We start from the raw sequence: 72,089 nt of genomic DNA on the forward strand, positions 1-72,089 counted from the left end.
CCTGAACATACCTGAGGATGCGTTTAAGAGCAGCCATGTGTGTAGTTTTTGGGTTGTGCATGAACAAGCATATCTGTTGAACTGCGTATGAAATATCAGGTCGGGTAAGAGTGAGATATTGAAGAGCACCAGCCAATCTTCTGTATTCGGTGGGGTCATGGTAAGCAGAACCAGAAGAGATACTGAGCTTTTGTTTGGTGTCAACAGGAGTGGTGGCCGGATTGCACGAGCTGAGTCCGGCCTTTGCAATTATTTCAGAAGCATATTTCCGCTGAGATAGGAAGAGAGAGCCAGGAGAGTGAGTCACTGATATGCCCAAAAAATAGTTCAGAGGGCCCAAATCTTTCATTGCAAATTCGGAGTTCAATTTTAGCATTACTGAAGCCTGAAGTGTGTCAGAAGAGGTGATTAGCACTATATCGTCGACATACAGAAGGATATATGCCGTGTCAGAGCCTTGTTTGTAGATAAATAATGAGTTGTTAGAGATGCTATTGGAGAAACCGATTTGAATGACAAAATTAGCAAACTGCTGATACCAGGCCTGAGGTGCCTGCTTGAGACCGTATAATGATTTCTGTAGCAGACATACATGATCAGGATACCTGGAATCTCGGAACCCCAGTGGCTGATGCATGTAGACGGTTTCAGTAAGATCACCATGCAGGAAAGCATTTTTGACGTCTAATTGCCGAATTTTCCAATGTTTACACAGTGCTATGCTGAGGACAGCACGAATAGTGGCTGGTTTAACCACAGGGCTAAACGTTTCACCACAATCAACTCCTGCCAACTGTCCGAAACCATTCCCAACCAGTCTTGCTTTATATCGCTCAAATGAGCCATCTGACTCTGTTTTGTGCCTGAAAATCCACCAACTACGAATAATATTAGCACATTTTGAACGGGATACAAGTACCCATGTCTTATTTGCAATAAGAGCCTCAAATTCACTAGTCATGGCTTCTATCCAGTTTGGATCACTTAATGCATGAGAAGGTGTTTTTAAAAGCGGTGATATGGTAGGTTTTGTTAAGGCAGATAGATTTAGCATTCGACGCGGTTTATGGATGCCATGCTGAGCTCTCGTGGCCATTTTGTGAGTGCTAATAACTTGTAATTGAGTGGAAGATATAGAAGTATCAGAAGAAGTTTGTGAAGTATTAGAGGAGGAGATCGAAGACGAGACAAGAGACGAATCGGACTGCGTTTGCGCTGTGCGCGCAGACGAGGAGGCGGACGGACTGTTATTTGAGGACGAGACGGGAGACGAATCGGACGACCTGTCTGGATTTGACGGGACAGCAGATGATACGGACGAGCGGACATAACTGGATTGGATGTGAGACGACGTGGACGACTCGATTGGGCTGGACGGAGTGACGGGTGATGCGGACTGCGATACAGACGTAACAGAAATGGGGGACGCGACAGACTCGGGATGGACAGAATTGAAACTGGGAGTATGAGTTCGAAATTGGACAGCATGTCGGAAGGTATTGTCTGACTCGGCAGAAGTTTGTGAGGGAGACGCACAATTAGGAGGCGCGGTTGAAAACCGAAGAGTTGATTCGTCAAAAATGACATGACGGGATATGATTATCTTATTTTTAGACATGTCCAGACACTTATATCCTCTATGATTAGAAGGATACCCTAAGAAAACACATGGAGAAGAGCGAGATTCAAGCTTATTTCGTGTTTGGGATGGAATTAGAGGGAAGCGAAGGCATCCGAAGACACGTAAGTGGGAATAGGTGGGTTCCTATTTATACAGAATTTTGGTGGGTGATTCGTATCCTAGAACTTTGTGAGGATATATATTTAGGAGATATGTTGCTAATTCGAGAGCATGTTGCCAGAATTTAAGAGGGATAGAGGCATGATGCATTACTGTTCTAATCAGATTATTAATGGTGCGAATGGTGCGTTCCTGTTGGTGTGCCCTAGTTAATAGGCATTGGTTCTTATAAAATGTATTTGTGTCACATTAATAAAGGCATTAATCTAGTTCATTTATATCTTGTGCTATAATATGAATAGAGAATCCATTGATTGATAATCGTAAAACCATATCCCAAGTCTATTCTATCATGGGAATGATCAGGACCACAGACTTGTATATTCGACGACTGTATGGTAGTAATTGATACTACCCATAACACTTGATAAGTCAGTTGTGAATATGGGTACATGTTGTATACATGTGACTGGATCGATCCGCCCGAGAAAACTACATGGTGGTTGTGTCATTAGTTTACTTAAGTAGGTTTCTAACTGTCTTCAGACCAGATTTCATTATAATATCAATGTGGGATCTGGTTCACTTTGACATACGCCTAACAGGTCTGTAATAGGATGCCAAATACGGGTATGATTGGGTGAACAGGTGAACACATTGGCATTGATAGTGAAGTGATGGAATTACCGCTCACATAATAGTGAGATGATATCACAGGCCACTTGATAAGTGAGATTGATAAGCGTGTGGCCACACCCTGATAAGTAGTTTACTTATCGGATTCATTAATCTACTTAAGATCAAGAAATAGCATAAACAACAGAGAGGATGACAGCCGCCATGCCTCTAGTTTATAATATCGATATCAAATGGTAAAAGAAGTTAAAAGATAACTACAGGGTCTCTGCATCTTTAGACTGCTGAAACTCTGTCTTGGTTAGGGGCAGTAATGGTTTGCTAGAACCCACTTACTGTCTGTGGGCCGTGAGCCCACTGCTAGCTAAGGACAGTCCCATAGGATCGTGCACATTGAACATCTGAGTTAGAACTTTTAGAATGGTACACTGGAGGGATATTAATTAATTGGTTGATAGTAAAATGTCAATGTAATTAATTGGTGGTTAATTAATTGATTAATTGATACTTTGTATCAATGTAATTGATCAATAAATTTAGGTGTTGAGTATTTAATTGGTTAATTAGTTTACGGGGTGTAATTAATTAATTTGTAAATTAATGAAATCGCATTCGTGAATAATTAATCAAACTAATACGTCAATTTATTAATTAGTGTTGTTTATTTAATTGGGGTAATTAAATTTAATCTAATTATAACTAATTGCATAGAATAAATACTATTGGTATTTATTTAAGTGATTATGTTAGGATTAGATTAGTTTTGTAATTAACCAATTAACCCTAAACCAATTAGGTTTAGGAATAACTACACTATATATAATAAAAGCCTAAAAACCTAAAACAAAATCTAATTGACCACTATTCATATTCGGCGGCATAGAAGAAAATCAATTATTGATTTTCGACATAACTACAATTTGAAGATAGTGGAATAGTTGGCAAATTTCATTATCTCTCCAGTTCTTCATTCGTTCTTCGGCTAGCACCGGTTCTAGCTCGATAGCTGTTCGTGCACCTGACTACGGAGATCTTACTACTTTGTGGATTCTTCAGCCGTCTCTAGAAGAGACAATCCGGGTAAGTTTTTACCCTTAAACGGATCCAAAAGGTTTTATTAAATCAATGGTTAATGGACAAAGATCTAGCTATAAGAGATTAGAAATAAATTTTAAACCGCAATTCCGCTGCGCTACAGTTGATTAACTGGCTATAATCCCTAACAGTGGTATCAGAGCCATGGTTTAGTCCGTTTTGATTGATTGAAAATTAATAAGATTTGGTTTTTATTATTTTTCCAAATCAAGTTTTGAAATTTCCTATTAATTCCTCGTATAGAATTGTTCTAGGAAGTTTTTTAATTTTATTTCTGTCTGTATTTTTTTTGTTTCGTTATGAGATTATTATTTTTAAAATAATAAATTAAATAAAATACATCAGCCATTTTTTTTAAAAACAGAAAAAAAATAGTCCGGGTTCGCGGAACGGTAATCGCAGGACTGCTGTCCGCGGACAGCAGCCCCGCGGCTGCTGTCTGGCAGACAGCGGCACTGCTGCTGTCCACGGACAGCAGCCACAACTGCCGTCCCTGAACGCGAAATCACCGAATTTAGTTTTAAATTTGGTGTTTGGGACAGATTTAATCTTTTAAATTTTTCTCGGGTAATTTTAATTAAATCTGGGTCCTAATACCGTTTAATTTATTAAACGTGTTTTGAATAAAAATTAATTGGTATTAAAATGTTTTTGATTGGCATGCATATTTAATTTTAATCGAATTGATAATTTGTATAAAATTGAATATGGTTAATTTGTGAAATTGGCCCAATAGACCGTGACACCGGTTTAAATTGGGAGGGCTAAATTTTAGATATGTGACGACCCTAAAAATTTAGTGGGAGCGAAATTGTAATTTTACATACAAATGGATGTTAACCGTTTGGGCCTTTATGGGCCTTAGTCACATATGGTAAAATTGGCGATTTCACCATAAGTAACTCGGTTTAACTTTATTAGATGATTTTGGAATGCCATTATCATGCATTATATTTATATGTCTTACCGTGCAGCAATGTGTTATAGAGTTCTATGGGGCCTAAATTAAAGTCGGTTTGTAATTTAATTTTTTTGGGAAATATGGGCTGCGTGCCATTCTTTCATTAATGTAATTTTTAGAATAGGTTCTATTCATAAAAAAAATTGTAATTGGTCGTGAAGAAGCCCAGATGGTCCAAGCCCATGGTGGGAGCCCAAGGAGACTTGAAGCAAGCCCGTGAAGATTAGATAGTTTATCTAGTTTCACCAGGATGTATTATAAGGCCTATAGAGTCTCTATGTTTATTTTAATTATACAATTGCTTAGTATAACATGAAATATAAGTAGCAAAGATCACCAGATCATCACCCGCGATAATTATATGTTAAAGACGTATCACTTAATTAATCCGGATAATGAATTATTGAGTCGCTTAAAAGTGCTTTCTAGATTCACACCTCTTCCTCCCAGGTAGTGCTACAGTGTATGACGTGCCCTAGCAGGTATGCTATAGTAATTAATGGGCCGTCGAGGGTTAGGATACTTCGGTGGTGGTTGGACTCAACGTGGGTAGCATTAGCTCAGAGCGGGCCCTAAGCACAGATGGGCTAAGTGTCACAAAGCCCATCAAACCAAGAGTCCTTGTGGAGGATTGGATAGTTTATCCTACCAAATCGTCAATGGTCGATGGCGGAGCCCTAGCTCGGTCAATTGTTGATGGATTGTGGATCTTAGTCAAGACAGCCAAATAAATATCACCAATAACGAATTAAAATGGATTATTAATTTGATCTTTGGCTTAAGCCCTTTATTCTAACTCTAATGTAATTTTTCCACGTAGATTAAACTCCACATCAGAATTACACAAAAAGAAAAATTAAATGGCTGCAACAAGCAACAACTCACTCAGACCACTCCTGGAAAAGGAAAAGCTTTCAGGGACTAATTTCCTTGACTGGTCCAGGAACTTGAAAATAGTTTTTAGACACGAGTCGAAGGAATATGTGCTGACTGCTGCCTTACCAGCAGCTCGTCCTACAAGTCGGGGCGTAACCGCTGATCAAATGGCGGAGTACGACCGACATGTTAAGGATGACAAAGATGTGTCATGCATTATGCTGGGTACCATGGTTCCTGATCTTCAAAAACAGTTCATGGAGCAGCACGCCTTTGAGATCATGGATCAACTCAAAAGGATGTTCCAAGATCAAGCTCGTCAGGAAATATACCTGACAACAAAGGCGCTATGCCGCACTACGATGCAAGTTGGGCCTTCTGTTAGCACACACGTGCTAAAGTTGAAGGGTTTTATTGACACATTGTCAAGGCTTGGCTCACCAGTGCCTGCACAACTAGTAGTCAACATCATTCTTGGATCACTTCCGGCATCTTACAATCAGTTTATCATGCACTACCATATGCAGGGCATTGATAAGTCTGTAGTAGAATTGCATGGCATGTTGAAACTTGCTAAGCAATCCTGCAAGAGGACTCCAGAAGTGTTGCTGGTTAACAAAGGGAACGTACCTAAGGGAAAGGCCAAGTCCAAGTCCAAAGCGAAGGCCCAAAAGGCCAAGCCCAAGGCTAGGAAGGCGGCAGCTTCTAAAGGTAGGTTGGCCTCAGCAGATGATATCTGCCATGAGTGTAATAAGAAGGGACACTGGAAAAATTCGTGTCCAAAGCTAAGGGAGAAACAGAAGGACGAAGCTTCTGGTTCAGGTATTTATATTGTTGAATTTAATCTGGCTATTTCTACATCTTGGGTTGTAAACACTAGATGTGGTACTCACATTTGTTCAAATGTGCAGGGATAAAGAAATAGGAGATTGACGGGATCTGGTGAAGTGGATCTTCGAGTCGAAAATGGCGCTCATGTAGAGGCCTTAAAGATCGAAGATTATTCTTAAAGATACCTAGTGGATTAGTTTTAGAAATTAGAAATTTCTATCTTGTACCTGCAATGCGCAGGAATATTATTTTAGTTTCTATGTTGGATATTTATGGTTTTAATTTTTAATATTGGAGGTGGTATGATTTCTATACATCGTGGCAATATTGTTTATGGAACCGCATTTCTAGAAAATGGTTTGTATATCCTTGATCTAAAACGTAGTGAATCAATCTATAACATAAAATCTAAAAGGATTAAGACTAATGAACTGAATCCTACATATATCTGGCACTGTCGTCTTAGCCACATAAATGAGAAACGCATAACTAGGCTTCACTCTAGTGGAGCGCTAGGGTCATTTGACATGTAGTCTTATGACACGTGTGAATCTTGTTTAAGGGGGAAGATGACAAAGGCGCCTTTCACCAAAACTGGTGTAAGGGCCACAGAGCTGTTGGAGCACCAGTGCTAGATCTGGTTTTCTGTACTTTGTTACCTTCACAGATGACTATAGCCGGTATGGGTATGTGTATCTGATGAAACATAAATCTGAAACTCTTCTGAGATTCAAAGATTTCAAAAATGAAGTAGAAAATCAACTTGGCAAGAAAGTAAAAGCGCTCCGGTCTGATAGAGGGGGCGAATACTTGAGCAAAGAGTTTGTCTCATTCTTGAGAGAGTGTGGGATCGTTTCCCAACTCACTCCTCCTGGTACACCCCAATGGAATGGAGTGTCAAAAGGAGGAACAGGACCTTGCTCGACATGGTCCGCTCAATGATGAGTCAAGCTTCTCTCCCTATCTCCTTTTGGGGATTTGCTTTGGAAACTGCTACTCATATAATTAACAATACACTGAGCAAGGTAGTTGAAGGAACACCATATGAATTATGGACGGGCCGAAAGCCCAACGTTTCCTTCATGAAGATTTGGGGCTTTGATGCACATGTCAAGAAATTGATAAGTGGCAAACTAGAGTCCAGATCTATTAAATGCCAGTTCGTGGGTTACCCTAAGGAAACTAAGGGTTATTACTTCTACAACCCAGCTAAGAATAAAACATTCGTGGCTAGGTTTGCAATCTTTTTGGAAAAGGAATTCATTTCCAAAGTAGACAGTGGGAGTGATATTGATCTCGTTGAGATTCAAGACTCACAAACTCCTGCAGCTTATGCTGAGGATGCTTTGGGAACCGATATAGATCCTCAAAACATTGAGGAGGCTAAACCGGTTATACATGTGGTGTTTCAGGTAGATTCGCACAGAATTCTGATGAACCCTGTGTGTATATGAAATTCAGTGGGAGCATATCCACTTTCCTAATATTGTATGTCGGTGACATACTACTCATTAGAGGCAATATATTAACACTGCAAGATCAAACAGTGGTTGAGTAAATACTTCACAATGAAAGACTTAGGAGAAGCCGATCAAGATCTACAAGGTTAGATCGAATCGACTTATAGGCTTGAGTCAGGCATCGTACATAGACAAGAATCCATCATGTACTCTATGTTATGTACAAGGCCATATGTTGCGTGTTGCACCAAACATGACTTGTCGGTGCCAGTTAGATCCCGATAAGGAACACTGGAAGACAGTCAAGGCAATCCTAAAGTACCTTAACCGTACCAAGGATGTTTTTCTTAGTATTTGATGGGTAGAAGGAATGGAAATATCATGTTACACTGATCGAGACTTTGAGGATGATAACCAGTCACATACTGGTTATGGATTTCTCCTGAATGGCGATGCCATTAGTTGGAGATCCTTAAAGTAGCCAACCATTGCCGATTTTATGACGGAAGCTAAGTACATCGTTGCATGCGATGATGCAGAGGAAGTAGTTTGGATTAAAAAGTTCATAACTGATTTAGGAGTAGGTCAAACTCTCTTAAGATCAATTGATGTTTTCTATGACAATACTGGGGTCATAGCACAAGCTCTAGATCCCATGTCACACAAGAGATCCAAATGCATGCTTAGATAGTAACACCTTACCCGGTGACATTACATTGTAGAGGGTTGACACTGAGAACAATGTTGCTGGTTAGTTTACCAAGGCAATTGGTAGTACTAGATCTATAGTGTTTAGGGCAATACCCGCTTGGAACTAGTTCAAGTGGGAGACTGTTGGTGTGCCCTAGTTAATAGGCATTGGTTCTTATAAAATGTATTTGTGTCACATTAATAAAGGCATTAATCTAGTTCATTTATATCTTGTGCTATAATATGAATAGAGAATCCATTGATTGATAATCGTAAAACCATATCCCAAGTCTATTCTATCATGGGAATGATTAGGACCACAGACTTGTATATTCGACAACTGTATGGTAGTAATTGATACTAGCCATAACACTTGATAAGTCAGTTGTGAATATGGGTATATGTTGTATACATGTGACTGGATCGATCCGCCCGAGAAAACTACATGGTGGTTGTGTCATTAGTTTTCTTAAGTAGGTCTCTAACTGTCTTCAGACCAGATTTCATTATAATATCAATGTGGGATCCGGTTCACTTTGACATACGCCTAACAGGTCTGTAATAGGATGCCAAATACGGGTATGATTGGGTGAACATGTGAACACATTGGCATTGATAGTGAAGTGATGGAATTACCGCTCACATAATAGTGAGATGATATCACAGGCCACTTGATAAGTGAGATTGATAAGCGTGTGGCCACACCCTGATAAGTAGTTTACTTATCGGATTCATTAATCTACTTAAGATCAAGAAATATCATAAACAACAGAGAAGATGACAGCCGCCATGCCTCTAGTTTATAATATCGATATCAAATGGTAAAAGAAGTTAAAAGATAACTACAGGGTCTCTGCATCTTTAGACTGCTGAAACTTTGTCTTGGTTAGGGGCAGTAATGGTTTGCTAGAACCCACTTACTGTCTGTGGGTCGTGAGCCCACTGCTAGCTAAGGACAGTCCCATAGGATCGTGCACATTGAACATCTGAGTTAGAACTTTTAGAATGGTACACTGGAGGGATCAGATTAATTAATTGGTTGATAGTAAAATGTCAAGGTAATTAATTGGTGGTTAATTAATTGATTAATTGATACTTTGTATCAATGTAATTGATTAATAAATTTAGGTGTTGAGTATTTAATTGGTTAATTAGTTTACGGGATGTAATTAATTAATTTGTAAATTAATGAAATCGCATTCGTGAATAATTAATCAAACTACGTCAATTTATTAATTAGTATTGTTTATTTAATTGGGGTAGTTAAATTTAATCTAATTATAACTAATTGCATAGAATAAATACTATTGGTATTTATTTAAGTGATTATGTTAGGATTAGATTAGTTTTGTAATTAACCAATTAACCCTAAACCAATTAGGTTTAGGAATAACTACACTATATATAATAAAAGCCTAAAAACCTAAAACAAAATCTAATGGACCACTATTCATATTCGGCCGCATAGAAGAAAATCAATTATTGATTTTCGACATAACTACAATTTGAAGATAGTGGAATAGTTGGAAAATTTCATTATCTCTCCAGTTCTTCATTCGTTCTTCGGCTAGCACCGGTTCTAGCTCGATAGCTGTTCGTGCACCTGACTACGGAGATCTTACTACTTTGTGGATTCTTCAGCCGTCTCTAGAAGAGACAATCCGGGTAAGTTTTTACCCTTAAACGGATCCAAAAGGTTTTATTCAATCAATGGTTAATGGACAAAGATCTAGCTATAAGGGATTAGAAATAAATTTTAAACCGCAATTCCGCTGCGCTACAGTTGATTAACTGGCTATAATCCCTAACAGTTCCGATTTCCCATTTTGAGGTGAAGTGTATGGACAAGAGAACCGAAATTGCATTCCGTTTGTTTGACAAAATTGTTTAAAGGAATTATTATTGAATTCACCCCATTGTCACACTGAAAAACCTTAATTTCTCTTTCAAATTGAGTGCGAACATATGACCTAAAAATTAGAAAGGCGGAATAGACTTGAGATTTGTGGGCTAACGGAAATGTCCAAAGAAAATTTGTGTATGAATCTAAAAATAGAACATAGAATCAATGGCCACCCGAGCTAAGAACGGGTGAAGTCCAAATATCACTGTGAATTAAATCGAAAGGCATACAAGCAAAATTGTTGGAGGACTGAAAAGGTAATTTTACCTGTTTTCCATTAATACATGAAGAACAAACAGAAGGATCCTTAACTTTATTACAAGAAATCAACTTTTTATTGAGCATGGCGTTCAAAACAGGAAGCCCTAGATGTCCTAATCTATTGTGCTAAACGGCGGAAGACAAAGCAGTAAAGACAGAATGAGATGACGCGGAATTGTGGGAGCTAGAGGTGATTGGATATAGGGCGCCGGAACTCTTACATCTCATGATAATATTGCTCGTCCGTAAATCCTTCACAGAAAAACCCAAAGGATCAAATTCCACAGAAACTTGGTTATCTTTAGTAAATTGACGGACAGAAATTAGATTTTTGATAAGATGAGGTGCATGCAAGACATTGGTTAACTTTAAACGGTGATAATTAGACTCTAGATATGCATTACCAGATCCACAAACAGGCATACAATGACCATTACCAACAATTATATTTTCATTAAGGTTCGAATTCAAATAAGAGGTGAGTGTACCTTTGTCAGCTGTCATGTGTGAAGTAGCTCCTGTGTCCATGTGCCATTGATCAGGAGGTGGAGCAAGTGTCATGGTGTGCATAGCTTCTGCAATATCTGTAGGCACATATGATGGTGATTCCATATGAAGGTGTGCTTGCTGCATGTGAGGACGAGGTCCCAAAATACCAGATTGTGACGGCTGCCTGCCTGAAGTGGGATAAGGGCATGGAGGAGTAGCCCATTGTTGCGGTGGTGCCCATGGGTAGGTATATCCCCAAGGGGGAAGGGCAGCAGGTCGATAGTGTGGTGGCTGAGACGACCGATAGTCGTGTCGACCGCCCCTGCCGTAATTTGAACGACCACCGTGTCTGCCGCCGCGGTAGGAGGAGGAGCCGCGATAATTCGTAGGGCGCGGTGAGTAATGCGACGGCGCAGCCGTAGCTTCATCGGATGACACGGTCAATGCAACTGGTTCAGACGGAGTAGGGTTCTTGCGGGCACGAGCTGTTTCTTCCGGAATCAGCATGGATCTGGCTCTCTGAAAGGATCGAAGTGGATCCCCATGTCTAATTTGAGTACCAACAGTATCATAAGCCTCAGTCAAACCGGATATAAGCTGTAACACCATCTGATCATTGGTAACCGGACAATCCACATTTGACAATTGATCAGACAAGGATTTTAGATGCTGACAGTAGGTTGAAATGTCAGAATAGTCACTAAGTTTGGTTTGGGAGAACTCTTGCTGGAGAAAGAGAGCCCGGGAATTCTTGTTATCTGAAAAAATTTCCTGTAGACGATTCCAGGCCCTGGCGGCTGTGGAATCAGCTTCAATAATAGTATGGAGAAGGTCGAGGGAGATGGTGCTATAGATCCATTGAAGCACAACAGCATCGATGCGAGACCAGAGATTGAGGTTGGATTGTTGAAGAGTATTGGCGGAAGGGTTTGTGGGTGATGGAGGAAATATATGGTCCAGGACCTGAAATGCTGTGGCATGGAGCTTGAACAGAGCAGCCCAAGTAGGATAATGCCCTTTTTCGACGTCTAGGGTTATTTTGATGAAGGTAGAAATATTGGAGACGGTGAGGGATGGATGGTGATTTGGGTTCGAGTCTGTGTTGTTCATGGTCGAATTTGTTTTGGGCGGGGTACCGGTGGAGGAGTTTTCTGTGTTGGTGCTCATTATTGTCGACGGGAAGGATAAGGAAGGGGTTGCGATTTGGGTGCTGAATCGGCAAGGGAAAGATGGCCGGAATGAAAGACGGCGGCGGCGGCCGTGAGGTTAGAGACGATGTCGCGGCGGCGGCGACGGTAAGGAAGAAGGAAAGAAGAGGGTTAGGGTTAGGGTCTCTGATACCATGAAGGAGTGTAATTCTCTGTGTTTGTTATTGATATCAATTGAAGTATTTATATAGAATACAATTCACTCTGTAGTGAACAACTATAGTCAACAACTGAACCTATATTTTAGGCTAGAGATAAGTAACAGAATAATACAGATAAATAATAACTAAATACATAGTCTAATAGAGCCGATTTTATGCGACAGAGAATTATGTTTAAACTTTGACAGCTTATTGTGATTCTGATTTCTTCCTTTTTTTTTTTTCCTTCTAAGTTGCTTTTCCTTATTTTCATATATGGTTCCCTTGTTAAAAAACAGAGGAAGAAGAAAATGAAATCCATTGAATTTGAACAATGACCATTGGATCTGTTTTTATACTATCCTCAACACAAAAGTTGTGTGATTAAGCTAACATGGCAAACTAAAATATTAAATATTAAAAACATCACTAATTTATTCTTCTAATGAAGGACATGAAGATGTAGACAGTAACTTCATCTTGGAAAACTCAAAAGCCATTTAAGGGCTTAGTAAAAGGTCTGCTAATTATTGTGGAAAAACTATGTGTAGAGTAGAGATTAAATAATCCCTTACTATTTAGCAGCTATATGAAGATGCTTCATCCTTTCCTGAGAAATAGGATGTGGTTCAATGTGAATTGGAGCTTGATTGTCGCAATGAAATTGTACTAGTATTGCAAACGAAGGAGGTAAGAAACCCATTTGAGCTCACATGAAATATTTTACATGTAGCGACATTCTGCCTCTATAGAACTCTTGCTTACTGTGCTTTGCTTTTTCGATTTCTATAAAATTATTGAATCCCCCAAAAACACGTAGTGACATATAACTAAGCACCTTGTAATATTGCAACGGTCTCAGTCAGAATCACAATATGTTGTCAAAGTTAGAGTATTTGTCTCTGTTGCATAAAATAAAGGGTTAAAGTTCTTCTTCCACACAAATTTAGATGACATCTACTACGCACAACTCTTGTTAATGAATCGAGGAGCATAGAAAAAGAAGAAAAAGCTTAAGAATAAAAAAGCATAAGGTTTAAGGTTTTAAGAGATATCAACTCTCAAAGAGATGTATACTGTCCATCCAATGGACATGAATGTGGCCAGCTGGCATGAGATACTTTCGAGGAAACTTTTCATGAAAATGATAATCATGAATGTTATGATCATTAGTTTGTGCAAAGTTTCGTATCCACATACTAGACCACTTGATAGGGTTTCATTTGGTTCTTACGCCTTAGATGGGAAGTAAACATCTTCTTTGAGAGTTGTTTTGTATATAACCCTCGTATAGGTTTTTATGAATTTTCCTTAAATAATTTGGTTAGAATTTTGTGTTTTACTATGTGCATTGATGTTAAGCTTTTATATATATATATATATATATATATGGGTTCACTCGTAATGGGTATTGCTATTTTATCACCATCTATGGGTACTATTTAATAGCCATTGGATCAAGATCCAATGGTCTAGATTTAAGTTTGTTTATTAATATTAAATTTGACTTTTCAAACTTATAAAATGGTCACCTGATGACATGACAGTCACTTAATAATTTAATTAAATAATTTAAAAACTAAAATTCACTCCAATTTAGTTCAAACCACCGCCTAACTTCATGCCAAGCCAAGCAATAACTCAAACTCCTTGTTTACTGTGTTTTTTTTTCTAAATACCCATAAATAAGCTTTTTCGAATTACTATGTATTAAATGCTTAATGAAATACAAACAATTAATACTGTTCTTTCCAAAAAAAAAAAAACAATTAATACTGTTATTAATGCTTTTATAATTTATATTTTATTTAAATTTTATATATAATTAATGCTTTTATAATTTATTTTTTATTCAAATTTTTCCTATTAGGAAAGACTTTTTATCATTAAATTTAGATAGGTTAATAAAAATATAATTAATATAAGGAAAATATAACTAGTTTTTGGCCCGTGCGATGCACGGATTCATCTTAATATATAAATATTAATAAAAATACAATCTAATAATTACAATTAATGACATAAATGTGTTATATAAATTAAATATTATTATTTCATTTTCACATTTACTTTAAATAATATTTTTATAGATAAATATAGTAATAAAATAAAAACTAATATATTATATATTATATTATATTTTTTATCAGTAAAAAAGGAGGAAGTGACACCTCAGTTCCATCGTTACTGTTTTATATTATATATAGATATGTAGAGAATTAGAGAGATTTTAGGGATTAATTTAAATTCTGTAGTACTCTTAGATATATGGGATAAAATAATCTTTTTATAGATAAATATACATAATAAAATTAAAATTAATATATTAAATTTTTTATCACTAAAAAAGGAGGAAGTGACACCTCAGTTCCATCGTTACTGTTTTATATTATATATAAAATTAAATATTATTATTTCATTTTCACATTTACTTTAAATAATATTTTTATAGATAAATATAGTAATAAAATAAAAACTAATATATTATATATTATATTATATTTTTTATCAGTAAAAAAGGAGGAAGTGACACCTCAGTTCCATCGTTACTGTTTTATATTATATATAGATTATAGAACAACACTATATATTTTATAAATAGACTTGTAAAATTTAGCTATACGAATTAGACTTGTAAAATTTAGCTAAATGAATTAGGCTTATACATCTACGTCATTTTATCACTATTTACTAACATATCAAAAATACATGATTAGACATGAAAAATAAAATAAAAAAATATATTCTATTTTGTACAAATTATACAAAAAAAACATTCAAATATTTTATGGAATTTAAAAATATTAATCTCCAATTCTATTATTAACTCACAATAAATATGAAATCTTTTTTTTAGAACCAACGGATATGCAATTAGTACAAAATAAGGAACAAAATATCTATGTTTTATAATGATATCTGAAATTGACTCAACTTGTTAACATTATGGGTAATATTACTCTTTGCTAGAAACATAGAGGTAAAATTACACTATTTTAGATGTTACGGATAAAATTGCTCATAGATGTAAATGTTAGAGTATTTTTTGCATTTTATCCTTTTTTTAGTTTACTCAAAGTTGACATATAAATTTTTTGAGGGGCTAACAAGACACTCTGTAAGTTTAGAGGGTCAATCAATTTTTTCAGCTAAGTTTAGGAATGATGTATTAAGCCACTTTTTAATTTTATGAAATTCATGTAGTTTAGACATAATTTACGCCAAAACTTTACGAAAAATGAATTTTCATGTAAATTTTTTGAATTTTACGAAAATACTTTATTATTAGACATAATTTATGTAAAGTGATTTTATTTATGTAAAATTGTTATTTTACAAAAAAAAACACTAACTCCGAGGAAAATGGAAGTTCACGTAAAACCTTTGAATTTTAAGAAAAATCTTTATTATTAGACATAATTTATGTAAAGTAAGACTTAATTTGCGAAAAGTTATTACTTTACATAGAAAATCACTAACTTCGTGACAAATTGAATTTCACGTAAACTCTTTGAATTTTACGAATATATTTTTTTATTAGTCATAATTTATCTGAATTGATACTTAATTTATGTAGAATTTTTACTTTAAAAAAATCACCACTTGTGAAAAATGAAGCTTTACCTAAAACCTTTGAATTTTACTTAAATTCTTTATTTTTAGACATAATTTATGCATCGTAATACTTAATTTAGGTAATGTTAATAGCTTAAAAAATTATTAACCTCACAAAAGATTGAGTTTCATGAAAACTATTTATTGTTAGACATAAATTATGTTAAGTGAGACTCAATTTACATAAAGTTATTACTTTTAAAAAAATAACTTCATAAAAAATCGAATCACGTGAAACCTTTGAATTTTACAAAAATCATTTATTGTTAGAAATAATTTACGTGAATTGATACTTAATTTATAAAAAATAATAATTACTAACTTTGCAAAAAAATCAAATTTCATGTAAAACCTTTAAATTTTACATAAATCCTTTATTGTTAGTAACATAATGTAACGAACCTAGCGTAACATAATGTAACGAAACCAGCGTAACATCACGTAACGTGACATAACATCGTGTAACGTAACATCATGGCATCTCGCATAACATAACCTAATTTAACGTAACATACTGTAACGTAAAATGCATTGGTTTGATTGGTTATTTCAGTCTGGTTCAGTTACCCCTAATTATATAAGTCATTTTAAGGTATTTCACACAAATTAAGAAATACAATTAATATAGAGATAAATCAATGAATTTACATAAGTTAACTTAAAAAAATTCTCTCTTATGTAATAATTGGGAATAAGCCTTTGAATGTTAAAAATATATGGATATATTGAAAACCAATATAAAAATTCAACGCTTAAATCGAAAAATTAAACGAAAAGTTCCTATAAAACTAAAACAATTTATATTTTGGAAAAAAATAGTTTCTAAAACGAGTTATATAATAGAGTGGAATATTATAAGCCTCTTATTATATATAAAAGTGGAATTATTTTATCCGATACTATTTCGTTCCTGAACAAAAGAAATGAGCTGCTCTCAAGCAAATTTATGAATAAAATAAACAAGTAACTCCTGAATAAAGTTTGTGAACAAACTAAATAAGTTAGGTCATGAATAAACGAGCTTCTAAATGAACCGAGCTCAAACACAAATTTGAGCTCTAAGTGAGTTCGAAGCTCAACTCGAGATTATTTAACATTATGACGAGCCGAGCTTGAGCAAACCAAATCTGAACTCGGCTTGACTCAATTACAGTCCTAGTCACACACCACAACTTACATAGTATATTGTAACTCTAATGCCTTTCTTTCTTAAGTTCGTAGTATTAAATATAGAGTTTGATTTTCAAACACAACCAGCGTGTGAGACATATATTATATTTTTTTATTGTTTTTGTTTCTCTTTCTTGATATTTTAAATTAAATGAAAAATTTGTAGCCATGAGTAATTTTATTAATTAAAAAACCCTTGATATTTGTAGCGATGAGTAATTTTGCCTCTAATGTTTGTGCAATTTTACGTATAATGTTTGGAGCCAAGATCAATTATACCCCTAACATATTTGAGAAATAATTCATCATACTACCTTCTCGGTCACGAATCTTGTCATCTGAGTTTCACATTTGTGTCATTTTATTATTAATTAGTGATAGATCACAAACATATGTTTAGACGTAAATAAAAAAATAAAATAATATATTGTATTTTGTACGAGTCGGATAAACAAAATTTAATATTTCACCGAATTCAAAAATATTAATATCTGATTCTATTATTAAATCACAAAAAATATGAAATCGTTTTTTAGAACCAATTGATATGTAATTGGGTGTAGAATAAGAATAATGAACAAAATATTTGTGTCTTATAAATAGATTCTAAATTGATCCAACTTGTTAATATTAGAGGGTAAAATTACTTTCAAACATTGGGGTAAAATTGTTATTAGCTGCATGTTATGAGTAAAATTACACTATTTTAAATGTTATGTGTAAAATTAGTCCTAAGTTATTTTTGCAACTTATTTCATTTATCTATGATGATCAGTTCACCGGTACACTAAATTAACAATGAAATAATCTAGGCATAATATTAATTTGGATCTCCAACTAAAGCTTCAAAGTCAATTAGGATCTTAAACTATCAAAATCATTAATTATGTACTAAGCAAAAATCAATTGAATCCCTATTTTAAATAAAAATAATTAATTGAGGTCTTGTCGAAATTCATTTGGTTGAATAGTTTTAGACCATTTTCTTCAAATCCATTTTGAACCAATACCGAGATTATTATAGTCTATATGAAATAGTTACAATTTGTGATTTTAGAATATGAGGAATAATTAATTAATGATTTTTAATTAGTTTATGGATCTAATTGATGATTTTAATGGTTTAGTATCCTAATTAAATTTAAAACTTTAGTTTGAGGACAAAAATGGGTGCAATGCTAATAATCTACCCCTAGGCTTAATGTATACTCCAACAAAAAAAAACAAATGAGAACCAAATTTCAAAGACCAGCCATAATTTAAAAATGCATTATATAACTTTTTTTTTTTTTTTGGGTCTATTTCTTCTCTCTACACATCATATTCGCTGTGGTAATTTGATTATTAAAATGCAATTTTCAAGAAACTCTACTTGACTCATAAATTCCACACTATGGTCATCTGGATTAGTTTGCCTGAAAATATTTTACATCAAGGCTTCTTAAACAGTTTTTTTGTCTTATCTGGTCTTCCTTCTTCCTCTATTTTATTTTCGATAAGCCTTATCCTTCAGCTATTTGTTTTTTTTTTTTTTAAGAAGATGGGATCTTCTTCTTCGCATAGAAGTTTCTGCCTAGTTGGGAGACTACTCCTTTCAGAAAGTAAAAGTTCTCCATTTTTGTCCACATTTTTAGCATTGTAAAGCTATTCTTACCTATGAATCGATTCACAAATACTCTGAAATGGAAACAACAAATAAAGAAACAAATGAGGGGAAGGAATCGCAGAATCAGATTAAAAAACCCAAAAAACGAGAAGAAACATAAAGATTAAAGAAAAAAAGCATATGAAAATAGTAACTCTCAGAACTTAAAATTCACCAAAGTAGCATTACTCAAAATATGGAAATCTGAATTTAGGGATTTAAGAGTAATTTTAGGGGATTGGGAAATGAAGAAAACATAAATTGAAGAAGAAGTCAGACCAAGAAAACACATCGAAGAAGAGAATTTAAGAAGAAAACCAACAAGAAAGACTAGTGAGAGAAACAAAGAAAAAGATGAACTCCAAAAAAGAGAAACCAATTAACTGGAACTCTAGGAGAAAACCCAATTAAGTGGAACTCTAGGAGAAAGAGAAAACCATTGGGAATAAAGAAAAGAAAAATATAATGAAATAAAAAAAGAACTTTAACTTGTTTAACTTAACTTGTTTTACTGGTTGTTAACCTGCTGTTCCAAGTTAACTTAATAAATTAACACATTTATCCATGGATGGGTATACCCATTGAGAAATCATCCATATATATATATATATATAAGAGATTAGGTGGAAACACCTCCTTATGTGAGAACACTCTCATAAAAAAACGTAGAACATATGTAAGATTATTTAGAATATTTTACTTAACTTTTGAAAACATATGCTATAAAATATAGAATATGTACTTCATCCAACATATGTCTTATATTCTAAAACTAATTATTAATAAAATTTTACTTAACGTTTTAAAATACGAGCTCTAAAAATATAGAACATATACTCTAATATATGTTCTCGAAATAATATCTTATGTTTTACAACTAATCTCTTATGTTCTAAACCAATTATTTATAACATTTTACTTAACGTTTTAGAACACATGCTATAAAATATAGAACATATACTCCAGCATATGTTCTAAAACCAACGTCTTATGTTCTTAAAGAATTATGAGCCGAAGTGTGAGATTGATCGGAGACAAAAGAAAGACCGAAGATTTTGAACGACGACAAATAATTGAACGCACAGGAGCGACGCTGGTGACTAGGGGTGGGCACGGTTCGGTTAACCGGTCCATTAGGGAATAAAATTAACCGAACCGAAACTATCGGTTTTTTAACCATTCAAACCGAAACCGGTCCATACATATCGGTTAACCGTACGAACAGTTAACCATTAAGTTCGGTTAGGTTTTTCGGTTAACGGTTTTTAACCAATTCTCACTGGTTAACCAAAAATCAACGGTTAACCATAAATTTTATCCAAACCTAAATTTTTAAATAATATTAATATACACATAATTTCAAATATCAAGAAATTTATATAAAAATTCAGAATTTAAACATAAATACCTAATTAAATACAATCCATTATTACAACATTAATTCATCCATAAATACCTAATTAAATACAATCCATTATTACAACATTAATTCATCGCATCTTTTCGATTATGCATTGTTCTCTGTTGTAGCCTTTGATATAGTTCTCTCAAGACTTCCCATGTTTAAAGGAGTGCTTGAAGTACCATATGTTTTAGTTTTATCATTGTTCTGTGCTAGACATCTGAAAATTATGTAGAAAAGAATTTGGATCAGTAGACTAAACATAAAAAAGACATTGAGCTAAAGTAGACTAAACAGAGAAAAGACATTGACTTAGTATGCTGAAAAACAATTGGAAATCAGGGAACAAATATTGTTCATTTGAAGACATTAGGTAATGAAGTTCACAAATATGCCACAAAATTCAGCAAAACTTCCAGAAATGAGAATAATAAATGAAAACAACACACTGATTACTTCAATACAACATTGCCTAACAAAGTTCTGAATATAAACCCAATTGCAAGGCATCTTTATGCCACAACTGCTGGAACATAATATAAGCAACATATGGCATGTTAAGCCAAATCAATTAGGTAGCTTCTGATTCAGCAAACTCAACTTGAAAATTCATCTCAGGATTTAGGAATTTAATTAAAAATAACCATAGATTACATGCTGGAATATGATTAAAGATATGGCAACCACAAAGCACATAATTAAATGTGTTCTTCACATGTCAGGAAGGTTTAGTTCCTCATTGGATTGTTCTTAAATTAATATAAATGAACCACAAAATTAACATATCAAGTCTAAAGTCCACAAGTATCTAATGATTGTCTTGTTTAACATATTAAGTCTAAAGTCCACAACTCATAAAAATACAGTCTACAGTTTCCAAGTTTTCCCCTCTCCTATACTTCCAACCCATTTCCCATTAGTTTATATGTTAGCATTTTCTACAACTCAAAAATTTTCATTTTACACAGTCTGCTATGTGAAAAAGGAAGTACTTAATAATTTTCATTGTTGAATTAAACGGGTTCCTCAAACTCTTCAAACCAGATATTTAACGAAAAGACAAAGAATGATAGAAAACCCATACATCAGCAAGTTACCTTAATCAACGACGGCGGTGAGAGATCGGAACGATGGCAGTGAGAGATCGGAACGACCGCGTGCGAGAAGATGGTGGTGCGAGATCGGAATAACGGCAGTGCGAGACGGAATGAGTAACGAAGGTGTGAGGAGATCGGAACGATCGCGTGCGAGAAGATGGTGGTGCGAGATCGGGACGACGGCGGTGCGAGACGGAATGAGTAACGATGGTGTGAGGAGATCAGAAGCAAGATCAGAAGCTGATGCGTCCGACGATGCGGGAACGGAAGCTGCTGCGTTCAGTGGTGCTGCTACAGAGAAAAGATGAAGGTGTTGTGTTCGGCGGCGGTGCTGCTGAAGAGAAAAGAAAACGATGCTTTTTAATTTTGTGATGCTTATGAGAGAATGAGGGTTTTAGTTTTGGGATGCTTATTTTAATTTTGTAGATTTTAGGTTAGTTTTGATTCACAAACAGAAAACAATAGATAAGTATTTAATATTAGTATTTACCAAGTATGTATATATTTTCATATTATATATGTATTTTGTATGTATTTACAAAGTAATTAAATATATTAGTATATTTTATATATATATATATATATATATATATATATATATATATATATATATATATATTAAACGGTTCGGTTAACCGTTAACCGCGGTTTTTATACACTTCAAACCGAAACCGAAACCGAACCAGTATATTTTTTCAACCCTATAACAAAACCGTCGGTTCGGTTAACCATCTTTTCCGGTTCGGTTTACCGGTTTTTGGTTCGGTTACCGGTTTGTTCGGTTTTTTTGCCCACCCCTACTGGTGACTGACGGGTGTGTTTTAAAAATAACAAAGTATTTACAATAATGTCATTATATTTACTTACAATAATGCCATTAATGAATGTTCTCGCATAAAAATCATTCTCACATAAAGGAGGTGTTCTCACTTGAACCACCTCCTAAATATATAATACAATTATTAATTTTGATTCATCATCTATATCGTTTTACAAAGAATTAATGTTCGTTTAATTCTACTATTTTAATGCTTAAATTTTGTGAAGATTGAAAATGTGTATATATATAACAGCAAAGGTTCATTAACTCAAACATGAACTTGTAGATTTTGCATATATGAGCAGCATAATACAATATTTTTGTTAATTTTGGTGGTCCAGAATAATGAAATTAGTCTGTATTTGTAACTCATATTTGTAACAAGGTCTTACGGATGCGCGTTATAAGTAAGTAACTGTAATGAGCTTAGTAACTCAAATTCTATTGTTCATGTATTGACTTATTATGGTTGTACTTTGAATAAGGATATTGTAATGCTGTTATTTAAATTAAAACGACTTTACAAAAATTTGTGTCGCATAAGTTAAAGAATGTGTTGTATATGTTAAACCGGTATATTAAAAAGCGTTACAATGCAAAAGAAAATGTGTTGCAAATAATATCATGTGTTACATACAAACATATTGCAATTGAATACAAAATAGTTGCTTCAAATAAAAAATGTTGAATTAAAAGTCTTACAGTTGGCCTCTTGCCAAATAAATTGGCAGGGGAAGGCTTGCCCCCAGTACACCCTCATGGTGGGATCCCTCCTCTTTTTATAATCCTCTCAATGTATCAATTAGAGTAAATCTCACATTCTATTGAAGGATCAATATCCCAATAGAAAGCTACCACGTGCACCGTCCACCTCTTATGAGATTTGTCCACCATGGACTCCCATAGGTACATGTCTTATGACCTTAATTGGCTATCTCTTGCCCGAATCTCAGAAATACGGTTTTGGAACATGCAGACAACTGTGTATATTAATTGTCATCTGGATCTTTTATGTACCGTCTTTGGTATTCCAATAGTCGTCACTAACGGTGGTAACACATTTATAGTGCCACATAAGATAAGTAATAAACAAAGAAAACATACCAATATAAGCCTTTGTTAGTCAGATATATTGTGGGGTCACTAAAATTTAAGAATAAAAAAAAGTTGCATTGAAAATAAATTTTATATTTAAACAGTATTGGATGATAGGAATATGTAATAGACTTGATAACAAACTCATCCTAATTAGTTATTGTATAGAATTAGGAAGTCTTGGACTAGAGTCACGTTGTATTTAGACTAGGATTCCTACAGTATAGCCGACTGCCCTAATATGTATATATACGTGTGTTTACACTGTGAATAACATTCAGAAAGATTTTCCCCCAATTCTATATGGTATCAGAGCCAAAAACATCTAAACCCTAAAAACTGAAATTCATCCGATCAGAATTTTTTGTCGATTCTGATTTTTTTTTCTCTCCTTCCCCTTTAGTCGAACTTCTGCTTCTCCTTCCAGTAAAGAAATTGTCAACCTAAAATCCCTTATTCTCCTCTCTTCCCAGTTCTTGTAATCGTTCTGATTACAATCTTCCCTTGAGACACCCAACACCGATTATTTCTTTACCTCGTTAATCATGTCGTCTGGTTCATCGGCCTCACCTGGTTCTCAGTCGACCAACTCTATTTCTTCTTCGAATTCCGGTTTAGTCACCTCGCCCTCCATTAACTCTTCTCATGTTGGTACAATCACCCATAGCTTGAACACTAAGCTCAATTCAACCAATTTCTTTGTTTGGAAAGCTCAAATTGATTTAGTTCTGCGAGCAAATAAAATTAAATATCATGTTATTGATGGTCCTCCTGCTCAAACGAGTGAAGGTTTTAATGCCTGGGAATCTATGGACCTTAAAATTCTTTCCTGGATATACTCTTCTGTATCTGAAACTATGCTCCCTCAATTGGTAGGTTCGGCAACATCCAAGGAGGCATGGACCAAGATTCACGATATTTTTGCGCAGAGTTCTCAACCCATGGTTCGTCATATTCGTCAACAGATTCAGACCCTTCGTCGAAACTCAAACCCAATCACTGCTTACTTACAGTGTGCCAAAGCAATGTTTGACCAGTTATCAGTTCTACAACAACCTATGCCAGAGAGTGAGTTCGTTGATTGTATTATGAATGGCTTAGGCCCGATGTATCGTCCTTTTTCTCGAGCTATTGATGCTCAATAGATTCTTATCAGCTATAATACTCTTTTCGGGCTGTTATTGAATGAAGAAGTTAATCTTAGCCGAGAATCGGTTTCCATGGATGTTATTGCACCAACTGCTCATTATGTAGCTCGTGGAGGAAATTCCTCTCGCAGTAGAGGACGTGCCAGGCAACACCGAGGAGGTCGTAATTCGTTCAATGCCCCTCGTAGTCAGTATAATCCGAATTCGGATTGGACTGGTCAGACTCAATCAGCTCCTGCTGATATCTCCACAGTTTTATGCTATAATTGCAAAGGGCGTGGCCACTATGCCAACAAGTGTAGCTCACCCTCTTTCCCACGAGAGCAAAGGAATTCAAGGCCACAGTCACATCTAGCAGCATCTTCAGGCGGGCAACAATGGGTCATGGACACAGGCGCAACTCATCACCTTACCTCTGATTTGGAAAACCTCCAAACCCATTCTGAATATCAGGGTCCTGAACAAGTCACAATGGGTAATGGTTCTCAAATCCCTATTAAATCTGTTGGTTCATTTGCGTGTCAACTCAATGGTAAAAAGATTGATTTTAGAGATGTTCTTTTTGTTCCTTCTGCATCTCAAAATCTTATTTCTGTACGTTCACTTACTGAATCTAATCATATTTCTGTTGAATTCTTTGCTGATTATTTTGTTATTAAGGACTTGGCAACGAAGGAAACACTCCTTACGGACCGGAGTAAAGATGGGCTTTATTATCTTCCAGTGACCTCTCCCTATCCAGTTCAGATCAATTTTGCAGCTCTTTCCACCTGGCATGCTCGTTTGGGTCATGCGGCCACTCCAGTAGTTAGGAAATTGGTGTGAGATAATGTTATTGTTTCTTCCAATAATAAAATTCAAAACCTTTGTGATGCTTGTTGTTTAAGCAAAATTCATAAACTTTCTTTCGTTAAATCTTCATTTGTTGCTACTCAACTGTTGAAATTGATTTGTTCGGATGTTTGGGGACCTGCGAAAATTGCTTCTATTGATGGTTATTCATATTATGCGATATTCTTTGATCATTATACTAAGTATTCTTGGATTTACTTCCTTAAACATAAGTCCGAAGTGTATGATGTATTTGTTCAATTTCACACTATTGTTGAGAAATTTTTTGGTTTGTCAATTAAAACTTTTCAATCTGATTGGGGTGGAGAATTTCGTGCTTTGACAAAATACCTATCTAGTAATGGTATTGTTCAACGATCATCTTGTCCCTATACTCCGGAACAAAATGGTTGTGCTGAGTGAAAGCATCGTCACATAGTTGAAACTGGGTTAGCCTTATTAAATCATGCGAAATTGCCAGCTGTTTTTTGGTCTTATGCTTTTGACACAGTTGTATATCTTATCAATCGGTTGCCGTCTTCGGTTCTTAATTATGCTATTTGTAGATATCCATTTTTGTCCAGGCCAATTTTTAAGTTTTTTAATAAATTTTATTCGAAATTTGAACAATTCGTAAATTATTCAAAATATACGGTATTATCTCGGGAATAATTTGTTAAGGAGAAAATTGTGTTATTAAGAGTAATTTGTCATATTTCGGTATAAATCGGTAAAAATATCGAATTATATTCAAAATGCGACTTAATAGAATTAAGGTATAATTTTAACCTATTATGAATTTTATTCGAGATATATTCCTCGTGTTTTAAATAAAATTGAATTTATTTAAATTCGAGGTATAATTTATTAATTAAGGTTCAGATGTCAATCAATCGAATTAACATTTCAATGCTTATTTATTTGTCGTAAACTATATTTAGAAATGTCTATAGTCTGAATTGCGAATTATGATATAAATCGTATATTAAAGTTAAAGTTAATATTGACTTTGGTTACGATTTATATTATAATTAAACGTTTAGAATATAGTTGATTTCTAAATAACAAATTATGACAAATAGATTCAAAAATTGAAAAGTCAATAAATTAACGACAATTGAAAACTTAAAAATGAAATTTTTGGTAATAAATATTACATTATTAATATAAATATTTCTCTTATTATTTTTTTTTTTACAGTAATTTTGAGTAATTTTGATATTCAAAAATGCCAACTTCAAACTTAAAGACAATCTTTATATCCCGAGAAGTAAGATCAAGACACATTCAATTCGGGAATGTTCTGAAAGGTCCAATAAAGTCCAAAACTCCAAGTATTATCTGTTCAAGTCGATAAATTTCGAAGCTCAAGGTTATGTCCGTACAAGTCCAACAAAATCTATTCGGGTAAAAAATAATTCAAAATTCAATCCGGCTCCACATCCAAGTTCGGGTCTGAATTCAATTCAACAAGCCCATTCAAACAGACCTATTCAGTAACCAAATTAAATACCAGGGACCGAAAGGAACAATTTACTCAATCCAGCAGCCTGTTCATGAAAGCAAATTTAATCCAAGGACTAACAATGATACTTTCAAAAACTTGGAGAACAAGCTAAAATGCTTGAACAAGAGAAGGCCACGTAGATGCCTCCAATTTCATTTATTTCTCTGTAATTTTACTATAAATAGAGGTGGGACACCACCTTGAAAAGGGCCCCCAATTTTATACAGATTTAAACTTTAATGGGGCCATTTCAAAGAGTGTATTTTCTTGATCATCAATGGAAATCCCCTTCTTCTTCAATTTCGGTTTCATTTGTCTATTTCTGTATTTATTAGATTCAAGCATGGATAAAGATAATTGAGTTTTGAAATCAAAGAGTTTTAAAACCATTTTTCATTTGATATGTAAATAGTTTTATTCAGAGTAAGGAAAATCGATTTGTTCAATACAGAGTTAGAAGAAAACCAAGAATCAGGAACTAAAAGAAGAAAATCCAAAACCGGTTCTATGTCCTGGGTTTCCCTATTTTACCCCTTCAAGAACTTCCCTTAATCGGATCGTGCCGTCATCTCTCTTCAAGCTCCAGCCACCAAAGAGCCACTGAGAATCTGAAAAAGGAGGAAGAGATCGGACTTAGGAGGTAAACATTAAGATCCTTCCAGAAAAAGAAAAAGAGAAAAGACATGAGATCCTCACCATGTAACCGACGACGGCGCTGTAGCGAGGAGTAGACCGGAAGAGAGGCTGGAGAGCGAAACGACGACCACGAATGGGAGGAGCCGAGCTTCCCTGACCGAAGTTGGAGGACCTTCAGAGTCTGGTTTGTGGTTAAAAAATGAAAACAGAAGAGGAAGAGGATGGTTCTGCCATTGAAGATGAAGGTTTAGCTTTGTGAAAGAAAGAAAAGGAAGAAGACGAGTGGAGGCTACATGCAAATAAGGTTAGTAAACCCTAATATCCAAAATATATACCCTATTCTTTTCTATTCCGAATTTACCCTTAGTAATCACATTTACCCCTCTCATTTTATTGCTTTATGAATTCGGCCCCCTATTATTTTAATTGCTTCGATAAAGTCCCTCCATGTTTTAATTAGGTCTCTACTTGTTTAGAGTAAGTTCAATCAAGTCCCTATTAATTACATATTACTCCTCACTTTTATTAATTTATGAATTCAAGCCCCATTTCTCTCCTATCCATATTTTACTTATACATGTGTAGGTTTAGTTTTTATTTACAAATTATTAGTTTATTATTGGCATGCTATTAAATATTATTGTGATGTATGCATGTGATGTATATTAGTTAGTTTATATTCAGGGCCGGCTCCAGGGGAGGCCGCCTAGGCGGCGGCCTAGGGCCTCCGACTTACGGGGGCCTCCGATCGGAAATCTTTTAAAATTTGATAATTATTAAAAAAAAGTTATGGTTAAAAGGTATATAAAATTAAATATATAACAAGAAATAGTGCTAGCTTCAATTGTAAAGACATAGTGGAGATATTTTCAAGGGTGAGAGTTCAATTCCTTAGATTAGCTTTTTTTTGTTCACATTTTCTCTTATTTTTTCTTTTTTTATTTGATAACACAAATGTATAAATTATTACTTTGTTATTATAGTTATTTTAATTTTTTTTAATTTTTTTATAAATTACAAGATGAAATTCACTTATAAATTACGATTTGTAATTTGGTATAAAATGTTATTTAGACTCTGATTTATTTAAACTTTTAATATTTGACCACTAATTTATTATTTGGTCACATTTGGACCATAAACTATTCAAATTGATGAAATTCTACTTAATTATGATGAAGTCTTAATAAAATTGTTTCCTTATATATGTGGTGATATTTTGACATATGAGTTTGACATGTCGTACGTTTTAAAGTTGATTTACTCAAATAATTAATGAGATTAAAACAAGAAAATAAATCTCTAAACTAAAATTTATCAAGTCTAATTATCAAAATATCATCATATGTCAATAATTCTATTAAGTTTCCATCCAAATTGGATTAAAATTTCATCAATTGGGATAGTTCAGTGGCCAAATGATAAAATTTTGGATAGATCAAGCGCCAAATGACAAGATTCCTTGGATCAATCGATGTCTAAATAGTGATTTAAGCATGTAATTCATAATAAATACGCGACTCAACCAATTTTTAATCTCGAAGATAAATTCTTCTCTTTCTTTCCATAGAATCTTGCGATTAGGTTCGAGTTCAGCCGTCCAAGATTAATTTTCAGAAATTAATACTTTGTCGTCTGCTGGCTTCTCGCATGACTAGTGAGAAGAAACTTGATTTTAAATATATAAAAGAAAACTCGATTTTATATATACAAAAGCAAGAAGAATAATAATTTCTTAGCTTTATGTTATTATTATATGACTTGAATTGTAGTTAATAATATATTGGTTTTACTATTTAATATTTATTATTTTTAAAATAGTATTAGATTTAGATATGAAAAAAAGTGTACAATGCGCCTAGGACCTCCAAAATGCTGGAGACGACCCTGTTTATATTAGTTAGCTTATTATTAGCATGTTTGTATACGTAAAGAAAACTATTCATTTTATTATTTTCAACTTAGGCTAATTGTAATTTTAATTCTCAATAAGTTTAGATATTGATAATTTTACTTTCATAATTTACTTTGTGTTGATATTTGTAATTATTAAGTTAGTGTAGGTATACAATTTTATAGCTCATTATTCTTTTTAGATTATTTTCTTCATGTATATAATCGTATTAAAATTCGTTTTTTTTTACATACATATTATGTATGTTAACTAAATCGGGTTCGAGTATATATATAAACGCACCGTGTATATGTGATATGCATAATTTTAAAACCAAAATAAATCGGCTCAAAGTGACTATCTTGAATCTCAACAAATCGAACAAGGTTCAAATTGATGTGTAACGTCGTTTGAATTTATAAAAAATATCCAAAACATTCCTTATTAAAATTCAAATCCTATTTATCGTATATGTAATATACGTAAAATAAAATTGAATTTTAAATAAAATATGATTGCGTGTATGCTATATGCGTAATTTAAAACAAAAAATAGATGAATTCGAAATGTTATTTCGAATGAATAAAATCAACCAAATTAATTCGGATCGATGTGAAAATGTCATTCGAATTCATAACTAAACTAATTCGAATCGATATGAAAATGTCATTCGAATTTAATAATACATTTAAAATAATCTTTATTAAAATCTATATTTTACTTATGGTATATGTGATATACTATGGTAAAATTAGATTTTAATTCGATAAATACAATTACGTGTATGTTATATACGTAATTCCAAATTAAAACAAATCCAAACCTAAACCCAATAACCCTAGAAAACACGAGTACCTGGTTTATATTGACAATTTAAAGCAAAGCAACTAGCAAACACATAATATCACAATAGTACCGATACGTCGGGCGGGGTAGGGTGAGATCACATCTCTTCCCTACACGTAATCGGAAAAACGAACTTCGATCTCTCCGAAGACCGTCCTTATCAGAACCATACAGAGTCAATCCAAACATATAGGATGACCAATCACGTCCGCACTCACAGTTTCAAGAGATGATTGGTGGCGACTCGAAACCTAAAACACGAAAGGCAGATCGAGCCGGCCACGCATCCCGACCTGAAAACCGGAAGCCAGTGTGCGACACTATTCCTTATCAGTTACTTTTTGATAAAATGCCTGATTATGCACAATTACTTATCTTTGGTTGTCTGTGTTACCCTTGGTTGCGTCCATACTCTCCTCATAAATTGTCTCCCCGCTCCGCTAAGTGTATTTTTCTGGGTTATAGTAAACTGCATAAGGGGTACAAGTGTTATGATCCTGTTTCACAAAAACATTATATCTCACGCCATGTACTTTTTGATGAACAGGAGTTTCCTTTCGAGGTATTTGTGCTTAAAAATTCACCTGTGACCCATGCTTCATCTCATGCCCTGCTTCCGACTCCTGTGGTGACATTTCCTTTGCTCTCTCCCGGTGGTTCCTCTCAACATAGAGCTAAATCTGCTTTGCTGCCCGATTCTGGTCAGACCTCAGCAGACACTTCTACTGCTTCGTCAATGCATGAGCTGCATGGCTCCCCTCGGACTCTGAATGCTCCTATTCCTATGATGGAAGCTTCGCCATCACCATCGGTTGCGGAACAGATACCATCACTAAATCTGGGCGTGCGTTCAGGCACGACATCAACCCCTACTTCGCCTATCTCGGAAACTGTGGCAATGCACACTCCAGCAACCACTTCTAATTCATCACTGCCTATGTCTCCGCTGTTAAATGCTCTCCGTGATCCTGACAAACGCATGGTTACTCGGTCTCAGGTGGGGACGTTTAAACCTAAACTTTTGACTGCATCTACGAATATGGAGCCAACTACATATCTTCAAGCTTCCAAGAGTCCTTAGTGGCGTCAAGCCATGGTTGATGAATATAATGCACTCATTCGAAATGGGACATGGACCCTTGTTTCCTTACCTCCTGGAGCTAATCTTATTGATAGTCGCTGGTTATTCAAAGTAAAAACGAAGGCGGATGGCAGTGTTGAAAGGTATAAGGCTCGTTTGGTTGCTCGTGGGTATAATCAATGAACGGGAATTGATTACACCGAGACTTTTAGCCCTGTCATCAAGCCAACTACTATTCCGCTCATTCTGTCTCTTGCAGTTTCCTTGGGATGGTCGATACTTCAACTTGATGTTTCTAATGCCTTTTTGCATGGTGATCTCCATGAGGATGTTTATATGGCACAACCTTCGGGATTTATTGATCCTACTCAACCGCACAGTGAGTGCAAGCTTCAAAGATCACTCTATGGACTCAAACAGTCTCCTCGTATGTGGCATGAGAAACTCACATCCAAGCTTGTTTCTTTTGTGTTTTGTGGATCCAAAACGGATAGCTCTCTCTACTTCTACATTCGCGGTAATGTTCGTGTTTATTGTCTCATTTATGTTGATGATTTTCTATTGACAGGGAACTCGTCAACACTCATTCAGAAACTAGTCCAATTTCTTGAAAACACATTTGCTATTCGTAATTTGGAATCAGTACACTACTTTCTGGGCATAGAAGTTTCGGTTGTATCTGATGGTTTACTACTTCATCAATCGAAGTATTGTAAATCTATTCTTGAGAGAGCTCGGATGACTGACTCTAAACCCGTGTCTAGTCCCACTAATCCATCAGAGAAGTTACAGTTAGGCGATGGTCCTGCGTTTGATGATCCGACTCTGTACCGGAGCATTGTTGGTGGTTTGTAATATTTGACATTCACACGTCCTGATTTGTCTTTTGCGGTTAATAAAGTATCTCAATTTATGCACACACCTACCGAGGTTCATTGAGGTGTGGTTAAACGCATTCTGCGTTATCTTAATGGCACGATGGATTATGGTTTGAGTTTGAAGAAAGGTCCTATTGGTCAATTATATTGTTTTTCTGATGCGGATTGGGGCGGTGACAAAGATGATCGGAAATCCACAAGTGGGTATGCAGCATTTCTAGGGCCAAATCTCCTGTCTTGGACCTCGAAGAAACAAAGAACGGTATCTCGTTCCTCTACGGAGGCCGAGTATCGATCTATTGCAACAGCAACATCAGAATTGAGTTGGCTACAGATGCTAATGAAGGAAATTGGATTTGCGGTTCAACAACCTCCTATCTTATGGTGTGACAACCTTAGTGCAGTGTATCTTTCCTCTAACCCGGTATTTCACAATTCTATAAAGCATTTGGAGATTGACTTTTAGTTTGTTCGTGATCGTGTTCGCTCCAAGTCGTTGGTGGTTCGTTATATTTCAACTGAAGATCAAACCGCAGATGTTTTTACTAAGCCGCTGGCACAGGGCAGATTTCAATTTCTCATAGACAAGCTTACAGTTCGTGCACGAACTGTACAGCTTGAGGGGGGTGATAGGAATATGTAATAGACTTGATAACAAACTCATCCTAATTAGTTATTGCATAGAATTAGGAAGTCTTGGACTAGAGTCACGTTGTATTTAGACTAGGATTCCTACAGTATAGCCTACTGCCCTAATATGTATATATACGTGTGTTTACACTGTGAATAACATTCAGAAAGATTTTCTCCCAATTCTATATTGGAAAACTCACACAAGAAGGCAGCTGGCTACAAGAAATGCAGTTTGGTCTGCTTTCTTGTGGCGTTAGACGCGCCTCATGTGCCAAATGTAGCGTATCCGACGCTTTGTGTGGACCTCACTTCCTAGTTTTGATGGTAATTCAAGTTTTAGTATAACAGTATAAAGCATGTTACTTATATTAGTAACATATCGAGTAGAGTAACAATCAGATTAGTGGTTGATTGTAACCCAACAGTGGATAACAACCATTAAAGTTGCATTTTGATCCCACCATACGATTTTTGGGATATTCAACCCAGGCTTCTTGGTGGACCTAAGAGATAATATTCGATTATTATTATTATTATTATTATTATTATTATTATTATTATTATTATTATTATTATTATTATTATTATTACTCTCAGTCATGTTATTGTAGAGTCAAATCATTTTAATGTGTGGGACATAATTGCTGTTTAGATGGATCTAATTAATGAGTAATAGTTTATTACTTTCATGAAGTAAATAAAATATCATGGATGCTATAATTAATTCACGTTTAAGAGATATGAAATAACTAATAATAAATATTAATAGTAATATCATCTGAGATATGCATGCTAATTGATAAACAGATGCCCAGAGACCACATCCCTTGAAATAAGGCTAATTTGATGCGTTTTATTTGTTGATATAATCAATAATGTTTAATAATTATATAAAAATTATGAAAATTATTTGGAAAAATAATTTACAATTACCAACGACTTTTCCACACCATTTCCGACTGTAAATTTATTATATAGAAGTATTTTGAAAAACAATTTAGCAACTAAATAATGATCGGAGATTCAAAATAATGACCGGATAGTTTTGTGTTTAATGAATGATAATACCGAATGGTCTTTAACAGTCAGTCAGTCAGTCAGCTGATAATGGTTTTCATGGTTCAAGGAAAAGTTCACCATCATGATTTTGTTGTAAGCAATCGCTGTTACTCAGTCTTGATCATATGCACCTTAATGAGCATGTAGAATTTACTCATTCACCGTTAGATCTAGGCTTATTAGAATCGTAAGGTGGAGATTCAAAGTAATCCCGGAGTATTACATCTAACAAATCGGCTAATTATTTTTGACATCAAATTTGTGTTACCTTATATATAGTTAATTAATTTCTTTTTCTTAAACCAGCTGAAAGAAAAAAACATTACAAGGCTATGTAGCAGAAAAGCTGTGATGGTTGTAAATGAAAGTCTACCAGGACCAGTGATATATGTGAACAAGGGCGACACTTTGTATGTTAATGTTCACAATCTAGGAAATTATAAACTCACTATTCATTGGTATGTTTTTTCTATCCATGGCATTGAATCAAATCAGTTACTATCTATAACTTCCCAGATCTTCAAATCAATCTCTGCAAAGCATTCTTCAAATTAAATGTTAGACATCCCACATTGCTAAATGAGGAAACTATATGGCTCCTTAAATATGTGAGGCAATCCTCACCCTTTGAGGTACTTTTTGGGGTGAGTTAGGCCATTGTTTACATGGTATCAGAGTCATGGTTCAATGTTGGGGCTCCTATAGGGGGCCTTTGTTTACATTAAATACCACGTCCCCCAAACTAATCAACATATTACTATGCTTCCTGGTCAGTTGTGTTTTTCTTAAAGGATTGCTCAACTTCACAATCCTAACTAGTTAACAGTCATGTGAAATCCTAATAGTTGAGATTTTGTTTTGATTGTTATAGGCATGGAGTGAAGCAACCGAGAAATCCATGGTCAGATGGTCCAGAATATATCACACAGTGTGCAATAAAGCCTGGTACTAATTTCACTTACCAGGTTATCTTTTCCGATGAAGAAGGTACCCTTTGGTGGCATGCTCATAGTGATTGGACTAGAAACACTGTTCATGGAGCCATTGTTATTTATCCTGATGAAGGAAACTCCTATCCTTTTCCCAACCCCCACGCCGAACAGATTCTTGTTTTGGGTATCGTCCTAACAACCTGGTTCTTGACTCTAAATCATCTTATTGCTGATTGTTCATTATTGTCCTTGCAGGATCATGGTACATTGATGATATGAATTTAGTAGTGGATAAAGCACTTGAAACAGGAGTTAATATAGAAGATTCGAATGCTTACACCATAAATGGCCAACTAGGAGATTTTTATCCTTGCTCCCAAGGTATGCATTTCACTATACCAATGTTAAGTAATCATGGAAGTACTTTTGGATGAGTTAGACATATGTTTACATTGTGTATTTTGGTTGCAGAATCAACAAGTTACCGTTGGCAAGTTGAATATGGAAAGACGTATCTTGTTCGAGTTGTGAATGCAGCCATGAATTCACAAATGTTCTTCACAATATCACAACATAATCTGAGAATTGTAGGAATGGATGGCTCATACCTTAAACCCTTCAACTCAAGCTGTGTGGTTATAGCTCCAGGAAACACAATGGACATTCTTGTTACAGCAGATCAGCCTGTTGGGCGCTATTATATTGCTGCTAGACAGTTCTATACAGGTTCTGATGACTACCCAGACTATGATAACACAACTGCTACTGCAATACTTGAATACAAAGGCAACAACTCAACCACTTCTCCATCTTTCCCATATCATACCCTTCCTTACAATAAAGATTTCAATGCTTCAATTAGTTTCAGAAAAAATCTGAAAAGCCTTAAACATCAGAATGTACCAACAAACATTTCCACTCATATGTACATTACTGCCGCTGTTAACGAATTCCATTTGAATGATACTGAAGCTCTTTCTACCAGCTTAACCAATGTAACTTGGATGAATCCCCTAACTGATGTCCTTCACGCCTACTACAAGTATGCGTTTCTTTCTCATCGCCTATACTTTATTTGTATTATTATTATCGTTTCACAAATTCGTAAATACATTCTTGTGGTTTAAAATGTTAGGGATAATGACAAAAGCTATTCCAATAACATGTCAGGAACTATTCTACCACACATCAGTGACAATTATATGATTATGTGGGTGATAACGGACAGACAATTTCCATAGGTTCTTCAAAAATACTCTCGGTCCGTGATGATGATTTTTCTTGTAGTGTTGTTAGGTCTTTACAACTATCTTAACCTTTTTATTGACATGGTATTACATCACATACTAGCATCAGTTAAGACGTTGAAGGACTAATTGAGAAAATTGGTCCCGGAATTAGTTTATTCTGTCAAAATTGTTGTTATTTCCTATTTCCTGTATTGTTTCTTTTCCTTAAAGGCTAGGACGGTTATATGCAGTTTTGGAAGTAGTGGAGTTGTTGGTAGTTTGTTATCCAATAGTAAATTATTTACGGCTGTCTATAACTGTTTTTGTCCTTACTCTGTTTAGTGGAGAACGTATTGGTTATGCAAAACATTAATGAAGTCATTTTCTACCTTTCAATCTCTCATGAGTACCATTTTACAACCTTATTTATGAAAGTTTGTGCTGGTATTTTTTTGACGACATAATCTCCAGTGTTAGTGAAGAAGAGCACTTACAACATCTGTAAATAGTGTTCCAATTACTAACTGAACTAAGTGTGCTATTGTCATACCATTTCTAGTGTTGGTGTAGCTACAAATCCCTCAAAGGTGACAACAATGCTAGAATGGCCAATGCCAATCAAACTTAAGGGCTTGAGAGGTTTTTTGGGATTAATTGGATATTATAGGAGGTTTATATACAGTTATCGGAGCATCAGTAAGCCTCTCTTGATTTATTAAGGAAGGATCAGTTTGTGTGGACTATGGAAACAACTGCATCTTTTTTCCACCTAAAGCAATTAATGACTGAGGCACCAGTTTTAGCCCTACCTAAAGTAAGCCAGCCGGTTGTTTTGGAGTGTGATGCTAGTGGGTCTAGGTTTAGAGCACTACTTATGCAACATGGTAAGACTATATGCTTCTTGTCTAAAACCCTGAGTCCTAGGAATCAACTCCTGTAAGCCTATGAAGGAGACCTACTGGCTATAGTGTATGCTTGCACTTATTGGAAGCATTACCTAGAAAACTCTACATTTATAATTAAGACAAACCATGAGAGAAACAAACACTTACTCGAGCAAAAATTACACAACTACTTGCAACATAAAGGGGTTTCCAAACTCTTAGGCCTTGATTGCTCAGTAAAAAAAAGAGTTGAAAATAAGGTAGCACATGCACTGTCAAGGCGAATGGATGATACTAACAAGGTGTATGCTATTTCTCTAGTTGTGCCCACTTGGCTTGGAAATGTCCAAGCTTCTTTTCAAGGAGATGTATCATCCACATCCCTTATACAAGAGCTTTCTGTCCAGCCTACGTGCTCCTTCCATAATGAGATCCTGAGATTCAAATAGTGGGTTTATATTGGAGCTATAATTGATCTAAGGGCCAAAATTTTAAAAGTCTACCACAACTCTTCCTTGCATGGACACAAGATGCGGAAAGATGTCATCATATGTGTGGCAAATTGTGACACTTATAAGAGAGGGAAAATGGATCACAAAGCATATCATGGACTCCTTCAGCCCTGCATATTCCACATAAAGCATGGCAATACATAGCCATGGACTTCATCAAAATATTGCCTCCTTTAAAAGGATATGACTCTATACTTACAAAAACAAAACAAGGGCATTTTATCCCTTTGACTCATCCTTTTAGTTCATCCATATTTGTTAAGGGCTTTATGGATAACATATTTAAACTTCATGGAATACTGTAATCTATAGTTTCAGACAGGGATAAAATATTTACAGGAAGTTTTTTGAAAGAATTTATGAAAAAATTAGGCACTAAAATGCAATACAGCAATGCTTATCATCCATGGACTGATGGACATACTGGGAGACTCAATCAGTGCTTAGAGAACTACTACCTCTGTTGTATGTGTTTTGTCACTCCCAAGAAATGGATGGATTCGCTCAGCCTCGCAAGTATTGGTATAATACTATTTACTACAGTTCCTTAAAAATGAGTTCATTCCAAGCCATTTATAGAATTAGGCCTCATCTACCTACCCTCTCATCATCTGATTCCCATGTAGTTGTAGTGGAGGATTTCCTTCGTAATAGAGAGCATATGAGCTCCTATCTTAAGGCTTGTTTGGCTTATTCCTAGAATAAGATGAAGCAGAATGCTGATCGCAACAAAACTGATAGGAAATTCTAGGTAGGGGACATTGTTTTCTTTAAACTACAGCCATACAGCACTGAATCTTTCTGCAAAATACGGTGGGTCGTTTGCAGTAATTGAGAAAATTGGGAAGGTTGCCTGTAAGCTACAACGTCCTCCGAAACTGTTGAAGTCACCCTTGTATTTCATATATCTCTTAAAGAACAGAAGAAAGTAAGTGATTCTACTCTTGTACTTACTATATTGCCCCCTATGGAAGATGCAAAGTGGGTCATATGTCTACAAAAGGTCATCAACACACGTCATGTCTTTGTGGGTGATAAGGCCATCAAGTAGTTCCTAATTATATTGTTTGTGTTTTCTGAAGGTATTGTCACGTACTAGCGTGGAGTTAAGAAGTAGAAGGACCAATTGTTTCTCATTTCCTATATTGTTTCTTTTCCTTAAAGGATATGACGGTTATATGCAGTTTTGGAAGTAGCGGAGTTGTTGGCAGTTTGTTATCCAACTGTAAAACGGTCTATAACCGTTCTTATCCTTACTTTATTTAAAGGGGGAGGAGGTGTCTTTTTGGTTATGCAAAAGATTAATGAACTCATTTTCTTCCTTCTTCCTAAATTCTCTCTAAAATTCCCTCTTCCCTCATTCTTCTCTCTTCTCTCTCTATTTCTCTTATTCTATTCCTTTCGAATCTGACTACAGAACTTTAAGTTCTGACATATTAAAGCTGATTCTCCACATACAATGTGTTAGTTCCTGGATGAACCATGACAAAGTTGGTAAATCTGTAACAACCCGATCTGCACAGTGCTAAATGATACAATAAAGGCATAAATGAACTAAATACCACATCAGAAACGGAGAAACGGTTATATTAGTGAGAGGTGTTTTGAATGATGTACACGGGTTTAAAACCGGTGAAACAGAATAGGTTGTATGAGGGTCAAAGTGGACAATGTTTATACAATACTGGATGAAGTTGTTATAATTGATGGTTCGAATTATGGAAACCTTGGCTTTTGGTTCAAATAATTGGTTAGCACAAGGTATATTTTTCTAGTTTGCACTAATATTAATTATGATACTGATGAATTGCTTGGTGTATGCAGCAACTTGAGTGGTTTCTATACAGAGGATTTCCCGGACATGCCGCCCACATTTTTTGATTTTGTTGCAGAGGATTACCCAGAGAATGCTGTAACGCCGAGCAGAGGGACTGAAGTGAAGGTCCTAGAGTATGGAGAAGAAGTGGAGATTGTTTTTCAAGCAACTAATGTACTGAATGAAGCAATAGAGCATCCAATGCATCTCCATGGACATAACTTTTATATTGTTGGATATGGGAATGGAAATTTTGATTTTAAAGAAGATCCAAAGACTTACAATTTGATTGATCCACCATTTGTGAACACTGCTTCAGTCCCAAAATATGGATGGCTTGCTGTTAGATTCAGAGCAGTAAATCCAGGTGTATGGCTGTGGCACTGTCATATGGCTCGCCATTTAAGTTGGGGAATGGCAACTGTTTTTATAGTGAAGAATGGAGAAAGTGCAGACACATCCCTACGCAAACCACCACCTTATATGCCTCCTTGTGATGAAACACCACCTTCATTCAAGCTTTGGAAATCTCAATATTCACTTGGATTTTCACAACAACAATAATTTATGAAAGATGAAGGTCAAACAAATAGAAAACCTCTTCTACAATAAGTTGTAACAAATACTGTATATCTCACTTTTTAATTTTATGATGTAGTCTTCTTTTCCCTGGTGGAATGCTGTGGCCTCCTACGCCTAGAGTAAAGCTGCTTAAAAACCAAATAAATCTTGGATTGAAATGGACTCAAAAATAATTACTTTACTAATTTATTTTACCATTTACTAGTTATTAACCAATCTAATCCAAAAATCTATAAAAGAAAAGAGACATTTTGATATATAGGTGGAGAAATGAGCCGATAAACAGTTGGTTGAAATAACCGAAGAAGCAGAAACAAATGGTAAAAGCTAGGGGTATGGTGGGCACAGTTCCGTTAACCAGTTCGTTACACTTTTTTTATTATTAATCGGTCCAAACCTATCTGCTTTCAATAATCTAGCTATAATAATAGGTTTGGATGAAATTAATTTATAGATTGGTTGTTAATTAATAACTGATCCAAACCACTCTGCTTCAAGAAAAAAATAAGCAACTCAAACCAAAACTAATCCATTCCAACTCTAAAGAGTATCCATCGATTTGATTGTTTGTTAACAACCAATTCATGGATTCTTTGCTTGATTGGATTATATTAGTTTTTTCTATATAATAACTATTGGATTAATCAATGAACAGGTTTCATGGGGGTTTTCCCTATGGCCGCTGTTTTGCCGGACATTTGTGTATTCTTTGTGTATTCTTCGAGCTTTTAGTTCAATCGGTTCCATGATATGGTATCAGAACCTCTAGGACCAAACGGTCGAGCGGTAACCTCATTAATTTGTGGAATTAAAAACACATGGCGGGATGGGCTATAAGATATATGATTGGACCTTAACTATCAGTTCGAGCTTTTAGTTCAATCGGTTCCATGACATGATATTAGAGCCTATAGGACCAAACGGAGTTCAATGGGCATTTGCGTGTGGGGTGTGTTGGAGATTAATATAAGATATATAATTGGACCTTAACTATCAGTTCAATCGATTCCATGACATGGTATTAGGTCCTATTTGGTGATTAATATAGAGATAAGGATAAAGTTCTAAGAGAAAGATATTCTCACAAAATCCAAAAATTCTCTTAATATTCATTTTCATCCTCTCAAATTCGCTAATTTAGGCATCCAACTGAGGTGACTAGTTGGGACCCCGTTTGACCCTTTGTATATCTTATTGCAAGATGGTTACAAATCCTACTTTAAGACTTCCTCAAAATTTTCCACATAAAAGTACTTTAAGTCATTTGACTCCTTTTCACTAAGGTCAACATTAATAATAAATAATGTTTATGTCAGATTAATTGACAATATTATCTTTCGGATTAGCAAAAGCTAAGATCTGTAACATGTGCTTAAGTTTGAAAAAATCGAAGAAACAATTAATTAGCAAAGCAAATTAAGCTTGTTTCATTATTCATAAAACTAATTTATTATTGAAGATTAATTTAATGCCACAAAATTACATAATCTTCTCTATAAATTAATCCTAGCATTTTCATTAACTTTGCAGTGTAAACTATAAGCAATCTAATTGAAAGAAAGAGAAGTCTGAAAATGGGCAGCAATGAGGTACTAAATAGAGGAGCATGGACTACTCGAGAGGAAATGGACAAAAATTCATCAGCAAACAGGCAAGTTTTGTCACAAACGGATTTGAGAGTTATTCTACTGCAACATCAAATCGTTCAAAGATATATATGTATCAGTTGATACCTATAATGTTAGGTCATTCATATATATGTATCAATTTGTTGAAATAATCTTTATGCACTAACTAATTGTTTGCACACAGCTCTAAGGAGAAGTGGGAAGGAAGAGTTGTAGGCATAGGTGGTTGAATTATCTTACACCAAATATTAAAAGGGGCAACATTACCTCCCAGGAAGAAGATTTGATTATCAGGCTCCACAGGTTCTTCGGCAACAGGTTAGTTTTTTGATAAATGATTTCAAATTTTGAATACTTGAAGCTCCAAACTGATGATATAATATTTTTGTTCTTTATATATAGATTTGCTCTTTAATTCCCTGCCGAACAGATAATGAAATAAAGAAATATTGGAATTCAACGCTAAGAAAGAAGGTGAAACACAATATGAAATATGAAAAGCCAAAAAAAAAAAAAAAAAAAGTAATAGCACTGATTTCTTATCCTTACCTAATCAAAATACTATAATTTGAGGACCTGTGACTCAGACAGATGAATGAATTTGTTGGAGGGAAATAGGATTAAGGCTCTGTTCTTTATCGCTGAAAAAAACTGAACTGAATTGAATTGAAATGAATTGAACTGAACTGAACTGAATACTGAACTGAATTTAACTGAATACTACTGAATACTGAACTTAACTGAATGCTACTGAACTTAACTGAATGCTACCGAACTTAACCGAACTTAATAATAATGATGATATTAGACTTTAAAATAATTTTCATGATAATATTGGACATTAATGAACTTATAATAATAATGGTTCTAATAAATTTAATAATATCAATAATAAATAAATATATTATTAAAGATAAAACTAAATTGAATATCAAATAAAAGCCCGGGATGATAAAATCTTGGCTCGATAAAAGCCTATGAAATTAAATAAAAATAAGTCTAATTTAAATTAAAAATACAAATTACATACAAACACAAATTTATATATAATTTAAAGCCTATGAAATTAAATACAAATCTTCATATGAATACAACTCTTAACTTTTTATTTTAATTAAGGGTTAAAGTGCAAAAATAACGTTTTGGGTCAGGAGTAATTTTACCTCTAACGTCTAAAATGGTGGAATTTTATCCCTAACATTGATAAATTTGATAAATTTGAGAAATAATTCATAATATGGATGCAATTCTTAATTTTTAAATATGGATGCATACTTTAGTTTTTTTTTTTATTAAATCATATATACTTTAATAAACTATCATTTCTTGACTTTTATCTACTTTATAGATAATGATAAACTATAAATAATAATAATAATAAATTATAGATAAATTATAGATAAATAATTATAATAAATTATACATAAATAATGATAATATAATAAATAATGATAAATTACTGAATACTGAAACTGAATGCTGAACTGAATTGAACTGAACTGAATTGAACTGATTGTTACTGAAATTAAGTGATAAAGAACAGGGTCTAATAGTAGTGTCAAAGTGGGCCGTAACTCATCATTTAAGGGTCAAATACAGGAATATCATAATTAAGTACAAAATTACAACTAAGTCATATCACTAAACTTAATTCTTAATATGTCATTATTCTCTATATATTATGATTTTACACTATAATTTAAAAATTATAGACTCCAATTCATAAATCATAAACCCTGGAAAATATATTGTAGGTTTCTAATTTATAAATTCTAATCCTTAAAATATATTAAAAGTACTGATTTTACTAGTTTGACATAGACCTGTCCACGGGCCCGGGTACCCGCCCGGCCCGCCCAGGCCCGTGTCCCTTGGACCGGGCTTGGACAATAAAAATTGTTCATCGGCCCAGCCCAGCCCAGGCCCGCCAAAGCCCGCCTATTTTTTGGGCGGGCTTGGGATTAATAAAAATAACACGGGCCGGCCCAGCCCGGCCCGCTTATTAATATTAATTAATAAATATATATTTATATATTAAATATTTATTTTTAAGTATAATATTTATTTTTTTATAATTAACAATTATATATATATATATATATATTTAGGTGGGCTTATATGGGTTGGGCTCGGGATTTGATTTTTAAGCCCGAGCCCAGCCCGGCCCGAGCCCGCCTAAATTAATTGTGGGCTGGGCTAGGCTTGGGCTGAACATTTTTACTTAAAAACCCGACTGGCCCGGCCCGAGCCCGGTCCAGCCCGGCCCATGGACAGGTCTAGTTTGACATAACTTAAAATTATGACATAGTTGCAAATAGTTTTTGAAATATGAATTTCTGTGTAATTTTCCCATCATTTAATAGGTTAGTATTAACTTTTTTTTTATTATTTTTTATATATATATAGGCTGTGTGTGTCATAAATGGATTGAGAGGTTGGAGAGATTTTTATTAAATTCAACCCATTAATGATTAATTTCTTATTTACCTCTTTGAATCTAAAGAACAGCAAAACTAATACGTAACTCTCAAATCGACCATTCTCCCAACAATCATCGCCGATTCCGCCATTCTCCCAAATCAATCATGGCTAATTCCACGGCTTCTGCCAAATCAACCATCCCCGCAGAATCATCAAAAGGAGGTAATCTGAGCTTCTCCCAAATCAATTAGGGCTTTTCCTTTCTTTTTTCATTGAATTGTTGTCTAGCATTCTCAAATTGAAATATGGTGTTTTTTTTCATGATCAACATCAATGCAGATGTGATCATTTCTATTTCTATTATAAACCATCTACGTGATCATTTCTATTTCTATTACAAACCATCAATGCAGATGTTGTCATTTCTATTTCTGTTGAGCTCTCAATAGAATGAACACATCATATTTTAAGGGTTTTGTAAAAATGTCTTCAATCTGATCATATGCCTCTACGTACTTCAATGTCATCATCTCATGTTGTTCAATGCATTCTCGAATTCTATATGGGCGGAAGGTACCGTTCACATCTTTAGCAAATATTGATCCATATGTAAAGCTGTATGGAATATTCGTTAGGATATCAATAACTTTTTTTATTTGAGCCGGAAAAAAATGACAATGAAAACAAAACTAGACAAGTATTATATGAGAGACACCATCAAAAAAAAAAAAACTACACAAGGCAATAAAGTTACTAATTAATACTCTAATACTTTTATTTCTTACAATTTATTAGTCTTGATATTTTTATATATTACATTAGTCCGTCCTTGTATTTTTAAAAATAATTATATATTCCCTAACTATAATTTATAGAAATATATTTATGGACTGACTAATGTATTAGTTGAAAATATAGAAACTAATTAACTTTTTTTTTTTTTTTGTGTAAAAGAAAAAAAAAACCTACATATAATCTAATACATATTGGTAGGAGCAGAAACAAAAACTTGAACAAAAGAAGTGAGATATGATGAAATTTATCATTGTCCAAAATATGCAGAAGGATAATGAGCTTTGTAGAGCCTAAGAGGAGCTTCTCCATCACATTCTGGCATATGTGCTGGTGGTTTCTTCATTGTTGTTTCTGGAGTTCCACCATTCTTCACTATCATTACTGTCACCATTCCCCAACTCAGATGCCTATCCAAGTGACAATGCCACAACCATACTCCTGCAACCATTACCATTAGTAGAGGTGAAGCTAATTATTCTAATTTCAACAATTAGTAGAGGTCAAGCTAAATACCAGGATTAACAGCCTTGAATCTAATGGTAAGCCATCCATTTTTGGGAAGTGTAGCAGTGTTTACATAAGGAGGATCCACCAAATTGTATGTTTTAGGATCCTCAATGAAGTCAAAATTTCCATACCCTGATCCAACAACATAGAAGCTGTGTCCATGGAGATGCATTGGATGATCTTCCGATGCATTTAGTACATTAGATGATTGAAACACAATTTCCACTTCTTCTCCATACTCCAACACCTTCACTTTAGTCCCCATGGCTGGCATCGTCGTGTTTATCAGCAATCCTTCTGAAATAAAATCATAGAATGTCTCCGGTATGTCTGGAAAATCTTCGGTGTAGAAACCACTTATGTTGCTTCAATGCAATAGCAATAATAAAAACATCTGTTAAGTACTCAATCTGCCTATAGAATTTGACATAGCATTAAAGAGTTGAAAGAAACATACTAGTAGTAGGCTTGAAGCACATCTATCTTAGGATTTTGCCAGCTGATGTTGCTCAAACTTGCAGCAAGAGAGATAGTAATGTCGCCGGAAGTGTTATAAACGAATTGATTCTCAGCAGCAGTAAGATACATACTAGTAGTGATGTTGTTAGGCACATCCTGATCTGTAAGGCTTCTCAATTTAGATCTGAATTCTGCTCCGGCCATAATATCTTCATAACCTGGAAGAGTGTCATATGGGAAAGAAGGGGAAACAGGGGGAGTATAGCTTCCTTTATATTCAAGAATAGCAGTAACATTGGTTTTGTCATATTCTGTGAATATTATTTTGTCTGTGTAGAATTGCCTCATGGCCATGTAATAGTGGCTAAGAGGCTGATCTGCCTTCAAAAGAATTTCCATGGTTTGTCCTGGAGCTATCATTATGTAGTCTGTGACGAATGGTTTTAAGTATGCAGCATCCATATTCACAACTGTTAAGTTATGTCCCGCAATTGAGAAGAATATTTCTGTATTCATTACTGCATTCACTAAACGAACATGATATGTCTTTCCGTATTCAACCTGCCAATGGTACGTCGAGTCTGCAACCAAACCAGTAATCCTAATCATAAGAACATAAAGAAATACAACAAACCTAAACAATGTATATCATAAAAAACCGATGAAATTGACTGACACATACCAACATACCATCTATAAAAATGCCAAATTGACCATTTACCATCTACAAAATAGTATGAAAATAGCTTCAGTAACATGACACATACCTTTGGAGCAATTGCAGAAGTCACCTGGCTGGCTGTTTATGGTATAAGAATCCGAAATAGGTAAATCAGCTCCGGTTGCAAGATCATATTCAACCAATAAATTTACATCATAAATGTACCATGACCCTGAAAGTAGCATAAATTATCAAGTTTTGTTCCTTAAGTTTTTGCAGGAAACAGAATGCAGAATGAAATCAGAAGATATATATACCAAATACAAGAATTTCTTCTCCATCAGGTTGAGGGAATGGATAGGTGGTTCCTTTTTGAGGATAAATGACAATGGCTCCATGAACAGTGTTTCTGGTCCAATCACTATGAGCATGCCACCAAAGAGTACCTTCTTCCTCTGAAAATATGACTTCATAAGTGAAGTTCTGACCAGACTTAATTGCACATTGTGTTATGTATTCTGGACCATCAGACCATGGATTCCTTGGCTGTTTCACTCCATGCCTGAAAACCATTATAAACATATTCATTTTAAAAGGCCATCTTCTATATTATTTTTATTTTTATTAGAAAAAAGAAGAATGGAGAAGTAGATGTTACCAGTGAATGGTGACTTTACTTTCTCCATTGTTAATAACATTGATATAGGCAGTATCTCCCTTGTTAACATAAACTACTGGTCCAGGAATACTTTCATTCACAACCATTGCTCTCTTTGTACTGCACAATCTTGTAAAATTCTTCTCTGTTATCTGATCAATGGAGAAAGAATAACCCAAAAAAAAAAAAAAAAATCAATACTTGATTTTACTAACAATGCCTAGGCCTGATGCCTAGAAACGTATGATAGGGATCGAAGCGGCTTTATCAGCCTGTCTAAATACCCCAAGACGGTAAGCCATGGATCCGGATAACAGTCCATATATATCTGATCGAATGTTCAGAATCCTATTCTGGGATTTGGACAAGAGTTACCAAAAGAGTTACCAAATGACGATCATAAAACATGTATCTAAGAGGTGGTGCACATGGTAGCTCCCTATTTCTGTATTCTCCTCCAATAAAAATTGAGATTTATCCTAATTCGGACCAAGGGACTAAAAAACCGCTAAGAGAGTCTTAAGAGTATGTATGAAAACTCTATGTTGCTTTTTTCCATTCCTAAAAAGATATCTTATTTAGGCATCGAAATGTTTTCAACCGGATAAATGGCGCTCCCTTATTTTGCAGGGAATGATTTGAACACAAAGGGAGAGCCAAAGATCCGAACATCGGAAACATTCCTAAGAATATCAGTAGTTTTTTAATTTTATTGTTAAAATTTATAACAACAAATATTTTGACAGTTTGTTGAGTGACATTGTTTTGAGTAGAAAAGGTATAATTTTATTGAACTCCCAAATAAGAGTGTGGTTGAAGAGTACAATGCCCAGCTGAACAAGTCCAAACTGAACTTCTATACATTTAATTAGAGTAACAAAGTTGTACAGCTAGAATCTATAAGTTCTTACATGTTAGGCAGAGTATTAATTAATATTAGAATTAAGTAGTAAATACTTCGGGTAGAAAAAATATATACAAATAAATAATTCGTTACTACTACTCCGTATCTTTTAAATTTTTAATGTTTTTTTTTTCAAGATAAGTTTATGTATTAAATAATTTTGATTTTTTTTTCTAAATCATTTTAAAATTAAGATAAATTATTAGTGAAAACAACAAAAGGATGAAATATTATTTATGAAAATGAGCTAAAGGATATATAAAAAATAAAAAACTTACTTGAAAAGTGTAGTAACGAGTCTCTGCTTGAACCATGGAACTCAAACCCACAAATGCTATAAGAAGCTTGAACACCGAACCCATTTTTGTTTATAGAAAAGCTTGGGCTGGTTTTCTCTTTTTCTTTTGTTTTGAGGAGCTAATTTTCTCTTTATATAATATAGTCAGTTCAGTTCTATATAATATAGTCAATTAGATACGCTGACTTTTAGTTAAAGAGTTAGGTAAAGACATATTGTTACAAAACATATATTCCCCATTTTTAAATATTAACCATGGATATACTTTTTAGTTCCAATGTCGATTTTTATCGTTTAATTTTGTTGAAAATTTTGATTAACAGAGATATGGGTTGAATCAGATTATTGGGTTATTAAATTAACTTTAATGAAATAATTCTATAAGCTTAGCATGTTGAGGTTTGAAATAGAAGAATCACTGCTTGACAGGTTTGAGGTTCGATTCCCCACTCCGTCAAAATTTAGCCCTCATTGGTAGGTGATCTGTAAATTCCACTGTAAACCCTCATCGAGGTCTATGGTTTGCCTTGACCTTGGGAGTGGGTAGACCTACCCTTACCTAAACTTTTTTGTTCACAAAAAAAAAATTGTGTGTATTGTATACCTGACTATTACAATGGATAAATTAAATACGTGTTGTACAATATTTGTCCTATTTCATACTTTTGTATATAAACTATACAAATTTTTTAGTGATCTCTCACTAAAATATATAGCCGGTAATTATGACCGGTCAACGTGTGACATCAGCAATTTAACCTCTATAAAAATCCAAATTGCTGATGTTGCGCATTGATTTTGCGTTGACCGGTCAACTTTTGACTTTTAAGGAGGTCGCATTGCTGACGTGACACGTTGACCGGTTATAATTACCGGTCGTACATTTTAGCAGGAGATCACCAAACGGTTGTACACTTTTATGTGCAAAATTGAAGGTTGTACACTTTTGTGTGCAAAATTGAATGTTGTATACCAAAGTGTGAAATAGGAAAAATGTTGTACACCACATATGTAATGTACCCCTAGTACAGTACATAGACGGATTAAATACAAGGAGTAAGGCTATGTTCTTTTTTACTGAAAAAAATTGAACTGGACTGAACTAAATTCTACTGAAACTGAAATAATAATATAATCCTTTAGAAATAGCAATAATTAAAATAAAAAGCTTATAAAAATAATAATGGTTCTAATAATAATAATTATTATTATTATTATAAAAAAATAATTATAATTATAATAAATAATGATAAGTTACTGAACTGGAGTGATTATTGAATTGAACTGAATGCTACTGAACTGAACTAATTAATACTGAAATTAAGTAACAAGAAACATGGCCTAAGAGGAAAGTTGAGAGGAAGTAGGAGTGAGTTACAACCGAGAGGATTTGGATAATTTGGAAAATCAGGAGGTTAGGAACTGTTTGAGGAGATAAAGGTGAGTAAAATTGAAAATAGATAATTGAAGGTAATGGTGAGTCGGGAATGGAGTAGTTGGAACCGACTGCATGTTAGTGGCTTGTTTAGGATATCAGATACTTGATCCTCGGTGGGAATGAAGCGTACATGAAGGAGTTCGGACTGGCCCTGTTCTCAGACAAAATGATAATCAAGTTCGATGTGATTTGTTCGAGCATGAAAAATAGGATTGAATATAAGGTAGATGAATCGGATGTTGTCGCACCAAAGTTGAATCGAAAACTAGAGAAAATGAGACATGAAGTCGGTTACTATATGAGTTTGTATGGGTGTTTTTGTTGGGGTTTGGAATGGCCACTTTGGCTACTATTTATAGTTTGCTCGGGATGTGAAAGTTGCAACATCTTCCCACTCTTCCTAAATTCACTATCACCAAATTCTGACTTCTTCCACTCTTCCTAAATTCACTCCCACCACATTCCCACTTTTTCCATTCACTCTACTCTTCCCAAATTCATGGGTTCATGGATAGTGGGTGGCATTTTGAACATGTGTCAATTTAGGAAATAGTATGTGGGCTCGTCGAGATGTCCAACTCCCATAACCTTCATTGCTCGACCGAAACCCGTTGTTCCAAGCCTTGGTGTGAGGGTATAGTCACACGATGTGTGGATCTTTTTGACACATCGTGTTTGTAACTTTCACGTTTCACACGATATGTGAGCATAGCCACACATCGTGTAAATTAAACTTTTTTGGAAATAAACTTTTCTTCAACTCCACATGACATGTGACTGCTCAACATGTCGTGTGGAGTCATTGTGTTGGTAATCCTTACAGTTCACACAATGTGTGAGCTTAGACACGCGATATGTGAATTGAATTTTTACGAATAAAAATCTGTTTCCACGCGTATTTGATTATTAAACACCTTATACTATTTTTATCAGTGAAATTTTTATTCTATGGACTAACAATATTATTATGTAATACAAATTTCATTTAATAGATCATCAACAACTAAAAATATGTATTTATAAACAGGGTCAGTTTGGCTTGAACAAGGTATTTTTCCTCATGATCTTAATAGCACTATCATCAATTTGATCCCTAAATGTGAAAATCCCTCGGATATGACGAAACTCTGTCCAATTGCGATGTGTAACGTCATCTTTAAAATCATATACAAAGTTCTTGCTAACAGGCTGAAATTGGTTTTACCTTCACTCGTATCGGAAAATCAATCTGCATTCATTAAAGGTAGATCTATCCATGACAATGTCACTACACCATAGATGGTCTTTTGCAACCTAAAACACATGTGTTGCGAAAGATATGTTAAACTAACTTTACTATGGTATTTTCGAACACTATTTATAAAGTGTTGCAAGAGATATGCAAAAAATTGAAACACTTTATTATGTAGCATGTTTTACATATGAGGAAAAAAATGGATAAGGTATAAAAATACTCCTAATGTTTACAGCTATGAGCAATTTTACCCCTAACGTCTAAAATTGTGCAATTTTACCTCCAATATTGGTAGCTAAAAGCAATTTTATCTCTAACATTCGCAAGTTTGGTCAATTTTAGATATTATTATAAAACACATGCACTATAAAAAAAGGGTTTAAGTGAGAAAAAAAATAACAAGAATAAAACAATATTCTCATTAGAAGCATATTTTCTACAATTTCAATTCATTATATGTTTTAGTATTAATAGAAAAACAATTTTTTTATTAAATTTTATTCTAACTAATATCTCTATTTAACAATTTACTAAGGGTTAAGATGCAAAAATATCTCTAACGTTGGGTCAGAAGAAATTTTATCCCTAATGTCGCCAAAAAGAAAGGGAATGTTGCTCTGAAACTTGACATGAGCAAGGCTTACGATAGGCTGGACTGGAACTATTTTAGAGGTGTGATGTTAAAAATGGGCTTTGATGAGAAATGGGTCAATATGATTATGCTCTGTGTGACTACTGTGAAGTATATGATTAAAGTGAATGATCAGTTAGTTGGCCCTATTGTACCTAAGAGGGATCTGAGATAGGGGGATCCTCTGTCACCCTATCTATTTTTGATTTGTATGGAGGGGCTGTCAGTAATGTTAAAAAATAGCGAAGCTCGGAACCGTATACATGGTTGTCGTATTGTCAGAGGGGCGCCGTTCGTGTCTCATCTGTTATTTGTCGATGATGCGTTTTTGTTCTGTGAAGTTAATATTGAAGAGATAAAGGAGGTTAAAGAGGTGCTTAAGGAGTTTGAACGAGCATCTGGTCAAGCTATTAATTTCAGAAAATCAGGGATCATGTTCAGCAGAAATGTAGCTCCAGAATTAGCTTTGGGATTGTCCAGTATAATTGGAGTGTCGAATCCACTTAATACAAGTAGGTATCTGGGGCTGCCCTCACTAGTAGGGAGATCTAAAAAAGCTATTTTGCCAATTTTAGAGACAAACTGTGGCAGCGGCTACAAAAATGGCGAGGAAAAAGCATTTCTAAAGCAGGGAAGGCTACACTAATTAGAGCTGCAGGTCAGGCAATGCCTATTTACTTCATGAGTGTATTCTTACTACCTATCTCAACGAGCGATGAGCTGCAGAAGATGTTAAACTCCTTTTGGTGGGGTAAGAAAAAAATCTGGTGAGAGGGGGTTGAATTGGTTGGCGTGGGAGAGGTTATGCGCACCTAAGCAGTTTGGGAGTCTCAGTTTTCGGAACTTCACAGCCTTTGATCTTGCTATCTTGGGAAAACAAGGGTGGCGGTTGTTTACCGATACTACTTCGCTTGTAAGCCGAATCTACAAAGCTAAATATTACCCAAGAGGGGATTTCATGAGTGCCTCATTAGGCCACTCACCTAGTTTTATATGGCGAAGTATTTGGAGTTCTCAATTGATCATTAGTGAAGGCGTGAGGTGGAAAATTGGCAATGGGCATTCAATTAATGTCTAGAAGGACAGGTGGTTACGGGATGAGTCTAATGGTTTTATTCGGACACCGACGATGGAAGGGTTGGAACAATTGAAAGTTTGTGATCTGTTTATACCCAATTCAAATGAGTGGGATATTGAGCTACTTACCAAGTTGTTTCAGGATTGAGATATTCAAGAAATGCAGAAACTTCCGGCAAGGCGGTTCGACGGTTCAGACAAATTGATTTGGTTAGCCCATCCTTCTGGGCGGTATACTATAAAAAAAGTGCATACCGGGTGGCAACGGACTTGGAAGGAAGGGATAGGCACCACACTGCGGGTTTGTGGAAGAGATTATGGAATACGGAAGTCCCACACAAGGTCAGATACTTTAACTGACAGTTAGCTCGAAATTGCTTGCCGGTACGGGTTAATTTGCAAAGAAGAGGGGTGTCGTTGGATTCTAGCTGCGTGATTTGTAATGGCGGGTGGGAAGACGAATGGCACACTTTTATTGAATGTGGTTATGTGCAGCGGATATGGAGGAAACACTGAGTCTGGAGACTGATTCAGGAACAGGCGGATGTTGTTGACAGTATTTCGGACTGGTTTCATAGAGTCTTTAACAATTTAAACAAACCACAAAGCGAAGTATTTCTAATGCACCTGTGGAGTATGTGGAGGGAGAGGAACGAGTGTTTTTGGAATAACAAGTGAGTTTCAGAAGAGGAGATTTGCCTCCGGGCGAAGCATACGCTTGATGACTGGAATCGAGCTAGAATTCTGAAAAATGTAGCAGCTCCGTCTGTAAAGGCTCAAAGTTGCAATTTATGGCATAAACCCCCGCATAACCGAGTATCGTGCTGTGTCGATGCTTCGGTTTTTTACACCGATTTTACTGCATGTGTTGGGACAGCACTGAGGAAGGCGGACGGTAGTTTCGTGGCGGGACGCAGCGAAAAAGTGCAGGGATGTCCGTTGGTGCAGGAGGTTGAGGCAGAGGCCCTGTTGAGGGCGATGGTTTGTGTTCAGGAGTTGCAATTTCGGGAGGTAATCTTTGAAACCGATGCAAAACGGGTTATTGATGCGATTCAATCTGAATCGAGCGATGACTCAGAATTTGGGGATCTCATCTCATGTTGCAAGAATATTCTTAGTACAAACGACGCATTCTCAGTCAAATGGATCAGGCGACAAGCTAACGAAGTGGCTCATGTCTTTGCAAAGTCAGCTCGCTTTAATACTTGTCCATTATTCTTTAATTCTTTACCGAATTTTATCTCTCCAAGTGTATTACATTCTTGCTATTTGATGGCTCATTACTTCATTGATTTGTTCGATTCAAAAAAAATATGTATTTATAATGGCATTCTATACATGTAATTAACAAGATAAGCATAATTAAAACCATGTAATGATAGTAGCATGTTAGTATAAATAAACTTATTATCTTCATTTGTAAGATATAATAAGATTAAAAATTTATACTTTTTCACTATATATATATTTGAATGTAAGTGTAGTTATATCGTATTATAATCCATAATTCTATTACATTTATGTATTTATCTCTGTCAAAACAAAATAAAATAAAATAATAGAATGAATATATAATGATTTAAGTAAATTGAAGAAAGGTCAAAACTAGATAAATAAATAGGATAAAGACTAAAATTGACTCTAATGTTTTTCAGGAAGTACGGATTTAGTTGTTACAGGCAAAATGATATAATATTTCGAAATAATATTAATTTTAGCTCTACTTCAGGGCCGGCTCTAGGAGTAGGCTGTATAGGCAGCCGCCTAGGGCTCCGATTTACGGGAGCCTCTAATTAGAATTTGTTTCAAATTTGATCATTATTAAGATTTTTATGGTTAAAAAGTATGTAGACATGAATTTATAACAAAATGTAGTACTAGATTGAATGCTAAAGGTATAGTCGAGGTGTTTGTAAGGATGAGAGTTCGATTCCTTGATTTTTTATATTTGGAAACAATGAATAAACTATTATTTTGTTATTATAGTGATTTTTAAATTCTTTATTTTTTATAAAGTACAAGACGAAATTCACTTATGAATTACAATTTGTAATTTGGTGTAAAATGTTATTTAGACTCTGATTTATTTGGTTCATATTTTCTCTTTCTTTCTTTTTTTTTGACAATATATGTACTAATTTTTCCTCAACTTTTTTTTATATTTGGAAACAATATATTGATTTTTAAATTCTTTATTTTTTATAAATTACAAAACGAAATTCATTTATGAATTATAATTTATAATTTGGTGTAAAATGTTATTTACTCTGATTTATTTAAAATTTTGATATTTATCCATTAATTTATTATTTGGTCACAATTGGACAATAAACTATTCAAATTGATGAAATTTCACTCAATTTTGATGAAGTCTTGGTAAAATCGTTTCCTTATGATATGTGGTGATATTTTGACATATGGACTTGACTCGCCATACGTTTTAAAGTTTATTTACCAATTATTTTCTTATACGAAAATAATTAAAACAAGAAAACAAATCTCTAAACTAAAACTTATCAAGTCTAATTTTCAAAATATCGTCACATATAATAATTCTATTAAGTTTCTATCCAAATTGGATGAAATTTCATAAATTGGAATAGTTCAGTGACTAAATGATAAAACTTTGGATAGATCGAGTGCTAAATAACAAGATTCCTTGGATCAATTGATGACCAAATAGTGATTTAAGCCTGTAATTTATAATAAAAGCGCGACTAACCAATTTCTAATCACCAAGATAAATTCTTCTCTTTCTTTCTATAGAATTTTGCGATTAGCTTTGAGTTCAACTGTCCAGGATTAATTTTCAGAAATTAGTACTTTGTCGTCTGCTCGCTTCTCTCATGACTGGTGAGAAGAAACTTGATTTTACATATATAAAATAAAACTCGATTTTACATATACAAAAGCAAGACGAATAATAATTTTTTAGCTTTAGGTTATTATTATATGACTTGAATTGTAGTTAATAATATATTGATTTTACTATTTATTATTTTTAAAATAATATTAAATTTAGATATGAAAAAAGGTACACATTGTGCCTACGGCCTTCAAAATGCTGGAGACGCCCATGCTCTACATTACTAAAAATTTAAAAATGTTGGTTTGACTGTTATTTAACTATAATATCAGACATTCCAAATATCAATTATATCCAAGATATTTAATATGTTACTAACACAAAAAAAAAGTTGTTATACTAACGACTAACTCTTCCGTGTATAAATTTATCACCAAAAAAAAAATTGTTAAAATGTCTAAAGTATTTATTGTGTTAACAACGAATTAAAAATGTATGAAATTGGTTCAATTTATCGATAAATTTATTTGGAATGTTGGATGTGTCAGTTAAATAACAGTAAAAACAGTTTTTTTATAAAAAAAAAAATTAACGTATTGTCAAATTGATTTTACTTATAAATTAAATTTATATAGCTAAACCTACCCTTTAGTAAAACTTTGATTCTTATGGCTGAGTAAAATATATGAAGATAATGATATATTATATTTGATGACCCACTTGTCAGCCCTTTTATAAATGCATGGGCTATATTTATTTATTTTTTTGGTTACAACCAAATTGTCAGTGGAAGAGAAGCCTTTCTCCACATTGATATTTCATATAATAACATAATTGTTTATTTTATCCAAAAATAACATAATTATTTATTGTAAAATATGGTAGTGTTATTATATTGTCATATAAGCTGCCACGTGGTACTGGTCAGCACGCGGAATTGGTTTTCAAACATACAATCATTTTTATCATTTGTTTTTCAGTGGTTTAAATGTTCATAGATATTTTAAAGTTGATTCTATTAGTAATACTGTCCAAATTAATTAACGATTTTAAAAAAATTCAAATAGCTATCAAAGTTAAAGGGTAAAAAGTTATTTTTGTCTTTATATTTATTTATTTTATAAATTAATAATCTTATTATTTAATTATCACAAATAAATCCAAAACAAAAACAAAAAATCAAACTCACTATCTCTTCTTTCTCTCCAATTTGTCATTAATTTATCTTATTTCTCTCTAAACACACATCTCTAACTCTAACAGATGTAATATAACACAAGGTTCTGTAAGAGAATTCTTAAAGCCTGATCCAATTAGCAATTTAAAAGAAAGAAGTTGTATTATCCATTATCGTTCCATAAAAAGTTGCCAGATCATATTCTTTGTAGGGAAAATTACACAGAATTTCATTTTTTAGAAACTAATTACAACTATGTCGAATCATAATTTTAGATTATGTCAAATTAGTAAAATCAGTATTTTTAATATACTTTAAGGATTAGAATTTATAAATCATGAGTCTAGAATATATTTTCTAGGGTTTATGATTTATGAATTGGAGTATAGAATATTTAAATTATGATGTAAAATCATAATATATAGAAAATAATAACATATTAAGAATTGGTAGTAGCCGCAGCAGAGATCATGACAGAACCTGTGGCAGTTGGCATCGTCCGGCATCGACTTTTCAATCATGCTGCACAGACGCAGCGTTTGTGGAAGGAGAGAGTCCCGTCGGAATTGCAGCAGTTCTAAGGGATTTGTCGGGGATGTTTCTACAGGGCAGATCAGAGACGGTTCAAAACGCTGTAACAGTGAAAGATTGTGAGGCAGAGGCGCTACTCCGAGCTATGAAATGGATTCGTAGCAATAACATTAACAATGTGATCTTCGAATCGGATGCTAAAATAGTGGTTGATGTTATACAATCCACAGCCCCTGATATATCAGAATTTGGAGATACAATTGGCAAATGCAAGGAAATTCTGATTGAAAATGACTCTTATTTAGTCAAATGGATCCGAAGACAAGCTAATGGCGCACCCCATGCTTTGGCTAAGGCGGCACAGTTAAACTCTTCTCTACTATTCTTTAATTCTTTACCGAGTTGTGTTACACCTTCTATGCTACATTATTTCCCTATCCGGGTTTATTAATTGTATTCATTGATTTTTTGATTAAAAAAATAACATATTAAGAATTAAATTTGGTAATATGGTTTAGTTATAATTTTGTACTTAATTATGATATGCATTATGATATTCATGTAATTGACCCTTCTTTGTATGCTTTTTTCAATAAAACAAAAATTGCATCTGAGCGAAACATCATATATACAGGTGTTTCACCCTTTATTTTAATTTGGGTCTATTTCGTAATTATCTACTCAATTCGGTCTAAATTATGTAATTTATAAAATTCGGACTGAATTGTCAAATTACCAACTATCCGAGTCTAAGTACGTAATTAATTACTTAATTCGGGCCTATTAGATAATATTACCAAGTAATCTGGCTTGAATTTCTAATTATTTTATTAATTACTTTCATTAAAATTTGTGTAACATATGAAGTTTTGGACCGATTTGATAATTTATCAAATGTTCTAGCTGAAATGAATATACGGCCGAATTTGGATTCAATGGAAAGGTAGCAAACGGTAGTGGAGCTGAATATGGGATAGTGGATGAGAGCAGTTAGGAGCATTCTTAACTGTTACAGAGCTTTCTTGTTGAAACATGGAGCTTTTTTTATGGGAAGTTGCCTACATAATTTTTAACAACATAAATACCAATGGCGTCTACAGAGAGAGAAAACGAACCGGAGAAGAACGAGATAGTGAATTTGATTTTTTGTTTTTGTTTTGGGGTTTGTTTGTGATAATTAGATAATAATGAGGTTAATTTATAAAATAAATAAATATAAAGACAAAAATAACTCTTTACCTTTTGACTTTGACTCTCATTTGATTTTTTTTAACACCGTTAGTCAGTTTGGATTGTGTTTGCTAACGGAATCAACCTCAATGTACACGTAATTTATATTTGAAACTCATCCAAAACACATTATTTATTTTTATACTTTTCCCTAATAATAATGTACTATCAAGAAGTTCAACGGACATGGAAAAAAAACGGTTTCCTTCTCTTCTCTTCCCCCTCTTAATCTATCAAATACATAAACTTTTCTATTTTGTAAATTTACTTTGAGAATGACGAGTTCTTCCTTTCCCTCCGGGTTAGATTCATGTGTTTTTTGTTGTTATTTTCATTTTAATATGTGTTCATATATTTTACCGGATCTCTTTATCCGTCGGAATTGTATCTGTGTTGTTCTCTATCATTATTTCGTTTATGCATTTTTTGGATTTAGTAAGAGCAGAAACTGTTTATCTTGCCCGTGGATCAATAAATCTACGTGGTTGCAATAAAAGAAATGACTAAAATTCGAATGTTCGAAATAACCTAAATAACGAAGATTGAATTGCAAATACTTTTCGGTTTACGAAAAATATATGTTTGATTATTTTTTTATATTTTTTTATACTTTTATAGGTTTTTTTATTGTTATTTTCTGTGTATCTCGACTTTAGTCTGTACAACAAATATTTTAAAAGAATTTTTTTTTTTTTTTTTTTTTTGTAGAGGCTAAAGTCAAGATACACGAATGGACCTACAAAAATAATAATAATTATAGTAGTATAATTATAGTAGTATTTGAAAATTGTTGCATTTAATTATATTTGTTTTTTTTCATTTAACGAAGTATAAATATTTTTGGGTTAAGGTGCAAAAATACCCATAACGTTTTAGGCCAGGAGCAATTTTACCCCTAACGTCTAAAATGGTGCAATTTTACCCCTAACGTTGGAAGGCAAGAGCAATTTTACCCCTAACATTGATAAATTGGGTTAATTTTAGACACTATTATAAAACACAGATATTTTTGTTCATTATTCTGCATCAATTGCATAATAATTCGTTCTAAAAAAAGGATTTCATGTTTTTTATAATTTAATAATAGAATTTGAAATCAATATTTATAAATTCGGTGGATTTTTTGAATTTTTTTTGTCTAATCCGTACAAAAAAACAGTATATTTTTTTATTTTTTTTCACATCCCAACGAATGTTTGTGATTTATTACTGATAAAATAACATACGTATGAAGTGTACATAACAAGATTCATGACCGAGAAGACAGTTTGATGATTTATTTCTCAAATCGACCCAATTTATTAACGTTAGGGGTAAAATTGCTCTTGGCTTCCAACGTTAGGGGTAAAATTGCACCATTTTAGACGTTAGGGGTAAAATTGCTCCTAGCCTAAAACGTTAGGGGTATTTTTGCACTTTATCCCAATATTTTATAAGAACATGACCCCTGTGTCAAAGCATGAGCAACACAGTTCGCTTGCCTAAAAATGAAAGAAAGACTAGCAACAGGAATCTGTTAAATCAATAGCCTACAATGTGAGATCACTAATTCGAACTCCGAAAACCCCTCCTCATCACTCGTCATAGCCTCCACCACGAGCCTAGAATCAGACTCAATTAAAACATTTGAACATTGCTTAAAAATGAGCCAAGACAAAACATCCTTCAACGTTAAAGCTTCCGCAATTAAAGGATCAACCAAGTTAAATTTAGTGTTCGAAAAGCCCCAAAGAAACAAACCTTGCTGATCCCTTGCAACCGCCCCCATCCCGATTTGATTTGAATCCCTAAACGTAGCAGCGTCAAAATTTACCTTAATAAATTTAGTGTTCTTATGCTAGCCCTTATTCTTTTGTTATTTCTCCGGATTTTATTCGGCCATTGTTGCGTTCTGATTGTTTGGTTTCTAATCCTTAATAAAATGTTTCCTTTGATTCAAAAAAAAAATATAAATATTTTATTAAATAATAATAATAATAATAATAGGTAGTATTTTAAAATTGTTGCATTTAATTTAATCGCTCGAGAGATAGCTCCTTGGGGTTATAAGCTTTGGTACTCAGGAAAGGATAATGGTAGAAATGGAGTAGGTATTCTTATTGATAGGGAGTATATTGATGAGGTAGTAGCGGTGTCTAGGAAGAGCGATAGAATTATGAGTGTTAAGCTAGTGATAGGGGATGAGGTTGTGAATGTCATTAGTGCATATGCGCCACAAATAGGATTAGATGTGTCTATAAGACAAGCTTTTTGGGATGACTTAGAGGAAGTGGTGCAACAGGTTCCTAGGGATGAAAAAATGGTACTAGGGGGTGATCTCAATGGACACGTGGGTTCTAGGCGAGATGGGTTTGAGAGTGTTCATGGAGGGTATGGTTTTGGAGATAAGAATGAAGCAGGAAATGATATTTTGGAATTCGCATCAGCCTATGACTTGAGTATCATGAACACATGGTTTATGAAGAGAACATCCCACTTAGTGACTTATCGGAGTGGCGGTAATGCGAGCCAAATTGACTTCTTCTTAGTAAGGAGTGCTTGGAGAAAGAGTTATATTGATTGTAAGGTGATCCCTGGTGAGAGTACGACAACCCAACATAGAGTAGTGGTGCTAGATTTTCGAAGTAGGAAATGTATAAGAAAACAAACACCTCAAGTAGAGACTAAGATTAAGTGGTGGAAATTGCAAGGGGAGAATCAACAAAAATTTGTGGATGAGATGACCAAAAAAGATATTTGGACTTGCAATATGGATTCAGATATAGATTCGATATGGAATAAGATGGAGCATAGTATAAGGGAAGTAGCGAAGGAAGTTCTAGGGGAATCTAAAGGTAGCATGCCACCGGGTAAGGACACATCTTGGTGGACAGAAGAAGTACGACAAGCAGTAAAGAGTAAGAGAGAATCCTATAAACTATTGGGGAAATGTAGGAGTGACGAGAACTACGAAAAATACAAAGAGGCTAAAAGGGAAGTAAAGAAGGTCATACGAGATGCTAGAGCAAAGGTGAATCGGGATCTGTATACAAGATTGGATACGAAAGAAGGGGAAAGAGACATATATAGAATTGCTCGGATGAGAGATAGGAAGACGCGAGATCTCGGAAAAGTTAAATGTGTGAAGGATGTGGACCAGAAAGTCCTAGTTGGAGATAAGGATATCAAGGAACGATGGAGGTCCTATTTTGATGACTTATTTAATGGAGATCGCCAACAAGATGTTGGAGATATAAGTATCCATCACGATATGATAAATCATGAATGCCTGCGGAGAATTCAAAAGGGTGAAGTCAAAATGGCATTAAGTAAGATGAAGTTGAAGAAAGCAGTAGGACCTGATGGCATCCCTATTGAGATTTGGAGATGTTTGGGAGAAAGAGGAATCGAATGGTTGACGTCGTTCTTCAACAAAATTTGGAGAAACAATAAGATGCCATCAGAATGGAGGAAAAGTACTTTAATCCCTTTGTATAAGAACAAAGGCGATGTCCAAGATTGTGCCAACTATCGGGGAATCAAATTAATGAGTCACACTATGAAACTTTGGGAGCGAGTGATTGAACAAAGGCTAAGGAGGACGGTGAAGATCTCGAAAAACCAGTTTGGCTTTATGCCGGGAAGATCAACTATGGAAGCCATCCATCTAATGAGACAATTAATGGAGCACTATCGAAATAAGAAGAAAGACTTGCATATGGTTTTCATTGACTTGGAGAAAGCATATGATAAGGTACCAAGGGAAGTACTTTGGTGGGCCTTGATAAGGAAAGGCATTTCGCGGAAATATATTGACATCATAAAGGACATGTATGAGGGAGTATGCACGAGTGTACGTACTAGTGTTGGGAAGACTGAAGAGTTTCCTATTACGATTGGAGTGCATCAAGGTTCCGCACTAAGCCCATTTCTTTTTGCCATCGTTATGGATGAACTAACAAGTTCACTTCAAGATGGTATACCATGGTGCATGCTGTTTGCAGATGATATTGTGTTGGTTGAGGAGACGAAAGAAAGAGTGGAGATGAAGTTGGAACTATGGAGGCAAACTCTAGAATCTAGAGGCTTTAAGTTGAGTCGAAGTAAGACAGAATATTTGGAGTGTAAGTTTAGCGGCCGTAGGAGTAGGGAGGCAGGGACAATCATCCTAGATGGGAGAGTTGTTCAGGCCTCGGATTGCTTCCGGTATTTAGGATCTATTATCCAAACGGATGGAGAAGTAGATGGAGATGTTGCTCATAGGATTAAAGCTGGTTGGTCGAAGTGGAAGAGTGCTACGGGTTTCCTTTATGATCCCGGCATGCCTAATAGATTGAAGGGAAAATTCTACCGGACGGCAATTAGACCAGCATTGTTATATGGTATGGAGTGTTGGGCAGTGAAACACTGCCACATCCATAAGATGTCGGTGGCGGAGATGCGTATGTTGAGATGGATGTGTGGTCACACGAGAAAGGACCGGGTGCGTAATGAAATAATTAGGACAAAAGTAGGGGTCACATCTATTGAGAATAAAATGAGAGAAAACCGACTAAGGTGGTTTGGCCATGTGAGACGTAGAGCGCTTGATGCGCCGGTTAGGAGAACCGAAGAGTGGCAAAGGGATGTAGTGGTGAGGGGTAGGGGAAGACCTAAGCAAACTTGGAGGAGGGTGATCGAGAGTGATATGAGTTTATTAGGAATTGAGGAAAATATGGTAGTGGATAGGACGGAGTGGAGGGAGCGAATCTGTGTCGCTGACACGACTTGATTTTCACGGTTTTATATGATGGTTCATGTTAGCCGACCCCGAATCATTTCGGGACTAAGGCTTTGTTGTTGTTGTTGTTGTTTGGCTCGAGGTGGACATTCATGCACGTGGTTGTTTCCTGGCCTAGTGATTGAAGATTTTCCATGAATTGAATCAATCATCATGTATAGGTCGGAACATGACATTGACTCCTTCAAGGCTTCAAACGGAAAAGGATAGAACACAAAAGAATATCAAAGGTTCCCGAAATACCCTTTCATTACTGTATTAGATTGGCAAAAAGCATATTTAAGCCCCTGAACTTTACCTGTTTTAAGGATCAAGCCCTTGATCAATTATTTTTCCACATTAAACCCCTGATCATTGATAACAACCCAAATTATTCTTGAATAAGGAATAAGGGAAAATTAATAGAAATAATGGCAAACCATTATTCCTTCTAAAAGAGATATTTAATGACAATTACTGCAGGATTAATGCAGGGGTGAATATGCAAATAATGGAGAAAATGAAGGAGTTTCTAGCATTATGCCATACCACGTGGACCATGGCGAGATACGCCATAACGAGATACGCCCGATGAGAACGAGTAGCGGAGACCCGCCATAGCTCTCAAGGAGAGCGTACATACGCCTTGACGGATCTATGAATACCAAAAGGCGCCTTTATTACCATCCATGAATGGGAATAAATACAATTAAATGGCAATTAATATCCATTAAAGGGGAATAAAGACTTGATTGTTCGAATACCTCAACTCTGAGGGTTTCAATGCTAAATGCTGGGATTAATGGAGAATTGATAGCAATTAAAGATGAGTAATGACATGACTCTTCATCTGCTTCCCCATTGATGCTGAAGGTTACAAAAACCTATATAAATACCCCAGCTTCCTAGGATCAAAGGTACACTTACTGATTCTCTACTTTTGTTCTTACAGTTTATTCTCAGAAATATTACTGACTTTGGCATCGGAGTGTCCCGGGCCGATCCCAACGGCGCCTCACAGGGAAGTGCTCCGATCAAGGATTTTTCCACAAGTTATCAATTGGTGTGGTGAGCGTGGATCTCTAACAAACAGAAGATCACAAAATCTTGATTGTATAGAGTTTCACAAAGAACAAAACAATGGAGTCAACAGAATAGAAATCACAATCTCAAACTTTAGCTCAATCAGTACAACAAATCTATCCAAAGATACAGTTCTCCATATATTGGTGGGAAAGAGTTTTCTACGTTAAATCTGGAATTTTATGATGAAAAAGATAAGTTTCCTCCCCTTTCTTATTCCATTTTTAATTAAAGAAAATTGAGATCCCTCACTCTTATAAAGTGCTATGAATATCATTACATGTTATTATGATAAATCTAATAAACTGTGAACGATGAAGTCATAGACACAAATCTTTCATTAAATCTTGCATGCTTACTATGCCCTCATATTTTTATGCATGACAAGTGTAATATGATATTATCATTGAATTAGTACAAACGCATGTATAAGACCCGTAATCTTGGGATTTATAAAAAAAATCATCCATTCAATGTGATTTTGTCATTTGATATTAAAATATCATAAAAGGGCTCATGTAATTACATATGATTTAGATCTGGTCGGTCTTTTGGATGAACATGCATATAACTATTAGAAGAAATTACAAAAAAAAATCATATTTGGTTTTTCCTTGTACAATTCACCATCTATATATGGCTTTTCTCCTATATAGTACTTTTAATATCAGAAATTCATATTTTTGAATATTATTTTGTCAAACAGTTATTTCATCCCCTTTTTTACAAGGGTGTGTTTATTCATAATAAAAACTATTTATCTGACATTGTTAGAATTTCTTTTACCAACGTAAGAGAATTGAACATATTGAATCTATTTGTGATTATCGTGTAATTGTCCCTAACTATTAAAGCCATTATGGACTGATGAATTACCAAATTGGATAAACGAAACTTTCATACCCTGAGCTAACTACAAAATAGTGCAAGTGTCAGTTTCAGATCAGAACATTAATTTATGCAAAATTCTTAGGATATACATGACAGATCCTTAGAGATTGTTTGGATGATAGTATATGAAGGTAGGTGATGATGAATTTTGAGCAATTTTCCTTACACCCCAAATTGGAGGAGAATCATGGTACATGTATTTTTCTTCCAAAATTACCCTTTGTATTTTATTTTATTCGTACAAATGAAATGATTTAGGAGTAATTCTATATATACCTATATTATTAAATCATCACTTACATTTCTTTAATTACACCTCATTCAAATGAGGCTTTAATGATCTCTGAATGCCATTAATGTACGGATGCACAATATTAATTGCAAGTAAATAGCAACTATGTAAGATATCTTACCCAATATAGAATGTCATAACTTTTATGACGTTTAAAATAAATATGCTATCTTGGATATTAATGCGCATTGAAATACAAAAGGACATTATTCTTAAACCATTCTCATTATAGTTATTTATTAAGAATTCATTATGATATTCATGTGCAGTAGCAATCTTTATGGTTATGACCGTTATACGTGATATTATTACTAAAACAAGCACGATTAAAATTCTATTATGAATTTGTTTGACATATAATATTTACTCGGTTTTATCCTTTGACTAAGTTCATTCTAGAGGCAGTGGCCAACGTGAAGGAATTATTAAGTTGATTCCAAGATGAACTAAAAATTCCATAAAGAGACATTGCATCATACATGATATTTGCCAACAAGGCCAATGCAAACATTCTTTTGCTATGAAGTATGATAACACTGGAGAAACTTCTGATTGAATCACGTCCCTGTGAGACGCCGTTGGGATCGGCCGGGGAGACTCCGATGCCTAAGTCAGTAGCTAATATGGAAAATAAACTGTATTGACAAGGATGAGGGAACGTAAGAATGAATGTACCTTTCTGGTAGCCCTAGATGTAGGCTATTTATAGTTGGAGAATTCGTAACCCCTAGGTAACTAGAAAGTCTCTATTAATGCTCATTTATTGGCGGTTATAAGTTACTCTTAACCTGACGGTTTTGAGAATATTAATGATTCATTTATGGCCGAGACGGCGGCCAGCCGTTATCTGGGAAAGTGAAGAGACTCGCCTTAGAGATCCGCCAGCGGATCTCTTAGAGCTAATCCAGGGAGATCCGCCGGGCGGCTTCTTGTGCTACGTGGCATACTTGAGGCAATTATCTCTTTTGGTCCTTGTGATAATATCCCGATGTTATCAGAAGCCCCCCCCCCCCCCCCCAAAATGCCTTTAAAGTCCTTCAGGGCTTTTGGGTCCTCTGCGCATCGTCTTGTGCTTCTGCGAGCATTCTATTTAATGTTCTTTTATGGCCAACGCGTGTAGTAACATCACAGTTGTGACAGATGATTTTTAAAGGGATACTACCAACCTTTGATTTTGTTCCTTAAGAGATATCTTTACTGGTGGCGAATCTATGGCTGTGGAGGAGGACCCTCAAGCGGCGAGGGCGAGGAAAGGGGGTAACCCTATTTTTTCGATTTTTGCTTAGAGATTTTGGTTTGGAGTAGGTGGCCAGCCATACTCCATTGTATGAACCTTTGTGAAGGTTTTGAAGCTGTTCTATTCCTTCTTAGAGGAAGTAAAGCTGCCCAGGGGTTCAATTTGCTACCTATCTTTGAGGTAAAATGATCCGCCCACAGGACTTATAAATCCTTCTCTGGGAAGGGTATGAGAGTGTAGAGACCTTGCGTCCAAGGATCGTTTTAACTCTATTGGTGACCATGATCCGCCAAGTGGCGGATCTATTGTGAATGTAGAGAACTTGGGATGTTCTCTTTATGGAATACTGAAATTGCAACAGTAAAAGACGTAAAGTTGATCAACAATGTTTATTGATTGGAAAGACACCTTATTACAGTGAATAGGTCTTTTACAAAGGAGCTTCATTTGATAACCTTTTAACAAGAAAAACCACATGGGATAAAAGCTTGCTAAAGGAAAAAAGAGTACTCAAGACCGTGAGCGCGCTCTATTTTCTGACAAAGTATTTGCGGAGGTTTTGGAGATTCCACATGCATGGTAGCGTATTGCCCTCCATATCTTGTATTTTGAATGTGGCTGGTCCAACCTTCTCCACTATCTGGTATGGACCTATCCAATTAATCCCTAACTTGTCTTTGCCTTCTCGAGATTGGATTTTATCAGCTTTGCGAAGCACCAGATCTCCCATCTTTAGATCCACAAGCTTGACATTTTTATCATGATAAGATGCAATCCGCTGTTTATACGCTGCCATGCGTACATAGGATTGGTTCCTGCGGTCCTCGACCTGATCTAGGCGGTCCCTTAACCGTTTGCCATTGTCCTCCTCGCAATAAAAGGCCACTCGGTCACTGGGGACTTGTATTTCAACTGGGATTACGGCCTCCACTCCATGAGAAAGGGCAAATGGCGTTTCTCCCGTAGCAGTTCTTGGAGTGGTACGATAGGCCCACAAAACACTTGTAAGTTGATCCGCCCACTTTTTGTCGTGTTCTCCTAGCCTTTTTTTATCCCTTTTATGATTGTTCGGTTGGTTACTTCGGTCATTCCATTGGACTGAGGATAATAAACGGAAGCGAATCTGTTTAGGATGCCCAATCCCTCACAAAAAGCCTTGAATTTGCCACAGTTAAACTGTGTCTCGTTGTCGGTGATAATAGTGTGTGGAATGCCGTATCTTCCCACGATGTCGTCCTTGACAAACTCTACTATCTGCTCCGCTGTAATGGAGGAAACAGCCTCGGCTTCCACCCATTTGGTGAAATGGTCCACTGCTACTATTACGTACCTCTTTTGCCGGCGAGTTGGAGGAAATGGGCCAACAATGTCTATTCCCCAGGGGGCGAACGGACGGCCTTCAATAATTGGTTTTTGGATGTGCTTGGTAGTGTGTGACTCATTTGCATGAATCTGGCAACTGTGACAAGATTCTACCAAACTCTGGGCGTCTAACTCGGCTGTGGGCCAGTAAAAACCTGCTAACCTGGATTTTTTCAAAATCGTGGCGGATGCCTCATGTGACCCACAAGATCCCTCGTGTAGTTCCTTAAGGATTTGTTGTCCCTCTTCAGGTAGAATGCACTTCAGCCAAGGATGGCTAAAGGATTTTCTATAGAGATCATCGTTGATCAATGAGAAATAAGCTGCCCTTCTGATTATCCTTCGTGACTCTTCTTTATCTTCAGGTAATGTTCCATTTAGCAGATATTGGCGGATGACCGTTCTCCAATCATCTTCCACTATTGTGAGTAGAGATACTTCCGCAGATACAAATGCCGGAGCCATTTTTACTTCGAAGGGGCAGTCCGGATCCGCCCAATTTGCCTCACAAGAAGCCATTTTGGCCAATTGATCCGCCTCCATATTGGATTCTCTTGGTATGTGAACCAATTCCCATCTGGCTTCTTTAGCTTCAAGGTTATCTAGCAATTTTTTGACTTCTGCTACATATTTGGCCAGGATCTCGTCTTTTACCTCGTAATTCTTGATGACTTGGTTGACCATTAGTTTTGAATCGCTGTAGATCACGATCCGTTCTGGGGTGATCTCTTGAAGTAGACGTAGACCCAATATTAGAGCTTCGTACTCCGCAGCATTGTTAGTGGCATGGAAATTTAGTTTTGCTGCGTACCGCAATTTTATGTAATGGGGACCCTTGATCACAACTCCTACCCCTGCTCCCTCCGCCGATGAAGCCCCGTCGGTATACATCGACCATTCTTCTAACGGAGGTTTGGGATGAGATATCCCCTCATCAGTGAATTCATTCACGAAGTCCGCCAGGACTTGACTTTTCAATAATGACCTGCTTTCATATCTTACATCAAATTCGCCCAGGCGGATCGCCCACTCCATCAACCTTCCCGAAGTGTCCGGCTTCTGTAATACTTTTCTCATTTGTATATTGGTACGAACTATTACTGTATGCGCCTGAAAATATGGCCTAAGGCGAATTGCCGTGGTTACAACAGCCAGTGCCATTTTATCTAGTTTTGAATATCTGGTCTCAGCATCTTTCAAAACCTTGCTCACGTAATAAATTGGGAACTGTTGGCCATCCTCCTCCCGTATCATGACCGTGCATACGGCTTTATCCGTGACCGATACATACATGTATAAATCTTCTCCCTTCAAAGGTCGACTCATCATAGGTGGTTCTGTGAGGAACCGCTTGATTCCTTCGAAGGCATTCTGACAATCTTCATTCCACTCGAATGCTTTTTGCTGTTTGATAACTTCGAAAAAAGGCTGACATCTACGGGCTGAGCTGGAAATAAACCTGCCCAAGGCTATAATACGCCCATTAAGGCGTTGTACCTCCTTGATATTCCGGGGCGCTTGCATCTCAAGAACTGCTTTGACTTTGTCAGGATTTGGGCTAACTCCTTTTTCGCTGATCATGAATCCTAAAAATTTTCCATATGTAGCTCCAAAAGTGCATTTCTCGGGATTTAATTTGATGTCGTGGTGTCGCAGTACGCCCAGTACTTCCCTTATATCCTCCGCATGCCTTTCTGCCGTCATGCTTTTAATGATCATGTCATCTACGTAGACGGAATAATTACCACTTTTATTGTCCGCGAATATCTTGTTCATCATCCTCTGATAGGTAGCTCCCGCGTTCTTGAGCCCGAAGGGCATAACTTTGAAACAATAAGTGGCTTGATGCGTCACGAACGAGGTCTTGATTCTATCCGAGGGCTCCATAGGGATTTGATGATAGCTAGACTTTACGTTAGTAAAGGAATACATTGCGTGACCGACAGTTCCATCTACAAGCATGTCTATGCACGGCAAAGGATAATTATCTTTGGGGCAAGCTTTATTAAGATCTGTGAAATCGATGCACATACGATAAGATCCGCCAGCTTTCTTGACTAGTACGACGTTCGCCAACCACTGGGTATAAAGCACCTCCTCGATGGCATCCGCCTTTTGGAGCTTGGCGATTTCATCCTCAATCACTTTTTGCCTTTCCGGACCATGGTTTCTCCGCTTCTGAGCCACAGGAACCGCATTTTTGTCAATGTTGAGTTTGTGGGTGATCACGTCTGGGCTAATTCCGGGGAGTACTTCATCTTTCCATGCGAAAACATCTTCAGCTTCGCCAAGTACTTTGGTGATTGCGTCTCTGATCTCACCTTGTAGGCTTTTAGCTATCCGCACCTGCTTCCCATCCGCCATAGGGTACATTTCGGTTTCCCCCAAAGCCATCGTGACGTGTTCCTCCTCATCTTCTTCCTTAGATTGAGGGCGAATCGTTAAGGATGCGGAATATGTCTCTTGGGCCTCCTTCTGACAACCTTTGACCATCATGCATCCCTTGACCGTGGGAATGTAGAGTGCTAAATGGCGAATGGAGATAAGAGCTGCAACTCCGGAGATAAAAGGTCGTCCAAGGATAATATTGTAAGCTAATTGTCCGTCTAAGACCGAAAACTCCAAATCTTCTCTCCAAACTTGATCATCCCCGGTAAGCTCGCAATCCAAAGTAACCTGACCTTTCGTCTGAATGGTATGACCAGTGACTCCTAAAATATCGACCATAGTTGGTTCTATCCGGACAGGATCAATCTTGAGTTTGGCGAATGCTCCTCGCGTAATAATGTTACATGAGCTTCCCGTATCAATCATTATTCGCCTCATTTCCCAACCTTCAACCATCATGGTGACGACCAGTGCGTTCGCATGGGGTGCAATCTTCTGACCTGCATCTGAAAAAGGGCGGTTTAATGACGTTCTTTCAAGGGTGGTCACCCTTGCCTTTTTTGCTGTTTTGCTATGACGTTAATTATGTCTTTTCTCTTCCTTTTCGTCGAGTCCTCTTTGAGTCTAGCATCAGTGTAGCCATCTTCCTTGTGATATTTATAATAATCCTCATGAGTGGTCATATCTGTGAGACCAGCACTTGGCGGTGTAATTATCAATGATTTAATCCCAGAGGAGAAATTTAGTCTTTCCTCCGTCATGATGTTTCAGTGTGAACGAAAAAATCCTTTATCTGACCAAGGATTCCACCTTCACCGCACCAATTGATAACACTGGAGAAACTTCTGATTGAATCACGTCCCTATGAGACGCCGTTGGGATCGGCCGGGGACACTCCGATGCCTAAGTCAGTAGCTAATATGGAAAATAAACTGTATTGACAAGGATGAGGGAACGTAAGAATGAATGTACCTTTCCGGTAGCCCTAGATGTAGGCTATTTATAGTTGGAGAATTCGTAACCCCTAGGTAACTAGAAAGTCTCTATTAATGCTCATTTATTGGCGGTTATAAGTTACTCTTAACCTGACGGTTTTGAGAATATTAATGATTCATTTATGGCCGAGACGGCGGCCAGCCGTTATCTGGGAAAGTGAAGAGACTCGCCTTAGAGATCCGCCAGCGGATCTCTTAGAGCTAATCCAGGGAGATCCGCCGGGCGGCTTCTTATGCTACGTGGCATACTTGAGGCAATTATCTCTTTTGGTCCTTGTGATAATATCCCGATGTTATCAAAGTATGTTCCATGGATCAAGCCATTGATCCCCAAGGTAAGTGAATATAGCTTTTATGCCTTACCACAATCTTTTAATAATGGACAGAGTATGCCCCACTTCTGGAGTTCTTTCAGTGCTAACCCACAGGTACAAGGGAGTTGTTAATACTACAACCAGTGCAAACACTGATATGAAAAATAAAGCTCAATCCAAAGAAGTGTATATGCAGAGTCACTTCAGAAAAATTCCTTGACTATGTCATTAGCAAAAAAGGTGAAAAGAGCGCCTAAAAAAAAGCCCTGTGAGGAAAAAGGTGAAAAGAGCGCCTAAATAAAAGCCATGCGAGGAAACAGGTGAAAAGAGCGCCTAAATGAAAGCCCCACTCTGGGTGAGAAAGATCCAGAGGTTGAACGGGCGAATCATCATACTAGAAAGATTGTCAACAAGCATATCAAGGTATAAAACAATTCCTAGCAAAACCACCCTTGATGAGCAGACCAATCTGAAGGGGAGACCTGCATTTGTATCAATCTGTCATGGATAAAGCTATGTGCACCGTGGTTATTCAAGAAGAAAAAGGTCAGCAGTTCTCCATCTATTATGTTAGCAAAATGTTGAAGGATGCGGAGACAAGATATTCGAAGCTAGATAAAATGGCTCCCACGGTTGTGACGACATCCATCCGCGTTAAACCATAGCTCCAAGCATAACCTCAACATGATCGAGATCAAGATCAAGAGCCGGCTTCACTATCACGATTCAAC

The 72,089-nt window shown here is 35.4% G+C and overlaps 2 protein-coding genes and 3 long non-coding RNA genes across 8 annotated transcripts; 2 read left to right on the top strand and 3 right to left on the bottom strand.

The window, feature by feature from the left end:
* Window positions 1-20,078: 20,078 nt before the first annotated feature.
* LOC136234922 (uncharacterized) lies at window positions 20,079-21,708 on the bottom strand. The gene is made up of 2 exons (XR_010691547.1): window positions 21,221-21,708; window positions 20,079-20,343 (listed from the first exon to the last, which is right to left on the bottom strand). It is a non-coding gene; the product is annotated as an uncharacterized lncRNA (long non-coding RNA).
* Window positions 21,709-26,405: 4,697 nt separating this feature from the next.
* LOC136235420 (uncharacterized) lies at window positions 26,406-27,458 on the bottom strand. Its single transcript, XR_010691792.1, has 2 exons — window positions 27,318-27,458; window positions 26,406-27,229 (listed from the first exon to the last, which is right to left on the bottom strand). It is a non-coding gene; the product is annotated as an uncharacterized lncRNA (long non-coding RNA).
* LOC136235418 (putative laccase-9) lies at window positions 27,422-39,985 on the top strand. 4 transcript variants are annotated; one of them, XM_066025087.1, is made up of 8 exons: window positions 27,434-27,561; window positions 30,545-31,505; window positions 31,647-32,380; window positions 33,955-34,106; window positions 34,520-34,764; window positions 34,836-34,961; window positions 35,052-35,622; window positions 39,030-39,985. In XM_066025087.1, the coding sequence occupies exons 3-8, from the start codon at window positions 32,057-32,059 to the stop codon at window positions 39,583-39,585; spliced, it is 1,974 nt and encodes a 657-aa protein (XP_065881159.1). In that variant the 5' UTR covers window positions 27,434-27,561; window positions 30,545-31,505; window positions 31,647-32,056; the 3' UTR covers window positions 39,586-39,985. The 4 variants fall into 4 exon arrangements, with proteins under 4 accessions (XP_065881160.1, XP_065881161.1, XP_065881159.1 ...); XM_066025086.1 differs by having other exon boundaries at window positions 30,545-32,380; XM_066025088.1 differs by lacking the exons at window positions 30,545-31,505; window positions 31,647-32,380 and having other exon boundaries at window positions 27,422-27,561.
* Window positions 39,986-43,679: 3,694 nt separating this feature from the next.
* Window positions 43,680-45,926, top strand: LOC136201004 (uncharacterized). Its single transcript, XR_010673637.1, has 2 exons — window positions 43,680-43,874; window positions 44,715-45,926. It is a non-coding gene; the product is annotated as an uncharacterized lncRNA (long non-coding RNA).
* Window positions 44,528-48,148, bottom strand: LOC136201003 (putative laccase-9). The gene is made up of 7 exons (XM_065991534.1): window positions 47,915-48,148; window positions 46,733-46,884; window positions 46,392-46,636; window positions 46,181-46,306; window positions 45,412-45,994; window positions 44,961-45,319; window positions 44,528-44,885 (listed from the first exon to the last, which is right to left on the bottom strand). Exons 1-7 carry the CDS (start codon window positions 47,996-47,998, stop codon window positions 44,695-44,697), a joined length of 1,740 nt encoding a protein of 579 aa, XP_065847606.1. The 5' UTR covers window positions 47,999-48,148; the 3' UTR covers window positions 44,528-44,694.
* Window positions 48,149-72,089: the final 23,941 nt, after the last annotated feature.

The sequence above is a fragment of the Euphorbia lathyris genome, chromosome 7, assembly GCF_963576675.1.
Source record: "Euphorbia lathyris chromosome 7, ddEupLath1.1, whole genome shotgun sequence".
In the NCBI taxonomy this organism is placed as follows: domain Eukaryota; kingdom Viridiplantae; phylum Streptophyta; class Magnoliopsida; order Malpighiales; family Euphorbiaceae; genus Euphorbia; species Euphorbia lathyris.

Coding starts and splice junctions, on each gene's coding strand:
- LOC136235418 (XM_066025086.1), top strand. CDS start 32,057: ATGGATTATGGTTTGAGTTTGAAGAAAGGTCCTATTGGTCAATTATAT. Junction 34,107..34,519: donor TATAAACTCACTATTCATTG/GTATGTTTTTTC, acceptor TGATTGTTATAG/GCATGGAGTGAAGCAACCGA. Junction 35,623..39,029: donor GTCCTTCACGCCTACTACAA/GTATGCGTTTCT, acceptor TGGTGTATGCAG/CAACTTGAGTGGTTTCTATA.
- LOC136201003 (XM_065991534.1), bottom strand. CDS start 47,998: ATGGGTTCGGTGTTCAAGCTTCTTATAGCATTTGTGGGTTTGAGTTCC. Junction 45,320..45,411: donor GTGCTTCAAGCCTACTACTA/GTATGTTTCTTT, acceptor ATTGCATTGAAG/CAACATAAGTGGTTTCTACA. Junction 44,886..44,960: donor ATTCAAGGCTGTTAATCCTG/GTATTTAGCTTG, acceptor TAATGGTTGCAG/GAGTATGGTTGTGGCATTGT.